Raw genomic sequence first — 61,366 nt, forward strand, 5'->3', positions numbered from 1 at the left:
CAGACGTGGTTGATCTGGTAAGCCCCAAGCGCAAGCACCTCCGACAGCAGTCCTGTTGGGCCTAGAGCGTCCCGAAAATCCTCAGCTCTGTAGGGTCTAGCTCGCACGTCACCGTGCAAAAACAAGGTATTCAGCACCACGCGTGCTTTTGGCAAGGGAGGCAAAATAATGTGATAGCCTTTGTCGTCTTCGCAGTTCACCACGTTTCCGCGGCCAACTAAGGCCACTGTCGCCGCTCCATTGGAGCCCATGACTCTGCTGGCCACTCAGCTCGGCTGCCGGAAGCAGGCCTAGTAACGAGCCGCCCTTGCGCATGTGCTGCTCTCGATAGCTTATAACGGATTGCAACACGCGCGTGCAGATGATTCTAAAAATAACAATTATTTCGCTTTCTCATCAGTGGGCCCTAGTTACTGCATCCAGAACGAGCAACGTTGCTCAAGGAAAGGAAATTCTGACCCGTTAGCGCTCTTCTCAGATGGATTACCTACCTGCTAAGAGAAAAAGAAAAACGGGCTCATCCGGGATTTGAACCCGGGACCTCTCGCACCCGAAGCGAGAACCATACTCCTAGACCAATGAGCCGCTTTTTTTCTTTATTTCCGTTCCCAGGAATGATACAAAACAAAAAGAAAATCACTAATACATGCTACATTCTGTAAATAAAAACGCTTGCCTGCTTTCGGCAAACGTGGGTAATTAAAACCGCTTCAGGCTAACAAGAGCATCTAATACCGGCATCCATTCTGGTGGATCATACTGCGCTTTAAATATCTCACGAATAAAGGCGATACCTTCTTTGAAAAATTTGCTGGCAGGCTGGGGGTTTAGGTCGGCATGGTGCACTGTCATTCTTGTTTTCCATATGCTATGAAGACATAGCGCCATAAACATGTTATACGGCACTCCTTTATTGTTTGTGGTTGGGAGGAAGCGGATGCCATATGGGGTAAGCGGCAAATAGTTTTTCATGGTACGCTGCAGTATGTCCCATAAGAAGGTGGAATCTTCACAATCAAGGAAAATATGGTCGATAGTTTCCGGCTTTTTGCACTGTAAGCAATTTATCGTCCAAGGCACAAAAATACCCTTCTGCTCTAATCATGGTTTAACGGGAAGAGTTCCGGTGTGCAAGTGAAAGAAAAACGTTTTAACCGTAAATCGTACTGGCATCCGCTTCACCCTTTTCACTACGTCTTTGCCAGCCCCTGCTGGAAACATGGAGCAATACAATGGTTCTGGCATAGGTACATGAATAACATCTTCATACAGTTTCTTTCGAGTGACGCTGCTGAGGTATTCCAACGAGAACCGTGCCACGAGGAACTGGTAATACCAGACGACTTCTCTCAGGAAGCCTCGTACTTTCGGCCCCTTAACCCGTTCAGACGACACAATAAACGCCGGCATAACATCACATAATCTCATTTGAATAACAGTACGTAGGAAACCGTTGCTTTGGTCCCGCACAAAGATAAATCTGGATACTACCTGTTTTAAAAACAAATGGGCCAAGCCCAATCCGCCGCTTTTCACGGAGCGGAATAAATTTGTGCGACTTGTACGCTCCCATGTTGAACCCCATATATACACTGGAAACACCCGGTGCAGCCTTTGAATGATTGCTCTCGTGACAAACAATGCTTGAAGAACATACCAGATCATGGCTACCAGAAATAGGTTACACACTGTTGACCTTGCAAATATAGATAGGTCTCTCCCTCCAAACTTGGTAGATTTTTCCTTTATTTGCTCTGCTTCATTCTTACAATAGTCATCAGTGTCTCTGTAGTGGTTTAAAGTCACCTCGAGGTATTTAGTTGGTGAAACCGTCCAATGCATGTTTTCAAAGACTGCAGGGGTGTCTTCCCAGTCCCCATGCCAAAGGCCCAACGATTTCTCCCAATTGATAACGCGGCCTGTCATTTTACAAAAACTCGTCGCGACACTCACCGCGTTCCTGACACTTGCTTGGTGAGTACAGAAAATCGCAATGTCGCCAGCGTATGTGAGTAGCTTAACTTCGCTTGTGCTCAACTTAAAACCTTTTATTTCACTGGACGACATGATTTTCAAACAGAAAGGCTCCAGGTACAGCGCAAACAATAAAGGAGACAATGGGCATCCTTGCCTAACAGAGAACTTTATCTGGAAACTGACAGTTAATGATTTATTAACTTTAATCCTGCTAGAAATGTCCGCATAACACATTGTTATACGTTCCTCAAGACCGTCCCGACATTGATATATTCTATAATGTTGAAAAGGACTTTATGCGCAACTCTGTCGAATGCCTTCTCTAAGTCGAGCTGTAACATCGCGACTTTCTCGCAGTAGGCATCGCAGCACTCCAGGACTGTTCTAGCCACGTGTATGTTGGTGATGATGATTTGTAGGGTTTATTGGCGCAAGGGCCAGATATGGCCAAAGAGCGACAAGTCGATGATCCGTGCTTCTCAATGATATACGAGTTAAATGCGAGGAGTATATAAAACCCGGCTGTATAGAGGCCTAAAAACATTCGCTGAAAAGTAAAAATTAGGTGTGGTGCAATGTGGCTGTAAAAGGGCCTCAAATTTACTCGCTCTAAATACGTAAAATACAAGTATATACATATTAAAATGACAGGGATTGATCGTGTCTGCGATGACAATAGATGTTTCATGACATAGGAGTGATCAGTAAAATATGTAGTGACTAGCACTAGTGCCTCAACAAAGGCCTTGAAGGCAAGAGTTGGGAGGCACGTGCTCTAGAAGATGGCTTCATTGCAGCTACGACTTCCAGGTGGAAGCCGTGCTGCAAGAAGCCTGGCCAAATTACAGTTAAGGTGTCAGTTTCAGTTAAAAAGTCTAGTACGGCTTGAAAAGTAAAAAGGGGTTCGTTGCTCAGAAAGAATGCTGGGTGTAACGGCATGTGTTGGAAATAAGCGGAGGGGGAGTACTTTTTCCTTTCTGTCTCTATTTCAGTGCATTGGATAAGAACATGAATAACTGTAAGCCTGTTGCCACATTTGGTACATGTCGGAGGTTCGCTTCCTGTCAAGAGGTAGGAGTGAGTGGCGTAAGTATGTCCTATTCTTAATCTACAAAGAAGCACTTCTTTATATCTTGCTGTTCTTTCAGATATCCAGTTCCCTAATTTTGGTTTGATAACGTGTAGCTTATTCACTACTGCATTATCCCATTGGTCCTGCCAGTACTTCCTCAGTTTATGGCGTAAGAAGGGCTTAAGGTCTGTTGCTGATCTGGGTTTATTTATATCCGTTTCATTAAAAGCGACTGACGTTGCATTTTCGTCAGCAGCTACATTACCTTTTATGCCCCTATGACCAGGTACCCAACATATGACGATATTTTGGTTGTACATTAAGGCTAAGCATAGTTCTGTGTATAGTTCATTAAAAACGAGGTTCTTATGTTTTCGAAAACTCATTAAGGCCCTTACTACGCTTAATGAATCTGTGTAGATGATGGCTTTATTTAGATTGCTTTGTTTGATGTCCTTTACAGCTGAGAGTATCGCGTACGCTTCAGCCGTGCAAATACTTGTGTTGGGATTTAGAGCACCGGAGGTGGAAAAAAAAAATGGCCCATGAGCTGCATACGCAACGCCAGCAGATGATATGGAAGCATCTGTATAAAACTCGGAACAGCAATACTTCGCTTGGAGTTCGAGGAAATGCGATTGTATGTGTGTCTCAGGTGCATGTTTCGTTATTTTGACAAAAGAGATATCGCACTCCATGGTCTGCCATTCCCAAGGCGGTGGTAGGCGAGTGGGAGGCATTAGAATATTTTCTGGGAGGTGAATATCTGTTTCTTCTTCCATTGCTTCCAAGCGCAGGCTCAAAGGAGTTGCCATTGCTTCCAAGCGCAGGCTCAAAGGAGTTCTAATAAGTGAGCGGTTATGATAAAGTCTGGCAGCGGACAGGTCGCTCGGGGTATGATTTTACCTTACCCCCGTATTCTTAAACACGCCTTCACTCAGTGCTTCTCCTCGACTCAGCCAAGTCGACGCGACGAGCGTTCCTTCACTCAAGGCGACGTTGCGTTTCATGAACACTACTTCCCTTTTCCTCCGCCAAGGAACGTCTTGAAAATACGCCCTTGACTCGAGTGAAGTGCACCGACCGAGAAAAGCGTCTGATATCGAAGCTATTCTTAAATGCGCTTAGCAAAAGCCCAATTATTTAAGACAGATACGTGTTTCCGTTAATTTGGCTTCGTTATCAAATGACAGCACGGCGCAATGCACAAATTTAGCTCGGCAGCGCTTCCACTGTTAGCTTTCGACTGATAGATCAAGCGGGAGCTGTGTTTGAGGTCTGGCAACGATCGCACCCCAGCAGCTGAGCATGGCGCATGGCTGAGAAATAGGAAAGTTAGCGCCCGCACTTGTCTGCTGCTCATTGTTTCCTTGTGCTTAATTTGCGGTTCACGTTGCAGTTGTTAATCGTGGTTATTATGGATGATTTTGTCCGTGTGTGTACTGTGATCGAGCCGGATTGACTTCGAAGGTTGCAACGCATGGAACGGCCGATGTGCAGCTTTGTTTAACTTCAAGACCATGTGCTGCTGAAAGCTTTCTGCGAGCAACAGGACAAAAAATAAGGGTGAGTGAGCAGTTTCTGCATGGAAGCATATTAGGCTGTTGCGGTTCTCGTGAAGTTGCCGCCGCGCTATCAATAAAACGTAGCCGATGTATCAAAGCATGACTGGCTCCAGTTGCTCATGCTGCGGGCATTAGTGCCCGAAGCAGACTATTCGAGGCAGCATAAGATTGCGCGAGACGTTCCTGTTTTTTTAGGAGCGAAGCTCCTTTTAGCGGCACCCGTTCCGTCCCCATCGTCGTAGTAGTAGTGTGTAACCAGTCTGAGAAAAACGAGAAAAAAAATTCCCCAAGTTGTGTCCGTAGCTCGGAATCGAACCAGGGACCCCTCGCTTCCGAGCGCGCGGCGTTAGCCCACTACGCCACGAAGCGCACATAGACACACGCACAACGATGGCAATAAATACCCAACATTAACGAAAGGCCGCGTTTCTAGCGCGTTTCTAACGCGTTTGTGCTAGCGCGTTACGGCCCGTGTAAGAAGCTGGTGTAAGACGCTGTGGCCTCTCCGCTTTACCTTCAACCCGTTTCGAACGCGCTGACCAAGGCGGTGGCAAGTCAAGTTCAAGTCGAGGAGCGTTTATGAATAAGGGGGGGTACACTCTCTCAGCAGTCATGTGATGGCGTCGGCAAACGCGGTGCACGTTCCGGCATGTGTAAATGGCTGCGTAAGACGCTGTGGCCGCTCCCCCTTACTAGAGAGTACTGCACGTTTCTAACGCGTTTGTGCTAGCGTCCCCTTAAGCGGGAGATCCGATGATTCCCTCCGGAGCTTCGCCCACTCATCATCATTCACCCCGTGGGTATGCTGGGATTTTTTTTTTTTTGCATTGGAGCTTCTGGGAGATTTGGCGCGACAATCTGTTATCGGTTCAGTTTAAACATAAATGCACAAGGCACCGCTCCACGACTGTGTCCGATGATCATTCCACTATCGCGTAGGAAATATTTCAGTAGAGAAGAAGCAGTTGTAGTATACATGTGGCAGAATGCATATCGTTGTGTGCGTAGCTCCAGCAGTTTTAAGGAAACAAACGTTTTTCAGTCCTGTACTTTATTTTAGAAGCCGTGGTGGTTAGTCGGTTTGTTCAATTTGTAGCACATATCGTCAGTGAACCAGCACTGGTGCCTGCATTTCCAGTGCTGCTTCACTTCCCGTATACGCTCCGCAATCTTTTATTTTTCCGAAAATTCACTTCTCAGTAGTTCATTACCAGCATTAGTGTTTTTTCGTCTTACCTTTTTCAATGTTCTATGTCGTAGCATCTCCTGCAGGTTCCATAAACTGTGCTTTCAAGTTCACGCAACGCCCACATTTTTTTTAGTTGTGCTATGTCTTTTCGTTTCAGTTGCTTAGCTGCACTGAATTTGGCGTGCGAACGCCCTATGTACATATCATTTTTGGTATTCTGCTGCAGGATGTGGGCCTTGGAAAGACCAGCTGATGGAAAAAAATCAACGTCTGTGTTGCACGGTAAGACATGCAACTAACGTGAAAGCATCGATAGATACGGTGTCTGCCTATGGAAATGCACCATCTCGCTTCCCTGAAAGAACTTAGGTACTGCGGAAGTACTTGACTGATCAGCCCGGTGGTTGGTCTGTGCTTATTTTTCATACTTATTTATCATTAATAATATTGATGTTATGTCTGGCCACATTGACAAAATGGTGAAATGCACGCCGTGTTATTTAAAACAGCAAACATGAAACAGCCATGCAGTAATGAAATCAAACTCATATTTCATTCCTCTTCAACAGTCATATATTATTGTTTTGAAGAGCATAGTCATGATTATGATGTGCGAAGTCATGAGTTGCCCATAAAGTGTTACGGCTGAGACGTGAGCTTTCTTACTGCCCACAATTTGTAATGCAGCACTTTAGTATTTAGTGGAATGTTGAAGCTACTTTTGCATGAGCAAGTGTGCATCCAGAAATATACCATAATTTTAATGGTTGTTCTCAGCTTTGCGGAACTCATGGTAGTAATGCGCTCTACATTGTATTTTTCAGCAACGCCATTGTGACAGTCTGCATCACAATTTGGCCTGTTGTGGGATCCCACAAGACACGCTCTGTTCCTCGGTCAATTACTGAACTTCTGCAAGCCCCATGGAAGCCAACTGTGATCCGCATCGAATGGAACAAATTTATTGTTCCGGCCTTCATAATTAATCTTAAGCTGAACTTAGAAACGGAGCTGAAACAGCGTATATTCTGTAAGAATTTACCACTGCATACGTCGGGTGGCCACACCCGACGGTATGCTACTGTCTAGAACACTGCTAGTCTACTGTCTAGAACACGGATGGCGTTTTATTCTAGAATAGCTTTGTCAGTAGTGCTACTGCTTGTGTTTGTAGGATCAGAGTCCACGCTCTTTTTGCAATCCTATCAGAACACAAAAAGACGAGGATAATTTTAATTTATTGTTTCAGAGATTGACACTTGGACTGACAAGAAATTATTCAGTGATACAGACTGCTTTTTTAAATATGGCTTAGGAAAAGAAACCTGGATGAAAAATACAGACTTAAGCTGCAAGGTGCCTATGAAGGCAGATTTATGAAAAATGCCTTTAGGGGTGATGTTTGAGCTGTTAGGATGTAAGAAAGGAGATAGTTGTTTTAGCCAAAATAGTGCGACAACGACTACAGTGCAGCAGTACACATTAACTGGAGCTCCACTCTTTTCCCCTTGCACACCAACGCAAGCGCAGCACCCTTGAAAAGGCAGTTGCTCTGCGTGGTTGCGTTGGCAGCATGGTTCCTGCATAAGAGAAGGGGTTGGTTATAAACATACAGTGATCTTAACGCACATAAAAACTAGCTTAGGTACAGTATTCGTTTTCATCAGTTTACTTTTCGAAGTAAATACATTCGTTAAAGATTTTCATTGTGTTCAGGAAGCCGATTTTTTTTTACATTGATAAGCTCGGACTGTTCTCATTCATATTTGCAAAGATACAGTTTTAAGCTGGTCTGGCGTTTGCACAGCCAGACCGACATGCAGCAATCTAACACTTACATAATGCACTCACTAATAGCTGGAATGTGTGCAACAAATATATGTGACATATATCTGCTACCACTTGCTAGCGTTTTCTGTATTAGGAGCTGAGTCAACTGCTACAGCTTTTTTTTATTACAATAAAGATAATGTGATGTACAAAAAATATCCACTGCTGTATTGCTATTCAATGTTTTGTATTGGAATAAAATATTACATTCCCTCTGTATACGTGCAGGTATAATTATGAAAACCATTTCATGGTTGCTCACTTCCTCGTTGGGCTTGGATGTTCATAAGCATAAGCTAATTAAACTAAATATTTTGAAGCAAGGATCGCGTAATTATTGCTAATGACTGTAAATAACAGCTACTGTCACACGTCCCACGCAAAAAACAGTATACTTTTTTTTGGTTTCCCTATAGCAACTAACTGCATGAAATTATAGAGAAACAGAAAAGTGAACGCACCTGGTCGTTTTTAGAGAAGCTCGCCTTGCTGTGGTACGCTACGCCGTCCTTGGAATAGCGTAGTAAGTGATGCACACGAGTACAAACCGCTCAGGCGGAGCGAATTCCGGCGCTCGCGCAGCCAGACCAGCATCCAGCAATCGAGCACACAGGCACCCACTAACGGCAGGAATCTTCTCAGTTGTTTAGTTTTCATAGGTTCGAAGTGCGCCGTAGTTATGTATCGTGCAGCGTTTCAAATGGTGCTGCTTTGTATGATCCCCCGCGAGAAACACGGCACTGGCGCTGATAGTAGTTTCGGAGCACTCGCACGAAGAATACACGTATGCAGGTCATCAACTGGCTCATGCACGGAATAAGACGACAGGTCACTGCCCTAGCTGGCAGTCTTCTTGACAGGACGGCCGGTCTGTCTCGGTGCCACAGTAGAATTACTCCGTTGCCGAAGCGCTCTAGAGGATTGCACCAGTCCGTAAAACGATGCCCTTGAAGATGCGCAGCATCGTTAACGAAAGAAAAGCTGCGGAGGCAACTGGCGTCCACCTGAAAAAGCCGACGAGGCGAGCGACAGATCACGACGCAGCCATGTTTGCGCACTAACTTCACTCGAGGAGCGATTCAAGGTAGCTGCGGGGCTACCTTGAGATTCTCGAGTAAAACGCTCGAGGTTTCCTTCACTCAAGGCGCGTTTCGTGTGGAGGGCGATTTGTGAAATGAAAAGCCGCCCTCAAGGAGCATTTCGAGTGGAGGGTCGAGTCGAGGTGCGTTTGTGAATACGGGGGTTAGTGTAGTATGAAAAACTTAAGAATGTTCTGCGTAGATGTAAGGACCATTCGTTGGACTCGACGTACAGACTTTCAACAGGGCTCGTTCTAAAGGCACCTGTTGCGAGTCTTATACCGAGGTTGTGGACTGGGTCGAGCATCTTTAGCGCACTCTGAGTTGCGGAATGGTACACCACGGCTCCGTAGTCGAGGCGTGATTGTACGAGACTCTTATACAGTCTAAGCAAACACTTCCTGTCACTGCCCCAGGTTGTTCGAGAGAGCAGCTTGAGGAGGTTAATGGTCTTCAGGCATTTTTCTTTAGGATATTTTAAGTGGGGAATAAAGTTAAGTTTTGTGTCCAGGATAACACCTAAAAATTTGTGTTCAAGGCTGACAGTAAGTATTTCTCCATTAAGGTTAATATGTGGTTCTGGTACTACACCTCTCTTGTTTGAGAACAGGACACGTGCTTTTTTGAGGGTTCAGTCTAACACCGTGCTCGTCCGCCCACTTTCAGAATCTATTCAAGCCAAGCTGTAGCTGCCTCTCGCAAATACTAAGATTACACGACCTGAACCCTATCTGTACATCGTCCACATAGACGGAGTAAAAGAATGTGCGAGGTAATGTGGTGGGTAGGGAGTTAATTTTAACAATAAATAGCGTAAAGCTCAGTACTCCACCCTGCGGTACACCGGTCTCCTGTATGAATGGTCGAGACTGCATGTTGCCAACTCTAACACGAAATGTCCTGTCAGAGAGATAACTTTCAATTATTCTCAGCACGTTACCGCGAATGCCCATTGCAGAAAGATCCCGAAGGACCCCGAAGCGCCACGTAGTATCATACGCCTTCTCCATGTCAAGAAAGACTGATAATACAAGCTGTTTGTGGACAAAGGCATCCCTGATGTACGTTTCTATGCGCACAAGCTGATCGGTCGTCGATCTGCCCTCTGAAACCACATTGATATGGGTCTAATTTCTTGTTTATTTCTAGATAGTGTACCAGGCGCCTCTTTACCATCTTCTCAAAAAGTTTACCTAACTAGCTCGTCAATGCTATAGGCCTATAACTATGAGCCAAAGAAGGGTCCTTACCCTGTTTCAAAATGGGAATTACGATGGCCTCTTTCCAAGCAGAGGGAATGTAGCCGGAAGACCATATAGAAATGTAGAGACAAATAAGGGTTTTTTGTGTTCCACACGGCAAGTGTTTTAGCATTTCATATGGGACGCGGTCAGAACCTGGGGCAGATCTGTTGCAGCTGTTAAGTGCTGCCTGAAGCTCTGCCATGCAAAAATGTCTATTGTATGTCTCGCATATTGTGCCTTTCCGTTCTAATGGTTGTCCTTCTATTTGCCTTTTGTACCTTTGGAATGTTTCAGAGTAGTGCGGCGAGCTGAATATCTGTTTGAAATGTGCGCCAAGAAAGTTCGCCTGATCTTCCATGCTGTCGCCCTGAGTATTCACCAAGGGCAGCGAGTAAGGCTGTCGACCCTTTATTCTCTTCACTCTATTCCAGACCCTTGCTTCATCAGTGTAAGAGCTAATGTCCGATACATACTTTCTCCAACTCTCTCTTCTAGCTTGTCGCCGCGTTCTCCGACCCTGGGATTTGACCTGCTTGAAATTAACTAGATTTTCTGCCGTCGGAGAATCCCGAAGTAAACCCCATGCCTTGTTCTGCTTCTTACGCGCTATTCGACAATCATTGTTTCACCACGGAACACGGCGTTTTGTGGACAATCCACCTGTTGCAGGGATACATTTGGAAGAGGTGTCAAGGAGAAAAACCGTAAAATATTTAACCGCAGCGTCTATGCTTAAAGCACACATGTCGTCCCAGGATAAACAAGCAAGGTTTTTGAACTTTTCCCAGTCAGCTGAGTCAGTTTTCCAGCGAGGGAATTCTGGAGGACATTCATTAGGCATTGGTGCGCATAGAACTACTGTGAAATGGTCACTCCCGTAAGGGTTTTTAATAACTTACCATTTAAAGTAAGGTTGAAGAGTAGGAGATGCAATATTAAGGTCTATTGAGGAGTATGTTTTGTTTGCCAGATTATAATACGTGGGCTCTTTCCCATTCAAGAGACATGCACCTGAAGAAAAAAGCAACTGTTCAATCAAGCGACCTCTCTCGATCACAGCGTGAGTCGCCCCATAGGTTGCTGTGTGCATTTAAATCTCCAAGCACAAGATACGGTTCAGGTAGCTGATCTATTAATGTTTGGAATTCTTGTTTATGGAGCTGATATCGCGGGGGTATGTACAAAGAGCAGATGGTAATAAGTTTTTTAGAAGCACAGCTCGAACGGCCACTGCCTCTAGGGGCGTTTGAAGTTGTAGATGTTGACGCGCTATACCTTTGTGGAGTATAATGGCTACACCACCAGATGATGCGATGGCATCATCACGATCTTTACGGAAAATAACGAAATGACGAAGAAAATTAGTCTGTTTGGGTTTAAGATGGGTTTCCTGTACACACAGCACTTTTGGATTGTGTTGGTAAAGAAGTTCTTGGATATCGTCGAGGTTCCTAAGAAGGCCTCTGACGTTCCATTGCATAATTTGTGTGTCCATAATGAAGTTAAATTGGTGCTGTGTGTATGAAAAAGAACGGGTTTTAGCCTACAGAGCCGTTTGCGGCCCTGTAATTTTGGTTTTGTCTTTTCTAGAGCGGTCCAAAGAATTTGGCCGCTCTTAAGGTGCTGGTTGCACCACCTTGCTTCGGGTAGTGTGCATAGCTTCTTGTGAAGCGCTGTACACTCGCTCTAACGAGCGATGTGTACGTCGTGTAGCCTTCGCCTCGAGGGACGAAGGCTTTGGCCTCACCATCCCGGAGGCCAATGAATCCTCCTTAGCCTCTGAGCTGCGATGGCTGCTGCCAGCGCTAGTAGAGACCTCTGGTGTGGCCGATTTCGAGGGGGGCAGAGCAGCCTCAGCTGCTCCCACCATGGGGGCGGCTGGCAGTCGCCTCAATACGCTGCGCGTGCCTTGGGCGACCGCCGGGGTCCGTCGTGGTGCTGCCCCCTGTTGCACCACTTCGGCAAAAGAAGTTTTCGTCGAAAAGGCAGGTGAAAGACGCTGTCGTGCTTCCCGGAAACTGATATTCTCTTTCACTTTGATAGTAATGATCTCCTTTTCTTTCTTCCAGGCTACGCAAGATCTGGAATATGCAGGGTGGCTACCATCGCAGTTCGCGCAATGGGCCTCAGCAGTACACTCATCAGCAGAGTGATCTTTTGTAACACATTTCGCACAAGTTAGTCGTCCTCGGCAGCTTTGAGAGGCATGGCCAAACCTCTGACACGTGTAGCAGCGCCGTGGATTTGGAATGTAAGGTCTTACACGCAGTTTAGGTAGCCTGTTTCTATTGCATCCGGGAGTGTGCTAGAGCCAAAAGCAAGTACTATGTGTTTGGTTGGTAGTTGTTTGTTATCGCGCCTGATTTTTATGCGTTGTACATTTATAACATTTTCTTCTTTCCATCCATTCAGGAGTTCTTCATCAGTCAAATCCATGAGGTCGTCGTCTGAAACCACACTCTTGACGGTGTTCATTGTTCGGTGTGCACTAACAGATATGGTTTTATCGCCAAATGCCACCAGGTTTGTTAGTTTCTCGCACTGCATCTTGTCTTTCACTTCAATCAGAAGGTCCCCACTTGCCATCTTAGAGGCTTTGTAGCCACTGCCAATTACCTCCATGAGACATTTTGACACCAAGAAGGGTGAAATGTTTGTCGCTTTTTTATCAGTGTTTTCACAGTGAATCACAAGATACTTGGGGAATGTGTCTCGTTTCTTCAGAAAGAATTCAAAGGTTGCATCGGTGCGCCCCCTTTTCGGGGGACGATCAGGTGAGAAGGGTTTCGAGGGTCCCATGGGGTGAGTTGTTTGTTCGGTATCAATGCCAGTCACCCACCACCGAGCCCAACGAGGGGACACGGCAGAGATTGTTGTGAAGCATGCCCCGCCATGCCAACTGTACATTGTTACTATAACTACATATGTTATAATCAAGCTAGATCATAGCACACAAGGTTAACCCTTGCTGCCAGGAAGATCGGAAGTGAATAGAAATGAAGAGAAGGCAGGAAAGATTTAAAGTGAGAAAGACGAAGGTTGGAGGGAGAGAGATAGACAGGAAAAGGCAACTACCGATATCCCCCGGGCCGCTGAGTCCGGGGGTGCCGTCTACATGAAGGAGAGGCCAAAGAGGTGTGTTGCCTCCGCCGAGGGGTCATGAAGGTTCAAACACCCGGCTTCGGCTCAACCACCAGGATCCCCTTTTCCCGGACACGCCTAAGCCACCTACTAAACGCGGGACGGGCCAACCCTCATGTGCTCGGGTCCGTGGTGTCGCCACACACCAAACGCCTGCTTACGCAGACGCCTGCGGGAACGTGTATGTCGGTCTGAATGGACCTTCCTTTTATGCCGCAAGTCTGATGTGGCCCTACAAGTTTGGTTATAACGCTTTGAAATCTTCTGTTTAAAACTTTAGCGAAAATCTTGTAGTCTGTGTTCGTTAGACTTAATGTTCGATACGCTCGTACTGAGAGCAATGCAGCTGGATCGTATGTTTTTGGAAAAAGTACAACATGGCTCTCCCTGAAAGAAGGGGGTAACTTCTTTCTTCTGTATGCCTCAATTATAACGTTAAGAAGGACAACTGCTATTTCCGTTTTAAACGCCTTGTAGAATTGTGAACCCAAACCATCAGGGCCTGGTGATTTCCCTCCACTCAAATCACCGATCGCCCACTCAATTTCTGCAACGTTGATTGGAGCTTCGAGGTTCGTTTTAAATTCTTCTTGTAGTTTTGGCATGAGCCTCAAGAAATCGCGTGGAAATCCTTCCTCAATCTGTGGTTCGTGGCCAAGCAATTCTTGATAATAATCGACAAAAGCGCGTCGTATCAGTTCCTCGTCTCGCACAACTTCATCTCTATACATTATCTCTTATTTCGTTGCGCGACGCATAGCTTTTTTCGTCTGATAGAGCACGTTTGGTCGGGTTTTCACCCATGTATATCTTTTCCGCACGGGCGTGTACTACTGCTCCTCTGTATCTTTCGGTATTAATTACTTCTAGTTTGCTTTTAACTTCTTTTATTTCTCTGGCAAAGGTGCCCGGAGCTTCAATTTCCGCATTCAAATAAAAGTCGAGCCGACTTTGCAGCTCAGTTTCTTCTTTCCTTTGCTGTCTACGCAATGCGCCGGCTCTTTCGAGGGCTAAAATTTTCGCGTTTTGTTTGAAATCTTCCCATGCTTCAGCGGAACTGCCCGGTTCACATTCCAGTAGATCTCCAATTTTTCCTTTTATTTCCTGCACATATACCTCGTCATCGAGGATCTTAACATTGCATTTCCACAGCTCCCAGTTAAACTTCGCTGGTTTCCTCGGGCCTAGCGTACATATAACTTAGCTATGGTCGCTAAAAGAAACGTTTTTAACATCGTATTTATTGCAAAAGAGTGCCAAATCTGCCGAAACATAGATTCGGTTCACTCTAGCTTGGCTGTCCCGCTGGTAGTGGGTGAACCGAGGCAATGTACCGTTTGATAGGAAGTACGCTACATCTTCTAATTGGTGTTCTACAGTCAGTGAGTTTAATACTGATACACTCGCATCCCGTATCGGGGAAACTCTTGCCCTATCCTCTACTCTGCAGACACAGTTAAAGTCCCCCATCATTATAACAGTCCTGTCACAGGTCAGATAATGTTCAACACTTTCTAAAAACAATCTGAGCTCATTTGATACGTTTGGGGCATATAAACCAACTATTCGGAAATTCAGACCCGTATAAACCAACTATTAGAAAATTCTGGACCTGCAACGTTATGTCACATACAATAAGCCGCCCAGTGTCACACGTGTACACACTGTCAACAGAAATTCCTGTGGAGTGCTTCACAAACAGCGCACAACCACCGGCGGTACCAATTGCATGTAGCCCTTCGAATAGGTGTCGTCTTCACAGGCGGCTCATCCGTTGCAATCTGCTCGGTAGCGTGCCCGTCTTTGCCATCTTCAAGGAGTCGTTTTCACGCAAGGCTGCTGGCACTACTCATAGTGATGTCTGTATTTACAGGGTCTTCCTCGACCCTCACGCCAGGTGCATTGCCTTGGCTCGTTGGGGCGCCCGTCACCAGTGTGTCTGCAGCCTCGGTCGAAGCGTTGGCTGTTACTTCCTTAGTAAAGGTTGCATCTTTTTGGTTCACATGGGCTGTGCTAGCCGCACCAGGAATACGCGAGCTGTCTGCCTCGTAGGTAGTTTCAGCCGCGTCTGCCTCGTCCATTAGATGTTCCGTCGATATTTCTTCGTTCGCTTTGACGCCCGCCACGTTTGCGTTGGTTCGCACGCAGCTGCTTTCATCATGGCCATATCGCCGACACTTACCACACCGCGGTACCCGGCAGTCAAGCCTGATATGACCCGTGGAATAGCGGGGGCGTCCCGGTGCGACGAGTAGAGCCATGATTCCTGCAACCCGCAACTGATGGGGTAAATCTTCTAGTGTCACACCAGGCTTGAACTTCAGACTAACTGTGCGCGTTGACGAGCCCTTGTCAGCTATTCCATGCACTCGCCAGCACTCCTTGTAGATATAACTTACTTTCCCGTACGGTGCCAGAGCAGAACGCACTTCGTCTGCTACATTATGTAGCACCCAGTAGAGCTTTAAACGCACTTCTTGATTTTCGGGGTCAACCACAAGCCACCGTTTCTCCTTGACCCGTACTTCACCGATTCCTACCATCTTCTTAGTAGCTTCGGCACTTTTGAACGTGACGGCCCAAACGTGGTTCATCTGGAACGCCCCCAAAGCTATTACTTCAGGGAACACTCCAAGATGAACCAACATGTCCCGAAAATCTTCTACACGATAAGGCCTGGCTTTCAAGTCCCCGTGAAGGAAAACAGTATTCGCAACAGACGTACCTGTTGGCAGCGACGGCAGAACAACTTGATAGTCCTGGGTGTCATCAGCCAAAAACCTGTTTCCGCAGCCCACGTGGGCCGCTGATACCGCTCCGGCGGAGCCCATTCCACAAGCGTCCGTTTGCTATCACGGCCGGAAGTAGAATTCCTAGACCAACGAGCCGCCGTTGCGCATGTACTGCTCTCGATAGCTTATAACGGATTGCTACACGCGCGAGCAGATGATTCTAAAAATAACAATTATTTCGTTTTCTCATCAGTGGGCCCTAGTTACAGCATCCAGAACGAGCAACGTTGCTCAAGGAAAGAAAATTCTGACCCGTTAGCGCTCTTCTCAGACGGATTACCTACCTGCCAAGAGAGAAAAAAAGGGCTCGTCCGGGAATTGAACCCGGGACCTCTCGCACCCGAAGCGAGAATCATACCCCTAGACCAACGAGCCATTTTTTTTTCTTTATTGCCGGTTTGCAACACATTTACAGATATCAAGAAACACAATGTAAAGAAATTTAAAAGCGCCTGCCACACTTAGGCTGACGCTAGGTATTTAAAAGCACTTGATATATTCCAGTTCATCTAATACTGAAATCCATTCATTGTCCTCGTTTCTTGCCTTGTACACCTCTCGCATTAGGAGCATGCTCTCTATAAAGTTTTCCCTTGCAGATTGGATTCTAATATGTTCATGGCGTACCGCCATTCGAGTCTTCCATAGACTATGAAGACACAATAACATTAACATATCATGAGGCACTCCATTATCATTAGCTGTAGGGAGAAAGCGGATTCCATACGGCGTCACCGGTAGTTCCTTCTTTAATGTACGTTTAAGAACGTTCCACAAGAACACTGCATCGGAGCAGTCCAGAAAAATGTGTTCTATTGTTTCTGGTTTTCTGCATCTTAAACAGTTTACTGACCATGCTACAAAGAGGCCTTTCTCTTCGAGCCATAGCTTAACCGGTAACGTTTCACTGTGAAGTTGAAAGAAAAAGGACTTGGCTGACGAGCGCACGGGCATCCGCTTTGCCCTTTTTAACACATTTGCTCCACTTTCTATACAAAATTTGGTCCTATAAATTGGTAAAGGCATACATATCTCAAGAACATCTTTGTATAGCTTTTTGCGCTTAACACTACTCAAATACTCTAAAGAAAAACGCGCGCACAAAAATTGGTAAGCCCATACAACTTCACGCAGAAAGCCCTTGATAATATTTGTTCTCGCTAGTTTAGTTGACACAATATAATTTGGTAAAACGTCGCTCAGACGTTCTTGAAACACAGTTAACAGAAAAACATTTTTTTTTGATCGCGCACAAACAGAAATCACGAAACCGCTTGCCTCAAGAACAAGGGAGCTAGGCCAAAGCCACCTCGCTTAACTGAGGTGAAGAAATTGGTACGGCTTGTACGCTCCCACACAGATCCCCAGATAAAGACGGCAAATTCCCGGTGCATTTTTTGTATGCTCGTTCTAGATGCGCAGAGGGCCTGTAGCACGAACCAAATCTTAGCGACAAGAAAGAGGTTGCATACTGTTGCTCTCGTGAACATGGAAAGGTCCCTTCCACCAAACTTTTTTTGTTTTTTCCTTCACTTCTGCGCATTGCTCTTTCCAGTAGTCTTTCGTGTCGCTGAAATGCTGTAGCGGTACACCGAGGTGCCTGATAGGCGAAGACGTCCAATTTACACTTTCTATTTTAGTGGGAATGTCTTCCCAAGCCCCGTGCAATAGTCCTACTGATTTTCCCCAATTAATAACACTCCCTGACATTTTACAGAAATTTCTTGCCACGTCGACCGCTTTAGTGACGCTGTCTTTATCGCTACAAAACACTGCTACATCATCTGCGTATGCTAGTAACTTTATTTCACTAGAACCTACCCTATAACCTGCGATTTCACTACACGAAAGCACCTTTAAACAGAAAGGCTCCAAGTATAATGCAAAAAAACAACGGCGACAAACAACATCCCTGTCTCACAGATGATTTGAGCTGTATACTTTCTGTTAATGTCTTATTAATTATAATCTTAGAAACTATTCGATCATAGCACATTTTAACACCTTGTGTCAACACAGATCCAACATTCACATGTTCAAGTACAAGAAAAAGGATTTCATGCGCCACCCTATCGAAGCTCTTTTCCAAATCTAACTGTAGTATTCCGACCTTCTCTGAAAAGGCATCGCAACACTCAAGGACTGTTCGTGCCACGTAAATGTTAGTCATAATAGACCGTCCTTTTATTCCACACGTCTGATGTGGTCCTACTAACTTCTGTATGACCGACTGCAGTCGCCTCCCGAGAACTTTTGTGTACATTTTGTAGTCCGTATTTGTAAGGCTAATAGGGCGATATGCCCGCACCGAAAGTAAAGTTTGAGGGTCGTCGCTCTTCGGTATTAATACTACATGACTCTCATGAAAGGACGGTGGTAATACTTGCTTCTCATATGCCTCATTAATTAACTCATGTAAAATTATTCCCATATCCTTTTTAAAAGCTTTATAAAAAGCTGCGCCTAATCCGTCAGGGCCTGGTGATTTATCTACCGCTAACTCATTTATGGCGTGTTATATTTCAGCGACAGTAATTGGCTGCTCGAGATTCAGCCTTACATCGTCATCCAACTTTGGAAGAAGCTTTAAAAAGTGATTTTCGAATCCTTCCGCAAGCTCTCGTTCAGTCCCTAACAACTCGCTGTAATGCTCATGAAAAGCCCGCTGAATGTATTCGTTCTCTCGAAAAATTTCGTTTCGATATGTGATGGCTCTTATCTCGTTTCGTGAAGCGTAGCTCTTTTCGTCCGAAAGCGCTCCTTTTGTCGGATTTTCACCGCACCATCATCTTTCTGCGCGCGCACGTATAACCGCACCTCGATACTTTTCTTGATCAACGCTTTCTAACTGAACTTTTACTTCTTTTATTCCCTTCGCAAAGATACCTGGGCAAGAACTTTCCATAGTTAGGTAGAAATCAAGTTGGCATTGTAACTCTTTTTCTTTTCTTTCTTCCTCCCGGCGTAATGTGCATGATCTTTCCATTGCCATTAACTTCGTTTCCTGCTTGAAACATTCCCATGCTTCCGCAATACTTTTACAGTCCTTCTCTAAAAGGTTCTGAATGTTATGGTTAACTTTCTTGACGAAAAGTTTGTCATCTAGCAGTTTGGAATTTAATTTCCACAACGCCCAGTTAAATTTGGTTTTCTAGGTCCCAATGCCAACATAACTAAACAGTAGTCACTGAAACATACAGATTTGACCTCATAGCTGCTACACATTGTAACCAAGTCAGCTGTCATGTATATCCTATCCAATCGTGCATGGCTGGCTCCTTGAAAATGCGTGAACTTAGGAGTCGAGCCATATCCCATGACATAACCCACATCTACCAAATTGCCTTCGCTTATACTCGTGGATAAAAATTGCGCGCTTGCGTCGTGAACCGTAGGGCTTAGCACTCGGTCCTCAGCATAGCAAACACAGTTGAAGTCTCCCATCAATAAAAGGTTGCTTTGACAATTCAATTGACTTTTAAGGCCTTCAAAGAACACCTTGCACTCACATACTTTGTTAGGTGCGTAAACACATATCGCTCGCCACTTCACCGCTCCATTTACAAAGACGCACACTATTTGACGGCCAATAACATCACACACAACATTTTCAATAACTATGTTCAGTGCACTCCGAATAAAAAGGGCGCAACCACCAGCTTTACCAACAGAATGTGATACACACACATAATACCGTGGCCGAAACGCATCTACCATACGGTCCGTTCCTTCTTCACTTTCGACTTTAGTTTCCTGCACGGCGATAATATCTAGATCAGTTTCCATGAACAAACAGTCTGCTTAGCTGGTACTGTTTTCGTTTAGACCCAAGGCCCCTTACATTAATACTACCTTCTCGTATCGTGATATCTGTGGGATTCATTATGCTATGAAGAAAGAACGGACCGATAACACTCTTTGCACACAACTAGCTGCAAACTCACGTTTGCTGGTACTGCGCAGCGAAAACCATCCTCTGGACTGCCGTCGTTGGATGCCATATCTATGGATTTCCATCGTGCAAATTGTGCCTTGTTGCAGTGGCCCGTTGCCACACCGCCCCAAGCAAGCCCCACCACCCCACCCCTCCCCCCCACCCACTCCGGCAAAAAAGAAAAGTAACACAGGTACAAACATTATCACACTATGTCGGCGCCGGCGCCGACGGTTTCCTGTCGGGTGGCAAGTTCGGTGCCGGCTTCAGCGTCGATCGACGGACATTGGTGGTCTTCAAGGGTGGCTCGCTTTGAGCCACCTGGCTTTGAGCCCCTGGTTCGCCGTCATTGCTTTCCTCAAGCGTCCTTTTCGCTGCCGCACCGCTGGTGTCCATAGGGGTTTCCTTGTCTGTTGGCGTCCTCACTTTCTCTTTATTGCAGTCCTTTGTGGCGACCTTAGTCGCTGCGTCCCTGGCCGGCGTTTCCGCGGCTGGCTCCGCTCCTTGCACTTTACCTTCCTTTCCGGCTTTGACGCTTTCGGTAGACTCGTCAGGCGTACCCACGCCTTTCACCTTTGTGTTTTGCGTACCGCCAGCCGCTTCCTCAGCGTCAGCGGCATCCATGACGTGCTCTTCAATGACCTCGTCGATCTTAGCAGGGCCTGCGATGTTCGCATACGTCCGCACACACTGGCTCTCATCGTGCCCAAAGCGCCAGCAAAGGGCACAACGGGGTACGCCGCACTCCCGCCTTATATGTCCTGTGCAGTTGCACCTCAGGCACAACGGAGCCCTTCCAGGGGCCACGAGAAGTGCCATCATACCGACCACTCGAAACTGATGTGGCAGATCGTCGATGGTCACGCCCGCCTTGAGCTTCAAGGTTACGGTGCGCGTTGTCGACCCTTTGTCCGTTATGTCTTGCACCCGCCAGCGTTGTCTCGCCACGTCAGTGGCTTTTCCATAAGGGGCGAGAGCCGCACGGACGTCTTCGTCCGGGACATGGTGAAGGAGCCAGAACACCTTCACGCGTACCTCCTGACTTGCAGGGTCCAGCACTAGGCATCTTCTTTCTTTCACCATAATTTCGCCGAACGCCAACATTTTCTTCGTCGCCTCCGAGCTCCTGAAGGTAACCGCCCAAACGTGGTTCATCTGGAACGCCCCCAAGCTAACAACCTCGGGCAGCAGTCCCAGACGAGCCAGCGTGTCCCTGAAATCTTCGGCGCGTAAAGGCCTAGCGGTCACATCCCCGTGAAGGAAAATAGTATTCAAAACGCAGGGTCCTGTTGGCAATTGCGGCAAAACAACTTGGTATTCCTTGTCTTCATCGGCAATAATCCTGTTTCCGCGGCTCGGTTGAGCCACAAACACCGCTCCACCGGAGCAAGACATTCCGCGTCCGTACCGAACGGTAGCCGGAAGTAGAATCCCCCCTAGACCAACGAGCTGCCTTTGCGCGTGTGCTGCTCTCGATAGCTTATAATGGATTGCTACACGCGCGAGCAGATGATTCTAAAAATAACAATTATTTCGTTTTCTCATCAGTGGGGCCTACTTACAGCATCCAGAACGAGCAACGTTGCTCAAGGAAAGGCAATTCCGACCGGTTAGCGCTCTTCTCAGATGGATTACCTACCTGCCAAGAGAGAAAAAAAAAGGGCTCGTCCGGGATTTGAACCCGGGACCTCTCGCACCCTAAGCGAGAATCATACCTCTAGACCAACGAGCCGCCCTTGGGCATGTGCTGCTCTCGATAGCTTATAACGGATTGCTACACGCGCGAGCAGATGATTCTAAAAATAACAATTATTTCGTTTTCTCATCAGTGGGCCCTAGTTACAGCATCCAGAACGAGCAACGTTGCTCAAGGAAAGGCAATTCCGACCCGATAGCGCTCTTCTCAGATGGATTACCTACCTGCCAAGAGAGAAAAAAAAGGGCTCGTCCGGGATTTGCACCCGGGACCTCTCGCACCCTAAGCGAGAATCATGCCCCTAGACCAACAAGCCGCCCTTGGGCATGTGCTGCTCTCGATAGCTTATAATGGATTGCTACACGCGCGAGCAGATGATTCTAAAAATAACAATTATTTCGTTTTCTCATCAGTGGGCCCTAGTTACAGCATCCAGAACGAGCAACGTTGCTCAAGGAAAGGCAATTCCGACCCGATAGCGCTCTTCTCAGATGGATTACCTACCTGCCAAGAGAGAAAAAAAAGGGCTCGTCCGGGATTTGCACCCGGGACCTCTCGCACCCTAAGCGAGAATCATGCCCCTAGACCAACAAGCCGCCCTTGGGCATGTGCTGCTCTCGATAGCTTATAACGGATTGCTACACGCGCGAGCAGATGATTCTAAAAATAACAATTATTTCGTTTTCTCATCAGTGGGCCCTAGTTGCAGCATCCAGAACGAGCAACGTTGCTCAAGGAAAGGCAATTCCGACCCGTTAGTGCTCTTCTCAGACGGATTACCTACCTACCAAGAGAGAAAAAAAAAAGCGCTCGTCCGGGATTTGAACCCGGGACCTCTCGCACCCGAAGCGAGAATCATACCCCAAGACCAACGAGCCTTTTTTTTTTCTTTATTGCCGTCTTCGACACACAAAATCAAGGTTTACAATATGATAAAACGTGCCAACCACACTTTGGCTAGCACAGTACTAAAATCTTTTCATTGACACCAGTTCATCGAGTACAGACATCCATTGTGGTGGATCAGGCAGTACTTTGTACGCGTCTCTCACGTAAACAACACTCTCAATGAAGTGTTCTCGCACCGGTATCACAACGATGTCTGCATGTTCAAATTGCATACGAGTTTTCCACATCGCGTGGAGGCCCAGGACCATAATGAGGTCATACGGTATTTCCTCTGAGGAATCTACTGGCAAGAAGCGTATTCCATACGGGTCCAGAGGTAACTGTTTCTTCAGCGTTCTCTGCAGGACGTCCCAGTGAAAGATCGGGTCCCAGCAATCAAGGAAAACATGTTCTATTGTTTCAGGTTTTTTACATAAAAAGCAGTCAGTTGTCCAGGGGATGAAAATACCCTTGCTCTGAAGCCAGGTCTTAACGGGAAGTGTGTTTGTATGTAATTTGAAAAAGAAAGACTTAGTCGATGGCCGTACTGGCATTTTCTTGACTCTCTTTAAAACGTCCTGTCCGGGGCCTCCACGGTGTGGCGAACGGTACAAAGGTACAGGTAGCATCGTGTCCACAAGATCTCTGTACAATTTGTTTTTTTGTAACAGTGGACAGATACTGCTGCGAAAAACGCACATTCAACATCCTATACGCCAGCACCACTTCACGCAGGTACCCAGTCACGGTTCCCGGCATGTTCTGAGCCGACGAAACAACAAATCCCGGGAGAAGTCTACTCAGCCGTACTTGAATTAGCGTTCGAAGAAAGAGATCATTTTGATCCCGCAGAAACACAAAGCGCGACACAATTTGTCGTAAAAACAAGTGAACCAGACCAAGCCCACCTTTCTTGACCGGGAAAAACAAATTTGTTCGACTCGTCCTCTCCCAGGTAGAGGCCCAAATGAAAGTGGCGAAAATGCGGTGAATTTTTTGTACGCTTACCCGCGCAGCACACAACACATTCATAACATACCATATCTTGGAAACTAAAAAAAGGTTGCAAACGGTGGCTCTAGAAAACATTGACAATTGCTTGCCTCTCCAACCGTCAGCCTTTTCCTTTGCTCTCTAAACTTGGTCGAGCCAGTACGGTTCGGGCTCACGGTAGTTTCCGAGAGGTACCCCCAGGTACTGTGTAGGTAACCTTGACCAATTCAATCGAGAAAAGGTCTCCGGCGTGTCTTCCCAACTCCCATGCCAGAAGCCATAACTTTTATCCCAGTTTATCTGGGCTCCAGTTGAATCGCAAAACTTTTCGACTATAGCAGTTGCCTCTTTAATGCTCGCTTTATCTTTGCAGAAAATAGCGATGTCGTCTGCATGCGCCAATATTTTAACATGTGCCGCCTGTAGTCGATAGCCTGCTATGCGTTCGTTGTTTTTAATGGCCAAACAGAGTGGCTCGAGATAAGCAGCAAAAAGAAGGGGCGAAAGCGGGCATCCTTGACGCACCGACGAGAGCACACGAAAGCTATCGGTGAGCTCCCCATTAACAATAATTCGCGTTGAGCAGTCTTTGTAAGCCATCGTGACACCTTCCGTTATCACACTGCCAACATTTGTATGTTCAAGTATGCCTAGCAGAGCCTTGTGCGAGACGAGGTCGAAGGCTTTTGCCAAATCGATCTGCATCATCGCGACGTAATCGCCAATCGCATCGCAACACTCTAGCACACTTCGAGCCACGTGTACATTTGTGGTAATACTGCGGCCTTTAATGCCACAAGTCTGGTGCGGCCCTACCAATGTTTTGATGACACTTTGCAGTCGTTTTGCTAATACTTTCGTGAATATTTTATAGTCAACGTTGGCTAGAGTTATCGGGCGATATGAGCCAGGCAACAAGCGTTTCTTTTCATCATCACTCTTCGTGATTAGTACGATATGCGATGTTGTGAAAGACAAGGGCAATCTTTTTCGGTCGTACGCTTCGCTAATCACTAGTTGGAGGACATGAACCAGCGCAGGCTTAAAAGTTTTATAGAAAGTGGCCCCTAAGCCATCAGGCCCAGGTGCTTTACCGGGGGCCAACTCGTCTATTGCGCACTCTATCTCACTCAGGGTGATGGGATGTTCAAGCCGTGTCTTAACTTCTTCATCTAGCCTAGGCATCAATGAAAGGAATTCCATCTCGTAGCCTTCTTTAGGTTCACGTGGTTGACTCAAGAAGGCTTTGAAGTGATCGGCGATCCCTTGCTTGATGTCGTTTTGGTCGGACGTGATATCATTGCCTTTAGCTATCTGGCGGATTTCCTTCCGACACGCGTACCTTTTCTCGTCTGAGAGGGCTCGTTTTGTTGGCGCTTCTCCCGCCCACAGCTTCTCAGACCTTGATCGCACAACGGCCGCTTTGTACTTCTCAGAGTCTATCCTTTCGAGTTCGGTTTTTTCTTCCTTTATTTCCTTAGTATACGCACCAGGCTGGACACTTTCCATGCTGATGAAAAATTGCAGTTGGTGGCGAAGGTTCGTTTCTGCCTGTTTCAGGTTATGCCGAAGGACACTGCTTCTTTCAATAGCCATTGTTTTTACTTTCTGTTTAAATTCTTCCCATTTAATGGCGAAGCTTTCTATTTGGACTGAACTCAGGCTTTCTAGTTCCTTCGCAACAGCATCAACGAAACCATCGTCACCCAACAACTGCACGTTCAATTTCCAGAGGTCCCAATTAAAGGTGTGTTTGATCTGTCTTTTCCCAAAGGTGGCAGTTACTAAGCAGTGATCGCTATAAGCAATGGGTTGCACATCATATTCACTACACAAAGGCACCAATTCGGCTGACACATATAATCTATCTAGCCGAGCGTGGCTATCACGCTGGAAGTGGGTAAACTGCGGGTGAGTACCGCTGGCGAAGACACTGCCGACATCTTCCAAGTCATAATCGTGCACCACCTCATTTAGCAATTCAGCACTCTTGTCGCGAACGTGTGAACATTTTGCGCGATCGTCGGCAGTGCACACACAGTTAAAATCGCCCAGCAGTATTACCACCTTCTGACAGTTTACGTACGTTTCAAGACGCTCAAAGAAGGATCGCCGGTCTGTTTCGATATTCGGTGCGTAGACACAAATGACACGGAAATCCTTATCGCAAAAACAAAAATCAGCCACTGAAAGGCGCCCAGTTTCACACGAAAACACTGATTGCACACAAATGCCAAAGTTTCTTCGAATGAATATAGCGCAACCACCTGATCCACCAACAGCGTGAGAAACACACACATCAAAGTGAGTACGAAAATTGGACACCATTCTGTCGGTTAGCTCTTGGCTCTCTATTTTGGTCTCTTGGATTCCCACAAGATGCAAGTCATTATCTAAGAGTAGACGACTTAGCTGACATTGTCGCCTTCTTGCGCTGAGCCCTCGTACATTTAAAGTGGCTACACGTAGCGTTCCTTCAATATTGGCCGCCATGACTAAACGGCAGAAGAGTGCCCATCAGTTACCCAAGGACGCGTGTTCATAATGATGCGCCGATAACCGCGTCGAGAGCCACAAAAGCAAACACAACTCGACCTCTCTAAGAAACACTCAAATGCAACTTGAGCCCCCGTTCCTGACACGTATCTAAAAAGGATAGTGCTCAGGATGACGGCCATTGCACTCACCAACCCCCCTACCCGCCTAAGCTGTAGACAGTGCAAAATTACGGAGGTGGTTTACCCGCCTGCCGTGGATCGTCCGTAATGTTCGGCCGCAGCTTCAGGGTTGGTCGCCTCATACCTGGCGTTTTCGGCGGTGGCTCGTCTCCGCCATTGCTGTCTTGTAGCGTAGCCAGGCTATTGGCCTGGTCGTGTGGTCGTTTCCCCGCCTGCAAGTTAGCGAGCCCGGTATGGGTGTCCATGCCCTCAGGATCAGGGGGGGTGGAGGTCGCTCCCGGTTCAGGTAGGCTCTTTACCTCAGCGTTCGTCACAGCTACACTGTCCTCTGCCTTCTCTTGATGAGTGGCGACGGCCTCATCGACGTGTTGCCCCTGTTTCTCGAGTCGTGCCTCCGTCTTTGCCGCCTCGCCAGCTGCTTCCTTAGCCGTGGACGATGTGTCTTCCATGTCCGCCTCATCCATGAGTAGGGCGCAGTTGTCGTCGTTGCTCACGGGTCCGGTCACGCTAGCGTACGTCCGCTCGCACTGACTCTCTTCGTGACCGAAGCGTCGGCACGCACCACACCGCGGTATGCGGCAGTCGCGACGAATATGGCCCGTTCCGCGGCAGCGCAGGCAGAGTGGGGCCCGGCCCGGCACAACCACGAGAGCCAGCTCGCCGAAGACGCTCACCTGATGGGGCAGGTCGACCAGCGTTACGCCCGGCTTCAACTTCAGCGTAACCAGTCTTGTAGTCGAGTTCTTGTCAGCCACGCCATGCACCCGCCACCGGTCGCGGGCGACGTCCGTGACCTTTCCAAATGGCGCGAAGGCAAGACGCACGTCCTCGTCAGGAACGGTGTGCAGCAGCCAATGCACTTTCAAGCGTACATCCTGGTTGGCGGGGTCAATGACGAGGCATCGGCCCTTTTTGACCTGCAGCTCACCAACAATGACGATCTTCTTCACCGCTTCGTCGTCCTTGAAGGTCACGGCCCAAACATGGCTCATACGGTAGGCCCCGAGAGCCACCACTTCCGGCAGGAGCGATAACGGGGCGAGCGCATCGCGGAAATCTTCCACCCGGTATGGGCGGGCCCTGATGTCACAATGTAAAAAAACTGTGTTCACAACAAAACGCCCTGTTGGCAAACTCGGCAAAACAACTTGGTACTCGTTGTCCGCAACGACACTCCTGTTACCGCGGCCGCTCTGGGCCGCTGAAGCCGCTCCTACGGAGCCCGTCATCATGCGTCCGTCACGCTCGGTGGCCGGAAGCAGAATAGACCAACGAGCCGCCCTTGGGCATGTACTGCTCTCGATAGCTTATAACGGATTGCTACACGCGCGAGCAGATGATTCTAAAAATAACAATTATTTCGTTTTCTCATCAGTGGGCCCTAGTTACAGCATCCACAACGAGCAACGTTGCTCAAGGAAAGAAAATTCCGACCCGTTAGCGCTCTTCTCAGACGGATTACCTACCTGCTAAGAGAAAAAAAAAGGGCTCGTCCGGGATTTGAACCCGGGACCTCTCGCACCCTAAGCGAGAATCATACCCCTAGACCAACGAGCCGCCCGTTGGCATGTACTGCTCTCGATTGCTTATAACGGATTGCTACACGCGCGAGCAGATGATTCTAAAAATAACAATTATTTCGTTTTCTCAACAGTGGGCCCTAGTTGCAGCATCCAGAACGAGCAACGTTGCTCAAGGAAAGGCAATTCCGACCCGTTAGTGCTCTTCTCAGACGGATTACCTACCTACCAAGAGAGAAAAAAAAAGGGCTCGTCCGGGATTTGAACCCGGGACCTCTCGCACCCGAAGCGAGAATCATACCCCTAGACCAACGAGCCGCCCTTGGGCATGTAGTGCTCTCGATCGCTTATAACGGATTGCTACACGCGCGAGCAGATGATTATAAAAATAACAATTATTTCGTTTTCTCAACAGTGGGCCCTAGTTGCAGCATCCAGAACGAGCAACGTTGCTCAAGGAAAGAAAATTCCGACCCGTTAGTGCTCTTCTCAGACAGATTACCTACCTGCTAAGAGAAAAAAAAAAGGGCACGTCCGGGATTTGAACCCGGGACCTCTCGCACCCTAAGCGAGAATCATACCCCTAGACCAACGAGCCTTTTTTTTTCTTTTTTTTTTCTTTATTGCCAGTTCTCGACAGGTTCACCGACACACTGTCAGCAAAACAAACAAAATGCATAACTAGGACACGAAAATACAGAAGAACAAAACAAGCTCTTACATAGCAGCCAGCATGACTTGGCTGACTTTGTCTTTTAAAATTCCTTTAGGGATGCCAAGGCCTCTACCCTTGGTAGCCAATCAGGCACATCAACTTGTGCTTTTTGCACCTCCAGAAAGCGTGACATGTGCTCACGGAAATGTACTCGCGCAGGCCGCGCCTCTGGATCACAATAGAAGCCTTGCATTCGGGATCGCCATAGACAGTAGAGGCCAGTCAGCATGATGAGGTCAAATGGGACCCCGTCCTCATTATCCAGTGGTAGAAATCTTATGCCCTGCGGATGTAAGGGCAATTCTTTCTTCATTGTTCTTTGCAGAACGTCCCAAAAGTACACCCCCTCCCAACAATGTATGAAAACATGGTCTACTGTTTCAGGCTTTTTACAAATCAGACAGTTTGACCCCCACGGCATGTAAAACCCGCGTTCTTCTAAGAAGGTTCTCACTGTCAGGGTGCCAGTGTGAAGCTTGAAGAAGAAAGATTTCACTCCTGGCTGCACGTGCATTCTTTTTACTCGTTTCAAAACGTTCTTTCCCTGACCTCCACTGTATATGGCTCTGTACATCGGTACTGGAAAAATAACATCACACAGGTCACTGTACATTTTCTTTCTTTTCACGCTGAACATATAATCATTCGAGAACCGTACCGACAAAAAACGAACACTGGCTACTATCTCCTTGAAGTACCCAAACAAAGTACCAGGCATAATTTCGCTGCTGATAACAAGCTCTGGTAACGCACTACAAAGTCTCACTTGACACACCGATCTTAAGAACGGGTCTTTGACGTCCCGAAAGAAGAAAAAACGGCTTACAAGCTGCCGCACGAATAGGTGTGCCAGACCCAGGCCTCCCTCCTTCAGTCGCCTGAAAAGATTCGTGCGGCTGCAGCGTTCCCAGCTGGAAGCCCAAATAAAAACAGCGAACACTCGGTGGAACTTCTGCACATGCACTCGCGAACAATACAACACTTGCATCATGTACCATAATTTACTAACAAAAAACAAATTGCACACTGTCGCTCTGGCGAAAATTGATAGGTGTGAACCTTTCCATCTCTCCGCCTTTTCTCGTGTTTCTTTGGCTTGGTCTAGCCAGAAATCATCATTTTTCTTATAACTTTCAAGGGGAAGGCCGAGGTACTTAGCTGGGGTTTTAACCCATTTCACGTTGGCAAATGTCTCTGGTGTTGACTGCCACTCGCCGTGCCAAAAGCCCAGACACTTTCCCCAGTTCACAAAGCTTCCCGTTACTTCTCCGAACCGTCTTACTACAGCGACTGTCTCTAGCAGGCTCTCCTTTTTCGTACAGCACACCGCTATATCATCAGCATACGCTAAGAGCTTTAGCTCGGACGCCTGCGATCTGAACCCATGAACACGATCATTTTCAATTATTGCTTGACACAAAGTTTCAATATAAATACTAAACAAAAGAGGACTCAGTGGGCACCCTTGACGCACGCTCCGCTGGACGTCAACGGGGGCCCCCAATCTGTTGTTGACTATCAGGCGCGTTTTGCAGTTTCTATAAGCTAGGGATATTCCGTCGATGATGATTGAGCCTAAATTAACATGTTCGAGTATGGAACGCAATAATACATGAGATACACAGTCAAATGCCTTTTCTAGGTCAAGCTGGAGTATTGCGACAGCCGACCGAGAGGCGTCACAACACTCGAGCACACACCTCAATGAATGAATATTAGTAAAAATAGAGCGGCCCTTCATACCACAGGTTTGGTGGGCTCCCACAATCTGCGTCATAACGGTCTGAAATCTGCTAGCCAAAACTTTCATAAATATTTTATAATCACAGTTAGTGAGATTGGTCTGTATGATGTCACGAGTCTTAGCCTATCTTTTTGTTCTCTTTTTGGAATGAGCACAGTGTGTGCTTGGGAGAATGACAGGGGTAACGTTCCCACCTCAAATGCCTCATCAAAGACATCTTTCAACTGACAGGACAGGTCTTGCTTGAATGCTTTGTACCAAGCCGCGCTCAGACCGTCCGGACCGGGCGACTTTCCAGGGTTAAGATCATCTATTGCCTTTTCTATTTCTGCTATTGTTATAGGTGCTTCAAGAGCTGCTTTTCTTTCTTCTGACAGCCGAGGCATGCGCTCTAAGAAGGCTGTTTTAAACCCTTCTACATCTACTGATCTATGGGCAAACAGCCCTTCGTAGAATCGAAAGAAAGCTCGCCCTATAGCCTCCGTATCTGTTGTTTCAATACCATTTTCTTCTATCACATCGATGTGATTACGGCGGGCGTGCGCCCTTTCGATTCCCAGCGCTCGCTTTGTGGGCGTCTCCCCGGCCGCCCATGCCTCGGCTCTGGCTCGCACTATCGCTCCCCGATAACGTTCTTCATCTGCTGCTTCGAGTTTCTGTTTTATGCTACGAATGTCATCTTTAAACTTGCCCGGCTCACGGCATTCAAGCTTAACCAGTTTTTCAAGCAATGTTCTTAAATTTCTTTCTTTGACTTTATCCTCATACTTAATGCAGCTAGCTCGCTCTATGGCTTTCATTTTGACATGTTGCTTAAGTAAATCCCATTGCGTGCCGACACTTGGCACCTGTTCTGATTTCATTGCATCTATCGCCTCCTTCACATCTTGAATAAAGCATTCGTCGCTTAGAAGCTTTACGTTCATTTTCCACAGATCCCACGAAAACTTGTTTTGTTTTTCCGCACTTCCCATCAGACATTTAACCAGACAATGGTCCGAAAACGACACGGACACTACATGGTATTGGGTGCACAAAGGTAATAGCTCCACTGATGCATAAATACGGTCGAGGCGAGCGTGACTCTGTCCTTGGAAATGCGTAAACTGCACTTCTCTCGCTCCCTCGAGACATTCTGCTACATCATCTATATCATGTTCTCCAATAAACCGTGATAAAAGCTGACTACTTCTGTCTCTATACCCGTGTGCATTGCTTCGGTCCCGAGTGTTCAAAACGCAGTTGAAATCTCCTAACACAACAACATGTTTTTCTGCAGTCAGATATGGCTCAATGCTCAGAAAAAAATTATACCTCTCATCTGTACCGTTCGGTGCATAAATACATATTACTCTCCAGGTAACATCACTGTAATAAAAATCAACAACAATAAATCTACCACTTGGACATGAATAAACACTATGTACATCTAGCCCCGGTAACTTTTTCAAAAATAGCAGGCATCCCGCTGACTTGCCCACCGCATGACTCACTGCAACGTAGTAGCGAGCCATGAAGCGAAGCATCATGCTCCGGGTCTGCTCCTCCCCTTCAACTTTTGTTTCTTGCACTGCCAACATGTCGAGGTCATGATCTACCAACAACCGGTATACTTGGCTCTGCTTTTTCTTTGCGGCTAGACCTCGCACGTTTAACGTAGCCAAACTAAACGACGCGTTGCGTGCCATGTTTTAACAGGAGGTAGCAGGACCCGAAGCATTACGCTTACCTTGCACGTCTAGCGCACGGCTAGAGGTCTTCGGATCCGCCCGGTTGCCCGGTGTCCAGGTGCTGCCTCGGCGGCTCGTCGGTGGCCTTCCTCTCCGATTCGAGATTTGGCCGTGGCTTAAGGCTGGGGCGTCTCCCGGAGGACGCCTTCTGATCCGCGGTCCCTTCAAGCGGACGCTTGACAGCCGGGTTGACTCTGCTGCTATGGGCTTGGCTCCCCTGCAAGCGCGGCTTCCTTGGTTCAGCTTGGGTGCCTTCTGTATCGCTGCTCTCCAACGTGTCGTCGTCAGCGGGAACGGGCGTTGCTGCCAGCTCGATCACTGTTGCTGGCGGCTTGGTCGTAGCCTCCGTTGTCACATGGCTTTGCTTGCCTTCTGGTGTCTTTTCGCTGCGCGGTTCCTTTTGGGTTTCCAAGCTTCCGCTTCCCTTTGCTGCCTCCTCGGCTTCGGTCACGTCTATTAAGAGCTTCTCGGTGTAGTCGCTCACTCCTCGCCCAGTAGCTGCGGCGTAGGACCGCGTGCACTGAGCGTCTTCGTGTCCAAATCGTCTGCATATCGAGCACCGGGGCACTTTGCAGTCACGCGGGACATGTCCAGAGCCCTGACAGCGCAGGCACTGCATTGGTCGCCCCGGAACTACCACTAATGCTAGTTCTCCGGCAACCCGTACCTGGTGCGGTAGGTCTTCCAACTTCAAGCCAGTTTTCAACTTCATCAGCACCGTCCGGGCAGTCGAGTTCTTTTCTTGAACACCCGGCACCCGCCAACGCTCACGCTGTACGTCAACCACCTTGCCATAAGCGGCTAGCGCTGTACGGACGTCCTCGTCAGCTACGCCGTAAATAAGCCAGTGAAGGCGTAACTTGACTTGCCTGTCCTGTGGGTCCACGACAACGCAGCGCCGTCCCTTCACTTCCATTTCCTTCAAGGCTAGCAGCCGCTTGGTAGCGTCTGCATTGCACATGGTAACCGCCCAGACATGGTTAATCTGGTAGGCTCCGAGTGCGACAACTTCCGGCAGCATCCCGGCAAGAGCGAGGGCGTCCCTGAAATATTCAACTCTGTAAGGCCGTGCTCGCACGTCACCATGCAGAAAAACTGTATTGGTAACGATGCGTCCTGTAGGAAGTTGTGGCAAAACAAAATGGTACTCATCTTCTTCTTGTTTCCTGTTACCGCGGCTGGTAAGGGCCGCCATCGCCGCTCCAACGGAGCTCATGATCCTACGAACCGCACAGCACGGCTGCCGGAAGCAGAATGAGACCAACGAGCCGCCCTTGGGCATGTGCTGCTCTCGATAGCTTATAACGGATTGCTACACGCGCGAGCACATGATTCTAAAAATAACAATTATTTCGTTTTCTCAACACTGGGCCCTAGTTGCAGCATCCAGAACGAGCAACGTTGCTCAAGGAAAGAAAATTGCGACCCGTTAGCGCTCTTCTCAGACGGATTACCTACCTACCAAGAGAGAAAAAAAAGGGCTCGTCCGGGATTTGAACCCGGGACCTCTCGCACCCTAAGCGAGAATCATACCCCTAGACCAACGAGCCGCCCTTGGGCATGTGCTGCTCTCGATAGCTTATAACGGATTGCTACACGCGCGAGCACATGATTCTAAAAATAACAATTATTTCGTTTTCTCAACACTGGGCCCTAGTTGCAGCATCCAGAACGAGCAACGTTGCTCAAGGAAAGAAAATTCCGACCCGTTAGCGCTCTTCTCAGAGGGATTACCTACCTGCTAAGAGAAAAAAAAAGGGCTCGTCCGGGATTTGAACCCGGGACCTCTCGCACCCTAAGCGAGAATCATACCCCTAGACCAACGAGCCGCCCTTGGGCATGTACTGCTCTCGATAGCTTATAACGGATTGCTACACGCGCGAGCAGATGATTCTAAAAATAACAATTATTTCGTTTTCTCAACAGTGGGCCCTAGTTGCAGCATCCAGAACGAGCAACGTTGCTCAAGGAAAGGCAATTCCGACCCGTTAGTGCTCTTCTCAGACGGATTACCTACCTACCAAGAGAGAAAAAAAAGGGCTCGTCCGGGATTTGAACCCGGGACCTCTCGCACCCTAAGCGAGAATCATACCCCTAGACCAACGAGCCGCCCTTGGGCATGTGCTGCTCTCGATAGCTTATAACGGATTGCTACACGCGCGAGCACATGATTCTAAAAATAACAATTATTTCGTTTTCTCAACAGTGGGCCCTAGTTGCAGCATCCAGAACGAGCAACGTTGCTCAAGGAAAGAAAATTCCGACCCGTTAGCGCTCTTCTCAGAGGGATTACCTACCTGCTAAGAGAAAAAAAAAGGGCTCGTCCGGGATTTGAACCCGGGACCTCTCGCACCCTAAGCGAGAATCATACCCCTAGACCAACGAGCCGCCCTTGGGCATGTGCTGCTCTCGATAGCTTATAACGGATTGCTACACGCGCGAGCAGATGATTCTAAAAATAACAATTATTTCGTTTTCTCAACAGTGGGCCCTAGTTGCAGCATCCAGAACGAGCAACGTTGCTCAAGGAAAGAAAATTCCGACCCGTTAGCGCTCTTCTCAGAGGGATTACCTACCTGCTAAGAGAGAAAAAAAAGGGCTCGTCCGGGATTTGAACCCGGGACCTCTCGCACCCTAAGCGAGAATCATACCCCTAGACCAACGAGCCGCCCTTGGGCATGTACTGCTCTCGATAGCTTATAACGGATTGCTACACGCGCGAGCAGATGATTCTAAAAATAACAATTATTTCGTTTTCTCAACAGTGGGCCCTAGTTACAGCATCCAGAACGAGCAACGTTGCTCAAGGAAAGACAATTCCGACCCGTTAGCGCTCTTCTCAGATGGATTACCTACCTGCTAAGAGAAAAAAAAAAGGGCTCGTCCGGGATTTGAACCCGGGACCTCTCGCACCCGAAGCGAGAATCATACCCCTAGACCAACGAGCCGCCCTTTGGCATGTACTGCTCTCGATAGCTTATAACGGATTGCTACACGCGCGAGCAGATGATTCTAAAAATAACAATTATTTCGTTTTCTCAACAGTGGGCCCTAGTTGCAGCATCCAGAACGAGCAACGTTGCTCAAGGAAAGACAATTCCGACCCGTTAGCGCTCTTCTCAGACGGATTACCTACCTGCTAAGAGAGAAAAAAAAGGGCTCGTCCGGGATTTGAACCCGGGACATCTCGCACCCGAAGCGAGAATCATGCCCCTAAACCAACGAGCCGCCTTTGCGCATGTGCTGCTCTCGAAAGCTTATAACGGATTGCTACACGCGCGAGCAGATGATTCTAAAAAGAATAATCATTTCGTTTTCTCATCAGTGGGCCCTAGTTACAGCATCCAGAACGAACGTTTTTTTTTTTTTCAATCAATCAATCAGAATGAGCTTTATTTATACAATACAAATAATTTATACAAAAATAGTTAGACCAATAGCCTATGTGGCTAGTACCTGGTCCAATACAGAAATAGCATATAGGTCAACCACGTACATATTTTCTTAGTTAATAATAACATTGCATACATGAACAAGTATTAATTTGTAAAGGAGGTGTAATTCCAATTGTCTAGACAAGAAGAAGCGTTTACATGCAAGATCAAAGTTTCTGGTTACTTTTACTTCCACAAGCACAGTGTTCCATGTTATAGCGCCAAAAAACTCCAATAATCGTTCACCGTAGACATTGCTGCAATAAGGAAGGTTCAGGTTAAAGTTAGTTGCTTGTCTGGTGTTTGCACGTGGGAAGTTAAATATGGTGTTGGGTAAGGGGAAGTTCGTGTTGAGTATTTTATGAACTAAACCGGTGATCTTATAATTTCTTAAAGCCGTAAAAGAAAGGAGACGAAGGTCAATAAACAGACTGCTACTAGGGTGATGAACAGAAGAAAATGTTATTATTCTTAGGGCGCGCTTTTGCAACTGCAGTATAGGTGTTAAGTAAGTTTTATATGTTAGGCCCCATATTTCACAACAATAGCCCAGGTGGGTATGAAATAAAGAAAAATATATGCAACGAAGCAAAGCACGAGGAAAATATTGCCTGGCACGGGCCAGGGTGTAACAGCTGAAAGCGAGTTTCCTACAGACAAGGTTAATTTGTTCTCTCCAATGCAAGTGACAGTCTAAAGCAACTCCTAAATATTTAACTCGGTCAAGGAAAGGCAATTCCGACCCGTTAGCGCTCTTCTCAGATGGATTACCTACCTGCTAAGAGAAAGAAAAAGGGCTCGTCCGGGATTTGAACCCGGGACCTCTCGCACCCTAAGCGAGAATCATACCCCTAGACCAACGAGCCGCCCTTGGGCATGTACTGCTCTCGATAGCTTATAACGGATTGCTACACGCGCGAGCAGATGATTCTAAAAATAACAATTATTTCGTTTTCTCATCAGTGGGCCCTAGTTACAGCATCCAGAACGAGCAACGTTGCTCAAGGAAAGGCAATTCCGACCCGTTAGCGCTCTTCTCAGATGGATTACCTACTTGCTAAGAGAAAAAAAAAAGGGCTCGTCCGGGATTTGAACCCGGGACCTCTCGCACCCGAAGCGAGAATCATGCCCCTAGACCAACGAGCCGCTTTTTTTTTCTTTATTGCCTGCTTTGACACTAGCGAAACAATACAAATGCATATATGCAGTGCACCGACATCACGTCAGGCGGGATGGTCATATTAAAATTTCTTGGGGCACACCAGCTCATCAAGAATGCTAGCCCAGTCTGCGGGTTCACTCTGTGCACGATACACTTCTCGTATAAAAGAAACACTTTCAATGAAGTTCTCTCGCGTAGAGCGTGCATTGGCGTCAGCATGACGAACAGCCATTCTCGTCTTCCACAAACTGTGGAGGCCCAGGAGCATGAACATATCAAAAGGTATTCCTTGATCACTTTCAACTGGCAGGAATCGAATTCCATACGGGGTTATGGGGAGTTCTTTTTTGAGAGTGCGCTGCAAGACATCCCAATGAAATACTGCGTCCCGACAATCAATGAAGGCATGTTCAATTGTTTCGGGCTTTGTACACAGCAAGCAGTTGGTTGTACATGGTACGAATATTCCTTTCTGTTCAAGCCATACTTTAACGGGGAGGGTGTTTGTGTGTAGCTGGAAAAAAAAATGTTTTCGCAGCAGGTCTTACAGGCATCCTTTTGACTCGTTTCAGCACATCTTTTCCTGGGCCTCCACAGTGAACAATCCTATACAGTGGGGTAGGTAGCATGCTGTCAACCAAGTCGACGTACAGTTTTTTCTTTCTCACTGAGCACAAATACTCCAGCGAAAACCGTGCACAGAGTATTCGAAAAGACGCGACTACTTCACGACAATAACCAGTCGCTCTTCTACTGATAACACTGGATGTATTTAAAACAAATTCCGGCAGTTCTGTTGCCATTCTCGCCTGAATGACAGTGCGGAGAAAAGCATTTCGTTCATCGCGCAGGAAAAAGAACCGCGATACAATCTGTCTGATGAACAAGTGTGAGAGCCCAAGGCCTCCACTGCGAACACTGCGAATAAGGTTTGTACGGCTGGTTCGCTCCCAAGTGGAATTCCATATAAAGGTAGCAAACACCCGGTGCACTTTTTGAACACTGACGCGAGACATGAACATTACTTGCAGTATATACCAGACTTTGGCAACCAAAAAAACATTGCAAGCTGAGGCACGCGCAAACACTGATAATCCCCGGCCTTGCCATCCCTTTATCTTTTCTTTCATCAATTCTGTTTGTCCGCTCCATAACTGCGTGGAGTCTTGATAGTGCTCAAGGGACACACCTAGATAGGGTGCAGGCACTGTAGTCCATTGCATTCCGGCGAAATCAGTGGGCATCGCGTCCCAATTTCCATGTCATATGCCAACACTTTTTTCGAAGTTTATCTGGGCACCCGTGTACTTGCAGAAAGATCTTGCCAGGCGGACAGCCTCGATCACGCTTTCCTTGTCTTCACAAAAGACGGCGACGTCATCTGCATAGGCTAGCATTTTAACTTCAGCGGCGTGCAGCCTAAAACCACGTATGTTTACATCATGGATGACTGCCAAACAAAAAGGTTAGAGGTATACGGCAAAAAGCAATGGAGACAAAGGACAGCCTTGTAGTACAGACGAGCGGACTGGCACCTTCGAACTAAGGCATTTATTAATTACAATCTGCGTTGAACACTCTTCATAAGCCATTTCAACGCCCTCTAAAATGATGTTCCCAACATTACAGTACTGCAATATAGAGAAAAGCACCTCATGTGACACCCGGTCGAAGGCCTTCGCAAGGTCGAGCTGCAACATCGCCACCCGACCCCCAATGTCATCACAACATTCTAACACATTCCTTGCAATATGGGTGTTGGTGAAAATTGTACGACCTTTAATGCCACACGTCTGTTGTGGCCCTACAAGCTCCTTAATCACGCTTTGGAACCGTCCAGCCAGTACTTTCATAAATATTTTGTAGTCTGTGTTGGTTAGACTTATCGGTCTGTATGAGCCTACTAAAAGAAGCTTTTCCCGGTCATCGGTTTTTGGAATCAAAACTACGTGTGACATGCGGAATGAGGGTGGCACTTTTTTAACTACGTACGCTTCTGAGAGTAGTCTGTGCAAAATACAGGAAAACTCGTGGCTGAATGATTTGTAAAACTTGGCGCCTAGGCCGTCTGGCCCTGGCGACTTTCCTGACGGCAACTCATCTATCGCCCTTTCCATCTCGGGTACACTTATTGGCATTTCAAGGCTTTCTCTAACGCCGTCTTCCAACCTTGGCATTTCGCTCATGAATTCGCTGTCGAAGCCTAGTCCAGAGCGTGTCCCATTGCCGAACAATTCCCGATAATGATCAACGAAGGCTCTCTCGATTAAAACAGCTTCTGACGTCACCTCGTTTTGAAAACGTATCTGTTTAATCTCATTTCTTGACGCATGCCGCTTTTCGTCGCTCATTGCCCGTTTGTTTGGCATCTCACCCATCCATAACCGTTCGCTCCGAGCACGTATAACTGCAGCTTTATATCGCTCTGCGTCAGTAACTTCCAGTTCATGTCTTAGTTTCTTTACATTTTCCGCAACCTGATCATGAACCGTATTTTGTACGCTCAAAAGAAATTCTAGCTGTCTTTGCAGCTGTCTTTGTTTCTGCAGTTCTTCATGCTGGCGGCTGCTTCCTCTTTCGATCGCAATGAACTTAACTTGGACCTTAAATTCTTCCCATGCAGCCATAAAATTGTCATGCTTGTTTGTCATCAAGTCTAATATCTTTTCCTTTACTCTGCGCACAAATGGCTCATCATCAAGCAGCTTTTCGTTGAATTTCCACGTGTTCCAGTTGAATCGTGTTCTTTTAACTTTTGCCCCCATCACGAAGCTCACTAAGCTATGATCCGTGAACGATAGTGGTGTGACATTATAACTGTTACAAAGGGGGATCAAATCTAGTGAAACATACACTCTGTCCAGCCTTGCTCGGCTGTTTCCTTGAATGTGTGTGTACTGCGGAATCGTACCGTGAGTGAAAATTTGACCCACATCTTCTAAGTTGTGGTCGTCAATTAGGGAGCTCAAATAGAGAGCGCTTTTGTCCCGAACACGTTCCCCTCGGTTTCGATCTTCCGCAGTACACACACAATTAAAATCACCAAGAAATATGATGTAGCGGTCACACTTTAGGTACTGCTCTATATACTCAAAATACAACGCTCGGTCATTCACAATGTTCGGCGCATAAACGCATATGAGCCGCCACGACGCTCCAGAAAAGGAAAAATCGACAATGAGCATGCGGCCAGTTTGACTTACAGTTACACGTTCTTCAATAATGCCAGCACTCTTCCGTATAAGCAGCGCGCACCCGCCTGATGTACCATTAGCATGACATACGCACACATTGTAATGTGCCGTGAAAGGCGTCACCATGCGATCGGTCTGCTCTTGAGTTTTGACCTTAGTTTCTTGTAAGGCGACAACATCGAGTTCCTTCTCCATAAACAAGCGACTAAGTTGATACTGTCTCCTTCGCGCTCCGAGGCCACGAACATTTAAAGTGGCCACTCTCAATGCTGTCTCTAATTTCACCGCCATTAGTCTGTATAAGCAAGCCGATCGCAAGGTGCCCCTGGAGAACAAACCATTCCAACACTTTGTAAAAAAACTTTCCAAAAACAAATGCTCAACGAAAAGCCGCTCTAACCACACGCGTACCTTTACGGCGTACGCGTAGGCTAATTCTGAAGTGGCACCCATCTCTTGACGTCGCTAGTCCGGGCGCCCCAGTAGGCGCCAGGTCCTAGGTAGGCGGTTCTGCCGCCGTCCGTCTGTCCGGCGGGATGTTCGGTTTCGGGCGAATGGACGCCCGACGACTCGCCTGGGTTTTCTGCGGCGGTTCGTCTTTGGTCTCGTTGTCAAATTCCTCCTCTTGGCCGCTCGTTACGTCCCTTGCTCTCTTCGTAGCCGCACTGCTTGCACTCGTGTCTGCGACGTCCATCATTGCAGTTGCTGGCCCGTGCTCTGCTGTACTCGCCCCGGCAGAGGCGAGTTCTATGGCCGTTTCTTCTTTGCCTTTTCCGTCACTTGTCTGCACTGCAGCTTTCTGTTCAGTAGTTACTACAGTTGCCACCTTCGAGGCTATGTAAGCCTCCTCAGTGGGCGTCGCAAATGTGTCGGCCGGCAGAACTTGCGCACGGAAAGACTCATCCACGTCTGCTTCATCCATTAACAGGTCAGCCACGTCCTCCCGAGGCGCCGGTCCCGTTACGGACGCGTAGGTCTTAACACACTCCGTCTCATCATGGCCGTAGCGCCGGCAAACGGCACATCTCGGGACGCGACAGTCACGTCGAACATGACCGGTGTTTCGGCATTTCAGGCAAAGTGGTGCTCTGCCTGGTACAACAACTAAGGCCTGCTCACCAGCGACACGAAGTTGATGAGGCAGGTCTTCCACGGTCATACCCGTCTTCAAAACCAACGACACCGCACGCGTTGAGGATGCTTTATCTTGCACTCCGTGGACACGCCATTTTTCCCGGAAGACGTCCATGACCTTCCCGTACGGTGAAAGGGCGGTGCGTATGTCCTCGTCCGTCACGTTGTGTAACATCCAATGCAGCTTCAGCCGCACGGCCTGGTTTGCTGGATCAACAACGATGCACCGATGTTCATTCACTTTTACTTCCTTGGCGCTTGCAAGCCTTTTGACACCTTCATCGCTCTTGAAAGTCACTGCCCAAACGTGGCTCATTTGATACGCCCCTAGGGCGATAACATCCGGCAGTACGCCTAAGCTAGCCAGTGCGTCGCGGAAGTGCTCCACCCGATACGGCCTGGCACGCACATCAGCATGTAAAAACAATGTATTTAAAACAATCTGACCTGTAGGCAGTTGAGGCAGCAAAACTTGATAGTCCGGGTCTTCTGAGCCAAAATTCCTGGTACCGCGGCCCTGCTGGGCCGCTGAAGTCGCTCCTATGGAGCTCATGTTCGACACGTCCGCTCGCTAGCGCGGCAGAAAGCCGAATCCTCAGCTAGCCGGACTCTCAGACCAACGAGCCGCCTTTGCGCATCTGCTGCTCTGGATAGCTTATAACGGATTGCTACACGCGCGAGCAGATGATTCTAAAAATAACAATTATTTCGTTTTCTCATCAGTAGGCCCTAGTTACAGCATCCAGAACGAACAACGTTGGTCAAGGAAAGGAAATTCCGACCCGTTAGCGCTCTTCTCAGATGGATTACCTACCTGCTAAGAGAAAAAAAGGGCTCGTCCGGGATTTGAACCCCGGATCTCTCGCACCCGAAGCGAGAATCATACACCTTGACCAACAAGTCGATCTTTTCTTTATTGCCTTTTTGGCCGTAGAAATACAAAGCACGAAATGATAAGGCACCTGAGCTACACTTGAGCTGACGTTAGCGGAGCTAAAATCTTTTGAACTGCACTAAATCATCGAGCAGCGGTATCCACTCTGGTGGATCAGGCTGTGCACTGAAACATTCGCGTAAGTAAACAAGACTTTCGGTAGAGGTTTCACGAGTGGAACGAATATTTATGTCGGCTTGTCGCACCTCTATTCGCGTTTTCCACAAACTGTGGAGGCCGAGAAGCATGATTAAATCGTAGGGCACATCGTCGTTTTCCACTGGTAAGTATCGCATGCCGCAAGGGTTCAAGGGGGATTCTTTTTGAATCGTTCTCTGAAGGACGTTCCAATAAACATTTGGATCCCAGCATTCTAGAAAACATGGTGACCTGTCTTGGGCTTCCTTCATAACAAACAGTTTGTTGTCCATGGTACGAATATTCCTTTATCATGCAGCCAGGTTTTGACAGGCAGCGTACCGGAATGCAGTTTAAAAAAGAATGTTTTCACTGCAGGTCTAACGGGCATCTTCTTAACTCTTTTAAAAAATATCCTGCTTTGGGCCTCCACAGTGTGGTGACCGGTAAAAGGGTACCGGTAACATCTCGTCAACAAGCGTTTTGTACAGATTTTTCTTATTAACATTGCATAGGTACTCGGGGGTAAATCGTACTTCCAGCGTCTTGCACGAAAGAACAACCTCACGCAAGTAGCCTGTCACAGCACCATACATGTTTTCACATGAGGCTATTCTTTCAGGGAGCAGCCTCTGTAGGCGCACTTTTATTACAGTTCTAACAAACGAACCACTTTGAACACGCAAGAACATAAAGCTCGAGACAACTTGACGCAAAAATAAATGCGCTAGGCCAAGCCCTCCGCTTTTAACCGAAACAAAACAGGTTAGGTCGGCTGGTCCTTTCCCAGGTGGATGCCCAAATAAAAACAGCAATAACACGATGCATTTTTGAATAGCCGTCCGCGGCGCACACAGCACATTCATGACATACCAGAGCTTCGAAATGAAAAAGTATTCCAGATAGAGGCACGGGAGAACATTCATAGCTGCCTTCCTTGCCGCGCGTCCGGTTTTTCTTTCTCTTTTGAAGTTTGTTCTTTCCAGTACGACCTGGGATCCCGATAATATTCCAGGGGCACTCCTAGATACCACATTGGCAAGGTAGACCATCGTAGCCGAGAAAAACAATCCGGTGCTACGTCCCATTGGCCATGCGAATACCCGGAGATTTTCCCCCAATTAATCTGACTTCCATTGTGAACACAAACTTTTTCAACCACACTCGTGACTTCACAGACGCTCTCTGTGTCTGCACAAAACACCGCTATATCGTCTGCATACGCGAGTATTTTCACATGGGACGACTGTAGCCTGAAACCAGAAACGTGATCAGAGTTGATAATTGCTCGGCAGAGTGGCTCTAAAAAAACTGCGAATAGCAAATGGAGAAAGCGTGCATCCCTGCCTTACTGAACAACGCACAGCGAGTCTGTCAGTGAGCTCGCCATTAACTATACTGCGGGTCTTACAGTTCTTGTAGGCCATTTGTACGCCTTCTACTATAACGCAACCAAGGCTGAATGTTCCAGAATGAAAAAGAGAATTTCGTGAGTCACACGGTCAAAGGCTTTCGCCAAGTCGAGCTATATCATTGCTATCTCACCACCAAATGCATCTACACACTCTAATACGCTGCGGGGAACATTTGTGGCAATGCTACGGCCTTTAGCGCCGCACGTCTGGTGAGACCCAACCAATTTCGCGATCACAGACTGTATTCTTTTATTGCGATAGCAATTATATGGACACTCAAAAGCAGTATTCTGCCGTCGGCGTCGCCGTCGCCGTGAGGTTCCGTATGACGTCTTTGGAGAAGAAATCGTCGCCGCGCGCCGAACGCTGTATGTGCGAGTGAAAGGGCGCGAGGGGCGCGTCTTTCACGGGGAGTGAACGCACGGCGGAGAACAAACGCGCGTTCTGCGCCGTGCTCGCTTAAGGGCTGCAGAAGTAGGCGTCTCTGTTCTCCTTCACAATCACCATGTATGTAGAGCAAACGCGCCTTCTTCCGACGAGCGAGAGGCCGTGGGGGAGGGGGAGGGAAGGGAGGCGACGTTTGCGCGGCACGCAGTGCCTATTTATATCAGAGCTCCGGCAATAGGGTGCCTCGATGCCAGCGCCGCCGTTCAGGTGGTGCCAACTTTGACCGCCCCCGCGCGCCGCTTTATCGCTGCGACGCCAGATTGTGCACAGCGAGCCGTTGCGATTGCTTGTTCGGTGGGTCGAGCACAGTGCGCGCGGATGATCGCGGGACGCTTCTACTTGCTAGACAGTGTTCAGCGCATGACTGACAAGCTATCAAGTGCAATCGTGTCGAAATGACGGGTGTTGTGTTCCAAGTGGAGCCGGATCGACGCGTAAAGGACTGCGTTGTTTTCGCTTCCCCGGGACCCAGAGCGACGGAAGAGATGGAAGCCCAAGTAAGCGCGATCACTGGAAGGCAACGGATAACTCGCATTTGCGAGGTAAGTGTCAAGAATTTTTAGACTACCGCACCGTTTTGTTTTTCATTTAAATAAGAAAGTATTCTCTGATCCTCGCTCACGTACATACCTACGTTCGCTCACGAACTAAGTAAGCACTGCACCGATGCTGTCTGAGTAGCGTATGGTTTGCGAGCGCGCGTCGCATAGGCTTTTTTCGTTTTGATGGGCGCAGTCTGTACCCTTATTTTAAGGACTGACGAAGATGCTTAGCCGCGAAATAGTCTTACATTAGCTACGAATCGTCACGTAAGCCACCTATTTTCCTTTTTCACGGGAAGCACACATCGTGTGGGTCTCTTGTTTCTTTTTTTTTTTTTTTTCGGTACTGGTTATTTGGGACTAAAGCACGCAGTGCTTCGTCTGGGGAGAGCGGCTGTTTTGTACGTGGTAAGCGAAACATTGTGATTTTCTCTGATTTCTCAGGAGATATCTTGCGGACCTCAGGGTGTTACGTTACATAGCTGATTTTTTAGACTTGTACATATTTGTAGCGTGGTGATCGTAAGCCGATGGCCATTCGTGCTCATTCCCGATCGTAGTGGGTACTGTGACGGTCTTTAAATGCCTGTGCACGGTATGCCCAGGTGTAGTAGAGTTAAGGGGCATCATGGGACCAAAATGTTTCGGCGCTTTCTGGCATGGTGTCTGTTGTAGCCTGTGCATTTCTTCGAAACGTGTGAAGCGAGGTAATACAGCATTGCTTCTGCTAAAATTTATTTTTAAGCACTGTAATGGGTTCTCTGTATTTACAAGGCAACTTTTCATATCAATAATCACTCTTGTTGTTTTACCTGTACTTAGAAACACATTGAAGAGGACCAGTACGAGGGAAATCGACAGGATGGGCGCCGTCTGTTAAAGTCAACAGCCCTACATCATCATGGACTATATTTTCTAAGTGAAAAACATTGCTAATCTGTATTTGACTGTCTTAGTTTCATTTACGGTTTTTGTACGTGATATGTATGCAGTGTTGTTTATTTTTTCAATGTAGTTATCAGTGTTCTAATGGTTATTTATGAAATGTTCTGTACTCGCCATCGATGTGTTTGGCTGATGCGACGTATTCGATGGTAGCTGATGTATGTATTCTGGCTGGATATCTGGCTGGATATCTTGATTAATATTACCCGCGGTTGCGTTTTCTTGTTTGCATTCTTGTTTTCGATTTATATTGTGTGTAATAAGGTTGATGCACTCACTTGAACCCCCCCCCCCCCCATGTAATGAATAAATAAATAAAAAAAACTCTCCCTACCCCGAATTGTGTGTGTCGAGCCTACCTTGCGAATTAATTTTTTTATCTCGTCTTTCAACATAACCTTCAGGCGCCACACAGTACATATAATTTTTAATGTACATATCTCTTTCATGATTGATTGTACTAGACATTATAAGTAAATGTATTTTGTGCATCGTTTGATTTCTTGTGTGTACTACGCAAGATTGACACAGACAAGTTACGTTACATTTTTCTCTACAGCACTAACTAAACCTTATTTTCACATCGCAGTTATTTTTACACCAGCTTAATCCTGTCAGCACACAGTTTTGTGGGCAAAAAAAGCAAAAATTGCGCGTAGATATCGTCAAATAATTGCAACGAACGCGAAGAGCACGCGCAACGCAAGGGAAACTAACCGCCGTGCGCGAGTGGCTGGCTACGGTAAAGGAGGCGTGACGTGTAAACCAAAATACAACAGCGAAAAAGAAAAACTTCCACACACAGGGGGTCGCAAACCTTATATACCAAGCATCGAAGCGCAAAAAAAAAAAAAAAAAAAAAAAGATTAGTGCGTATTTTAAACATACACACGGCATATTAAATGTGATTGAATTAGGCAACTTGGGGCATGTTCCCGGCGCCATACATTCACGTCTTCGACCTTCGACGAGTTAACGGCTATTGGTTATAAAGATATGCAGATGGGACACCGATAAAAAAATCCTCATCAAGGCAAAGCACTTGGAAGCGCGCCGCGAGTAACACTTTATGAACGCAAGCGTAGCTGAGTCTCAGCTCGTGTGACACAATATGGCGGCGCCAGCGGGGTTGTCTCCACCCTGGACGGCGGCGCTGGGCATCGAGGCACCCTATCCGGCAACAGTCACCAACGCCGCACGCATTTTGAGCGAACGCGGGCAAAACGCGGATGGCGTCGACAACAGTTCTGCGTGTTGCCGATGCTGCTGCATGTCCAAGTTTATACAGCTGATAAAGCTAATATCATTACTCCGTATAGCTCTCTACAAGTTTGCTATCGCAATTGATGCTTCACCTTTCAGGTGAAGCTGCGACAACTTTTTTTTGTTAAAACCTTCATAAATACTTCGTAGTCGACCTTGGTGAGGCTAATCGGTCGATATGACCCCACCAACAGTTGTTCTTCCGGATCGTCAGTCTTGGGAATTAGAACAATGTGCGAAGTAGAGAAAGACAATGGAACCTGTTTGCGTTCATAAGCTTTAGTTATCACATGGAGCATGTACTGTGCAATGGAATGCTCAAAGGTTTTAAAGAAAGCACCACTTTGGCCGTCTGGCCCAGGGGCTTTCCCTGATGGTAAGTCGTCTATCGCTTTATCTATCACGCGCAGAGTTATAGGCCGTTCAAGGCGTTCTTTAATTTCGTCATGTAGTGTTGGCATCACTCTTAAAAACTCTACATGAAAGCCGTCTATGGTCTCGAGTTTATTGCTAAGAAGTTCCGCGAAGTGTTTGGCTATAGCGCTTTGAATATGTAAAGCATCTTCTGTAGTCCGGCCGTCATATCGGATGCTCCTAATTTCTTCCTTGCAAGCGTTTCTTTTCTCGTCTGAAAGCGCTCGCTTTGTTGCTATTTTGCCAGCCCACAATTTCTCAGACCTTGCGCGTATAACGGCGGCTCTGTACCTATCAGCGTCGCTTCTCTCGAGCTGACATTTCACGTCTCGTTTTTTTAGTGAGATTTCCCGGCGCGCTACTTTCTATGCTTAGCAGCCATTCAAGTTGCCAATTGAGTTATTTTTCTTTCTCTTTTAATGAGCCCCGCTGCTCTTTTCTATTACCTTCATTTTACCCACTCTTTGAATCCTTCCCATTCAACTGCAAAGCTAACAGGCTGCGCACCTAGCAGTTTTTCCAGCTCGGTCGGAACTTACAAAATAAATCCTTCATCCTGCAGAAGTTTTGCATTGTTTCAATAAGTGCCAGTTAAAACGCGATTTCCTGCCCTTCATTCCTAAAGCTGTACTAACGAGGCAATAATCACTGAAAGGTACAGGTTTAATGTCATAACTAGAGCATAGGGGCACAAGATCAACAGACATATACATCCTGTAGAATCTAGCATGGCTCCCACGGTGAAAGTGCGTGAATTTTGGGTAGGTCCCAGTGGAGAACACACTGCCAACATCCTTGATACCATCACCATGAACAAGTGTAATCAGCACTTCCGAGCTCTTGTCTCTGAGTGGTCTACACTTCACTTTTTCAACTGTGGCACACACATAGTTGAAGTCCCCCAGTACAAGCAAAATCTTGTCACCGTTCCACCATGGCTCAAGGGACTCAAAGAAAAGTTGATGCTGCCTTTCTACATTGGGAGCATATACACACAGAATACGCCAACATAGATTTGAAAACATGAAATCAGTAACCAGAAGGCGACCACTTGGGCAGGACAAGACAGACTCTACGCTTATTCCTCACGCGTTACGGATGAATCGAAGGCATCCACCCGACGCCCCAAAAGAATGACAGACACACACAAAAGTTTGCTTGAAAGGAACAGACCATGCGGTCGGTGTGCTCTTGACTCTCTATTTTCGACTCCTGTACAGCGACTATATCAATGTCGTTATAGAAGGAGGCGATTAAGCTGATATTGTCACTTTCTTGCTCCCACTCCTCTGATGTTCCAGGTCGCTACACGACGTGGAGTACTGAGATTAATAGCCATCTCTTACAGAAAAAAAAACGACTCAGTCCGCATGGTGCCTACCTTCACGGTCGACGCAGCTCTCCTCACGACTGCCGGAATCTCTTGACGCCGGTCGACCAACAACCGGCGCTCACGTCGACCAGGACTCACCGCTGCTACGGAGGCGGTTTCCCCGCCTGCCGTGCTTCGACCGGAAGGTTCGGCCGTGGCTTTAGCGACGAACGTCTGACACCCGGTGCCTTCGGCGGAGTTTCGTAGCATTCGACTTCAGGCTGCTCTTTCACGCCGACAACTTCTTCATGAGGACGCTTCCCAGGCGTCAAGCTCGCCGCTCCTTGGTTCGTCTCCATGGCATCCATGTCGAGGGTCTCCACGCTGCCTTGTGTTTCGACCGTGGCGTTTGCCGTGTCCATCGCCTTGTCGTCACCATCCTGTTGAGGCTCACGCTGCGCCGGTACACTAGCAGTCACTGCACTGGAAGCCCCCGCCTTCTGCTTCACCAGAGGCGTCAACGAAGGCGCCGTATGACGCGGTGGTTTCCCAGCTGCGTGGGCTGCTTCCTACTCATCCACCTCGCCCATCAGCATCTCGGTCGAGTCCTGGCTGGTTCCTAGGCCAGCAATGCTCGCGTAAGTTCGAGCACACTGGTCTTCTTCGTGCCCGTAGCGTCGGCAGGTTCCGCAACGCGGGACTCGACACTCCCTGCGGATGTTGCCTGTACCTCGACCTTGAAGGCCCAGCGGGGGCCTGCCAGGTACCACGACTAGTGCCAACTCACTGCCAACTTTAAGCTGGTGCGGCAAGGCGTCCAGCTTCACGCCAGCTTTCAACTTGAGGGTGACCAGCCGGGTAGTGGATTCCTTCTCAATCATACCCTACACACACCAGCGCTCCCGGGCAATTTCTGCAACTTTTCCATACGGCACAAAGGTGGCACGCACGTCCTCATCAGGCACATTGCCTATAAGCCAGTGGAGTTTCAGTCGAACGTCCTGGTTCACCTGGTAAATCACCAGGCAGCGGCTGCCTTTCACACGTAGCTCCCCGACGCTCGAGATTTTCTTCACCACATCAGTATCCTTGAAAGTGATAGCCCAGACGTGGCTCATGCGATACGCCTCCAGGGCGATCCCTTACAAAAAAATGTTGTTGGAATTCCATCCATTTTCCATTGATATTTTATGCCACCAACAACAAAAAAATTGTGGAATTTTTATTGGTATTTCATTGTAGACTTGTTGAGCAGTCATGGAAAAGTGGCCACCGTGAATCCATTGGAAATCTATTGTAGTATTATTGTGTTGTTTTTCCATTGGTTTGTTATTGTATATTCATTAGATTTATGTCGTGATGAATGTCCATTGTATTTTCATTGTACTGGGATATATCCCACTAAGGTCTAAAGTAGCAAGATTTGGCTCACTGAGGCTGAATATTAACTGCAGTCAACAGGAAAACAAAAAAGGCACATGAAAAGGCATTTTTATATATTGATTTTATTTCCCTTGTGAGGGGAGAGAATAGGCTTTCTTTTATATAAGAAACACTTGCGCCTGGAAACTTCGTACTGGCATATTCTGAAAAACAAGATATGTTATCAGTAAGATAACCAACATGTACCGTCATCAATAGCAGTGAAAGATTATGCTGAAAGCCATAAACGTAAGCAGGTTATATTAGTGCTTAAAGCTTTTGTGGTTTAATGCAAGTGAAATTGTTGTGCCTAAGGTATAAGAACAGTATAACGAGCCATGGTAAATGTGGCAAGAGTGATGTCTCTGCTGCGACACAGGATCGTCAATGAACTTCTATGCAGTGAACTATGAAATAAGTGCATATATGCAATAAGTGAACTTCTATGCAGAATTAACTAGCTTGATGTTCTTATCATCCAGGAGAACAGACCTCCAATATTTTAACACGAAAGTGTTTTATGCCGGGGTCCACCAAGACTTCACTGACGTATTTCCGTCACGGAAATACGTCATAGAACATAATACAAAGAAAGAAACCAGAAGAAAAATTTCCACAAACATGCAAAATTTGGGAATCGAACCCACGACCTCTCGGTCCGCGACGATAGATCGCCGAGCGTTTAACCCATTGCGCCACAAACGCCTTTGCAGAGAGCTACACAGACGCGCCTTATATATCTAACACTCCTCCGTGTACCCGCGCTCTTGTTCGGGGCGGTGCCGCCGCCTACGAGCAGAAAAGAGAAGTACTGCATTATGACACTAACGCGCACCGACAGTGAACGCTTCGGTGGTCTCACCACTACGACGCCTCGATGCCAGCATTCGAAGGGACGCTGGCATCAAGAAGCACTACCAACGCCACCTAGGTGGCGTTGGTAGTGGCGTTCACCGTACTCAGCACAGCGCAGCGTGGCCTCCGCAATTAGCTCTGAAAATGTTTCTGAAGTTGATCGCGGAGGCTGCAATTACGACGCGCTGTACGCGCTGATTTGACTCGGTGACGATTCAGTTACGTGCTTTGTCTTGCGCGTTGTATTAGTGTGTCAGTTACGTGCTTCGTCTTTCGCGTTGTGCTAGCGTGTGCAGCGTAGTGCAGCTTCCATATGCACGACGGTTGCTCATGGTCATCGACGTTGGTAGTCGTGATGGAGGAGACGTGCCACCAGGCGTCAGCGTGGGTGCATCAACGCCTAAGGGCGCTTTAGCCACAAAACACCAATAGACATTATATATCAATGTGCAATAAACATTACACTACTTCTGTGAAGACACGTTTCACTTTCGTGTTCTATACCGATTCCTATATAAGAGGGATCAACCACATTTTTTTGTGTGTTCTTGCCTAAATGCTTATCACAAATTACAACTTTAAAATTAACATATGGTCACTATGTCAACACAAGGCTTGGAAAGCATATTTGAGAATATTGCCTCTGTTTACAATGCACTACTTCCTGTATAGCTCTTTTTATGACTAAGTGAAAGACCTCAAATCTTCTAAGGTCCATGAAGCCTGCTCAACTAAATGTGCCTGTAACGCAAACGTGAAGAGGCTCTTCATGTTAGTATGGCTGCTAAGGTCCTGCTAATGGCGAGGTTAGCATTTAACATGAGTCGGGTTAATGCCACCTTGTGATAGCAATAAGCTATATGTGAGAGCTGAGTGAAGCCGAGAATCTTCTATTAAAAAAGATTTGCAGGTCTTTTTTTAAAAAAAGAGCAACAAAAAAGGTAGCATGTTGCAAACAGCTAACAATGTTTTGAAATGTGCCATCATAGTCATCTAGAGCACAAATACACCTAGGACTGTGTGTGCTAGCGGGTGGGCTATGATGAATTCATAACTCAATTGATCAATTATTTTATCTCTACTTTAATGCCCTCTGGTTTCGACAAGATGTGCATTCGTGCCTTTCGCTTTCATTTCATGCTTCTTGGCTTGATCAAAAACATCTGGATACAACTGAGATTCTAGTTCTTTCATTTTATTGCTCTTTCTTTTGCAATATCCAAACCATATATCTTCGTTCTCGTTTAACTAGGCCCAACACAGGAAACACTTGCATACACACAAATTGTCTTCTAGGTTTGTCACCCCTACTTGGATGAAGCAACACTAGTAGCACTACATGTTCTGTAATACAAGAAACCTACACCGTCTTGTTTTCTTTCTATCCTCTTTTTTGAACACTTACAATTCCCTCACCTTACTCTATGCGCTGCCTGCATCATTCTCATCTTCACCCAATGAAGTGGCGGAGCAGAAATCAGGTCCTGGCTTGACTTAAGACAATTCCCTTGCCAAAATGTTGGTCCTAGTGATATTCTTGTTTAAACATTCTTCCAGCCTTCTTCTTCTGCAAGTTCTGTCTTGTTTGAATTTCTGCAAACATTGTGTGCTAGTAACCGCGGTACGAGATTAGCATTCTTGAAATTTATGTATGATTTGACCAATGTTACAAGGCTCTCACCAACAACATTGGCATGCTGCTCTTGCATCTTCTTCCAACTTCTCCTTTCGGGGCCTGGGACGCCTCGTGAACTGTTGCACTTGAGTGGCACACATGCTGCATAGATAGTTTTGAATGCAAAAAAAATTACCATAGCTATTTTTTTCTAGCAGCAAAAGGAACGTAAAAATCAGCAGTATGAGCACATCATAACTTCTTTTTAAGATCCCACAGTATTCAATATTCTTTATAAGAGCTGGCACGGATTGAAGGCTAACAGGAACAACCTTGTTGCAGTGTTTTTCTTGTCCGGAGTCATGGAGTTCCTACATAATGCTGCTAGAGGGCCTCAACACCTGCACACACATAAGTATTATGGAGGACGTGCACAGGAACTTTTTACGAGGAAGGGCATGTTCAACTGTGGCTTGTTGTCTTACCACTGTTTATTCTGTAAGAATATTCACAAATGCAGGTAACACTCCTAAACATTCTTTTTACATTCACACAAAGCATTAACCACTTGGTATAAGAGTGTTTTCTGCTGCTGATGTGTCACGCAAGTTTGCACCAGCAACTGCCATGCCCTTTTCTCCAGATGCTGCGGATGCCACTATTTAAAGAATTGTATAAATGCAGTATTGTGCAAGCTACACAACGAAATGCCATAAAGTATAAAAGATGTAAATAAGCACTTGATGCTTATTAAGTAAGTGTTTGTTGGTACCAGCTACTGTGTTAACGCTGTTTTTATGTGACTGAATGAATCAGTTGAACTTTTTATTGTTCACGGCATATGTTTTAGATATAGTGAAATACCAAGAACCAATTTCTTTTACCGACAGTTTTTCGCAGAACATTTAAAGAACTTAAAAGAAATGTCTGACAATATGACATCGGCTAAAGGCACTTTTCTGCGCCAAGTACATAAAAGTCGCAATTCTTGTCAGTCCTCCGACTTGCATATTTTCTCTCTCTGGCTTGCATACTTTCACAGATCTTATTTTCCATTTTCTTTTGCGCGAAGGAATATACTTATAGTAACACCTTACTAGCGTGTTTTTTCTATCATACGCCACGAGTAAAATCTTGGTTTTCAAATTATTAACTGTACAAAAATAATTTCGCAGAAATAGTTTTGCAACGTGAAAAAGATATCTAGGGATGGGAGGGAAAATGGTGGCGTAGATCCCATGCGCTGTGAGCATTTACTTTCTTTTTTTACAATACGATAGCATTCCATTCGCGAACGATCAAACTGGCTGTTTTTTAGACATGACACGATATCGTTCACGACATTCCTGTATGATTATTTTATAACGTACAAGAAAAAGCGGACAGCGAGTTCGATGTTTACATAAACGGATGTGGCATGGGCCCCGCTGTAACAGTACCACTTCAAAAACAGGGTCAAGCATATGTTCATCAATCACATTCTGGGATTTTACTAGCCAATACCATTATATCATTATAAGCCACACCGCAGTGTATGGCTCTGGATTAAATTTAGCCACCTGGAAATCTTTAAAGAGCACCTATATCTAAGCACGAGCGTCTCTGCATTTCGCCCAATCGAAATCCGGCTGCAGCGGCCGGAGCTGAACCCGCGACCTTGCAGCGCAACGGGTAGGGACGAGCATGAGAACACATAAACAAGCACCCCTGTTTAAGTGGTTTGTTGCAGTTCAGTATTTAGGTGGTCTGATTGCGGCAAACTTGCTTAAACTGCAGTACAGATAAATCGGCCTGGCTGCTAAATGCTCAGCTTAAACGGACGACATGCCCACACCTTGGCGCTCCATCGGCGGAAGGCGAATGCAACACGCCACACGCACACCGGACCGGCCCCGCACAAAATTCTTTGACACTGGCGCCGTGAACCAGGCGTGAAACATACATTCAACTGGGAAATCAGTTATACACACAACACCAGACAAGTGCTTACCGCAGTCAAAGTATCGTTGGGTTAGTCGGCGCTCCTTTCTTCGTGCCCGCGTCCACGCAGCCGAGTCGGTAGCATACCTCCGCGTCAGCCAATGCACGGACGGTATATAGATACATCCTGCTTTTCGTCTTGTACGCTCTTGACAAAATATTCCTTATCGCGCAGCAGCAGATGACAACACACTCTCACGTGCTTAGAGCTCACGACACAGACGTGGCGCACACGCCGACCAAGAAAAAAAATGAAAAATGGCGACAAAAACAAACGCAAAAAAAAAATGATATACCAATGTTGCTTGTTAACTTTTTTAGATTTCGCTAGGTTTGGTAAAAAACATCGAACATCATTTTTTTCGAAAAACTTCAGTATTTTTTATATGTCGTCAGCTATACACAGAGTGTAATACAATAAAATATATCCTTGTGCAAATGACTATTAGCTGCGTTAAAACAATCATTTAGTGTTGAGGACAACACTTAGGCACAGCCTTCGAGATCACCTCAGTGCACCAGATCTCGAAGGCCACACTTCGATCAATTTGGTCACAAAGGAACCGGTCGCAAATGATCGAGAATCACCAGTGTTCTGGCTCATTCGCTAAGTGCTTGATTTCTCAGTCGCGCGAACGCAGTGGCAAAGCTGGTTAACTAATGCGCTGAAGATTATTTTACGCGGCGATGACGGCGCGAGCAGACGTGAACGGCATCAATCGCGAAATGTTTTGTTGAAGCGATTGGGCAGGTCGCGCTTGCTGCTGTGAACATGAGTCTCCATGAGTCGAGTCGCCATTTACAGATGTTGTAAATCTCGAATAAACCAAGCAGGCTAGGTGACATTTGTCTCCGCCCTGTTTCAAACGTTTTTGATGCCGATAAATATAATCATCATCATTGTGGCTGGTCGCACGACCTCTGCCAATCGTCGGTGGGAATCGACTGCATTTTGTTGCATATCTTGCCGCAAAGTAATAGTGAAAATTTACTCGAGGTTGCCCAACCACTGGTTCGGTATCCGCGTGATAGCTTGCGCTGCCACGTAATAGACATTTTAGTAGACACCAGTGGGATCCATACATCGACGTATGATAGGTTCGAAACATAAGTTCAAAAACCAGTCATCTGTTAGTATTCTGTCTGCTTCTGCATGCATTGAGCAAGGCATGAAGCTAGGCATGCTGTCGCCAGCCATAGTAATTAAATGATGAGGGGTATTAAAGCAACAAAAGAGGCGCTCAGTGGTTAGTTCGTGGACAGCAGGAAACGTAAGTTTGAGCAAGTTGGTGCGTCATCCTGAAGTATGTGCTGACAGCGCGAGGCTACACGTGGGCGGAGAGAAGTAAGCACGGACAACGTTATCACTGATTTTTCGCAGGGTCTCTTTTCTGGATCCGCCAATGGGTAAGACGGGGGGAGGGGGGATTGGGGGAGGTGGGAGAGTGACCTCAAAAATTCAAGAATGGTAATCTTCGGCCTACGATGGCAGCGCATATCCGAACGTAAAGCAAACAGTTAGCCAGGATGCCTGGCTTCCCTCATTGGATCGCGCGCCCTAAGTGAGAAAATGCAACGAGAAATCCATGAAAATTCGTCAACAGAAATCTTATTGAGCAATGCACAACGAAATTTTAATGAAATCTCATTGTGCTGGCTCATTGAGTGTTGGAATTTCATAGAATTTCCATGGAACCAATGATAATTCAACAAATCGACAACGGAAATTCAATACTCATTTCTCACCCGCCGGGGTGGCTCAGTCAGCTAAGGCATTGCGCTGCTGAGCACGAGATCGCGGGATCGAATCCCGGCCGCGGCGGCCGCATTTCGATTGGTCGAAATGCAAAAACGCCCGTGTGCTTGCGTTGTAGTGCACGTTAAAGAACCCCAGGTGGTCAAAATTACTCCGGAGCCCTCCACTACGGCGTGCCTCATAATCAGAACTGGTTTTGGCACGTAAAACCCCAGAAAGAAGAAAGAAGAATCAATACTCATTTCTGTAAGGGATAACATCCCGGAGAAGCGAATGCCGTGCGAGAGCGTCACGGAAATCTTCCACCCGGTATGGTCGGGCAGTGATATCTGCGTTCAAAAAAAAAAAAAAAAAAAACAGTATTTAAAACAAAACGCCCTGTTGCCTGACCTGGCAGAACAACTTGGTAGGTGCTTTCCTGTTCTATAGCCCTGTTACCGCGTCCAGACATGGCCGGTGAAGCCGCTCCTACGGAGCCCGTCAACGTACGTCCGTCACGCTCGCGGGCCGGAAGCAGAATCTAGACCAACGAGGCACCCTTGCGCATGTACTGCTTTCGATTGCTTATAAGGGAGTTCAACACGAGTGAGCAGATTATTCTGAAAGAACAATTATTTCGTTTTCTCATCAGTGGCTCCTAGTTACAGCATCCAAAGAACCAACTTTGCTCAGATAAAGGATGTTACGACCCGTTAGCGCTGTACCCAGCAAGAATTGCTACGTGGGAGGAGAAAACAAAAAAAAAAGGGCTCGTCCGGAATTTGAACCCGGGACCTCTCGCACTCGAAGCGCGAATCATAACCCTAGACCAACGAGCCGAGCTTGAGACCGTACTCCCTTCGATCGCTAATAAGGGAGTGCAACATGAGCGAGTAGGTGATTCTAAAAACGAGAATAATTATTTCGTTTTCTCCTCAGTGGGTATTCGTTACAGCACCCAGAAAGACCTAGGTTGCTCAAGTTAAGGAAGTTACGACAACTTAGCGCTGTTCTCAGCAGAAAAAAAAAAACGCTTAACCTTTCACTCGGCCGCGCAACGCTTGAAACAGTGAAGCTGGGCGTTCATAGTCCAGCAATTTCCGGAAGTGCGCGCGAACTTTTCGTCTTATTACTCATGATGATGATAAATTCTTTTCGCGCGTCTCGGACTTACGGCCGTTATTGCGCGTAGTTGCACATGCCGCCGCTGCTGGGCGCCACGGGGCGGGGACGGGTAAACGCGGGAAAAAGCCGTACCGGCGGCGCTCTCACGGACGCTGCCGCAGCAAATCAGTCATTTGGAGGACCACGATTTCGCAGCGGAGCTTTTATTTGCCTGCCACCAGCTTGCTGTACGCTCTTGGGTATACTTCCTGGGAAGTACTGCCCATGCGGCACTATGCCGCGTAACTGTTGTGTGCCACGGTGCACAAGCAACGCGAAGAAGAATCCAGGCGTCCGCTCCCACGAGTTTCCGTCAGATGCAGGACGACGATGACAGTGGCTGCACAACATCTCGCGGCAAGGTTCCAGTGGCAAAGCAAGCAAGTGGGAGCCTAACGACTCATCACTGGTATGTTCCCTGCATTTTAAAGAAGATGATTACCGCAAGACAACAAAGTATAGGGTCTTGCTTCCGACTGTAGTTCCTTCAGTTTTTCCTACTTATCCGGCATACACGAGAAAGGACAATTTACAAAGAAGTAGGAAAAATCCCCGAAAATGTGCGTCGCTAAGTTTGCCAGATGAACAAATTGATGTTGTGACCAGTGACAGTGGAGATTGCTGCGTGATAAATCAATCGGAAGGCGAAATTCCCGGTTCCGTTATTGAACTCGCGACGGAAACTGCAAGCGATAATAGTGACCAGAACGCTTTGTTGTTGGATGGTGCATCGCAAACCGATCTCGACATTGACGGCATGATGGAGAAGTCAAAGAAAACCATTCATCGGCTCGAGATGAAACTTTTTCGCCTCAAAAAGGCGCTGCAGACGCTTCAAGACGGCTACGATGCAGCGCGCGGGCGCCTGAGAGCGTACGGTGAGAGTAAAGAAATTCAGCAGTTTTTGACCGTCTTAACAGCTGCCGAACAAGGCGAGAAAGCGGCTTTGTTCATTCAAAATGAAGAAGTTAACTTTCATGCGAAAAATCCGGCATATAGCGAGGCTATCCTAAGGGAATGTGTTCTCTGGAAGGCTTGCTCTAACAAAGGCTACAGTCACGTCCGGTCGAGGGCTCTCTTCAAGCTTCCCTGTCGCACCACGTTGCAAAAGCACGTGGGTAAATCAACAGGCGAGGTTGATCAAAGAGCGCCTGCGTTTGGAAAGAGAAGGCTTGGTTGTGGAGCAGGAGCGAATGTGCTCCCTTATTATTGACGAAATGTCAATACAACAAAAAGTTATATATGATCGCCAAGTGGACAAAATTTTTGGCCTTGTCGACATGGGACCTGGCTCAGAGCAAGATGCAATGGCAGCACCTCGGGTTGCAAAGCGCCTTCTGTGCTTTATCCTTAGAGGACTTTCAACCCCATATGTCATACCTGTTGGCTTTTTTTTTTACTCGGTGTTTGAAGGGCGAGCAACTGAGTAACATCACAGCAGAGGTGATGAAACTTACTGAGGAAAATGGATTCCGGATTGTGCGGGTTGTGACCGACAACCACCAAACAAATGTCTCGCTGTTCAAAAGCCTTTCCGATGTCGGCACGCTTTCCCATGTGGTGACGCACCCAGTGAGTGTAGGTGATCCGCTCTTCCTTTCTTTTGATCAAAACCATCTGATCAAGAATCTCTTGAACAATTTTCTGGAAAGAGAGCTATTAGCTAGGGGGGATCAGCTAATCAAAGGCGGTGTCTACATGAAAAAGCTGTTCGAAATACAGTCTCAGCTGCTGGTGAAGCCTGTAGGATTCCTCACCTGTGCTCATGTTGAACCAAATAACTTGGAAAAACAGAAAGTGCTAAGAGCGAAGCAAATCTTTCCGGACGTTATAGCTACGTTAAAATTCCTCCAAGAAAACCCGAAGTGCCATCCTGACGCAGAAGAATTCCAGGACTGCCTTGCCACAATTTTTTTTATGGAAATGGTAGCTAAATGGTACGCCATGCACGACATTGGAGGTATAAAGCTGCGTGGCCAGCAGGAGGAGCCCTTCTTCGCGACAGACTACGAAAGGCTTTTATGGCTGGAAGTGGATTTTATCAACTGTATTGAGGATTTACAGCTTTCTGGCAGCCGATCAAAGCAGAAGATCACAAAGGAGACTTACGAGGCGACGTTGCTGACAACTAGGTCTACAGTGGCAGTAATAGAATACCTTCTAGATCATGTCAAGTAAGTTTTTCTCTTGTAAGCATTAAATTTCTCCCTGCTTCAATTGTAATTTCACTGACTCTTTCTGCTGTATCGACTGTCCCCAGGTTCCGGTACGTTCTGACTCAGGGATTTAACCGTGACCCCGTGGAATCATTCTTCAGCTGTCTGAGGCAGTTCAACGGGGGCAACTACAGAGTCGATGCTCGGGCAGCTGTCTTCTCCGTGGAGAAACTTCTAAAGGTTAGAACTGTTATAATTAAATACTAGGGAACCATAACATTGCTCACTTTTTTTTCTGTAGGTTGGGATCCTGCATGCGGCAAAGACAGGCAACGCACCGTCCAGTTCTGAGTCCAACGCTGTCGTCAGCCTGCCGAGCCAAGACAATGATGTTCCTAGTTGCCCAGTTGAAATCAAACATGCTGCCAGCGAGCTTTCAGGCGAGCTCGAGTGCGTGAACTACTCGTCACAGGCGCAAGATGAGCTCGAAATTGCTCCAATTGCCTTTTTGGCCGGCTACCTCACCCGTGCCTGTGATGAACAGGTATGAACTCAAATGTTAAAAGATTCGCGGCTACGCAATCTGAAAGAACTGGTTCGTTGAACCATGTGAGCTGCAATTGACATCCTTGTTTTTTTTTAGGATTGTCAGACCACGGCCGCTGGATAAAAAAAAAAGGTGCGGCCTGCGCCGTTCGGCCCAGCCAAGCGGCCGACAATGCAACTACGGCCGTCACTTTCGCTCCCATTCCAGCGCGCCCGACGCGGCAGGCCGCACCTTTTTTTTTTTTATCCAGCGGCCGTGGTCAGACACATTTGTTAAGCAAAACAGAAACAATTCTTGTTCTAGCGAAAAAGAAACCTTCATGGCTCATTCCTCAATTTTACGAAAGTAGTGACGCTAATTGCTTTATTGATTGTTCTTAATTTATTGAATTTCACAGCTCTTATGCCATCAATGCAAGGAACTCCTGCAAGTGTCAAACCCGACGGAGGCAGTTTATGGGTTGATAAAAAACCTGGACAGCGGGCATCTAAAATACCCGACACCAGAACTCATCGGCATCTGCCAGCTGACGTGCAACTTTATCAACAAAGTAATGAAATCTGTGGGGGTGAGAAGGAGCGGAAAGCTATGCACGTTGCTCCTCTCAGCACCAGGCGCGTAGCCAGGGGGGGGGGGGGGGGGCTGATGGGGCTTCAGCCCCCCCCCCCCCCCCCCGAAACTTTTTCGTGCTGGGATGCACCACCGACCAAAACTACCACCGACGCCGGCAATCATTCTGGATTTTGTCTACAATGTCTTTTTCACGCTCGAAAAGATATTTCGGCGCAAACATTGCGATCTCGGGCTGGATTTCGTGACAACGCCTTTACACCTGGAGTCACGTAACGCAAGGAGCCCCATCCAAGCACAAACTTTCAACGGCTTTTCGATAGCGAGCGGGCGCGTTGCGGCATCTCGCAGCGGCCGCGGAATATACGGAGCGCATGCATTTCAATTACGAAACTTTATGGGTATAAAGTTCTCATAAACTTTTGACGCGAAAGGTGCGCTGACATTTCCAAAGGCATGCTTTAAAAGATTTTCAATTCTAGAACTTTATGGGGTTAATGTTATTATAAACTTGGGCCAACATGCGCGCACTGGAGCCCTCCTGTCCAAGCCTTTCCAGAAATGAAAGCACGCGCTCGCCATCTTCCACACACACGAAAATACTAAATATCACCGGGACTGTCAGCTAGCAGCTGATACTTTGCTCCAAACATTTTCAGGAAGCGTGCCCAATGTGATTGATCAGCTGGACCAGGGCAGGCAAAGTAAAATATGAGAAAACAGAAGAAAGTAAACGGCCTATTATTGAGAATTTTTTTTTTGCGGGCGACAAGGTCTGGCTCTCCGTGGCCACAGGGACAGGGGCCCTATGGATTTAAGCAATGCCCCTGCTGGAAATACAGACATTTTCAGAGTGCGTCTTCGCATGCGAGCTGATTGTGGAGATACGTATCTGAAGAACCATTTGGAAAGTTGCCCCAGTAATGCCTCGTATTTAAGCCCAGATGCACAAAACCAAATTATAGAAATTTGTCTTGACATTATCAAAAAAAGCTTAGATTCAAAAGCAGGCTGCTTCTCTATACTTCCTGACGAAAAGACGGACATCGCTGGAATCGAACAGCCTACTGTTTCGGCAAGGTACCTAAACAAGTATGCCAACGACATCAAGGGAGTGTTTTAGGTCTTAGCACCGGAATAGATGCCCATCTCTCATTGCGACAGCAGGTTCTATGTAAATGTGTAAATACTGTTGCAGCTT

The 61,366-nt window shown here is 47.1% G+C and overlaps 1 protein-coding gene and 15 non-coding genes across 16 annotated transcripts; all 16 read right to left on the minus strand.

Annotated features, from left to right (window-relative positions):
* Positions 1–513: 513 nt before the first annotated feature.
* Positions 514–585, minus strand: Trnap-cgg (transfer RNA proline (anticodon CGG)). The gene has a single exon. It is a non-coding gene; the product is annotated as a tRNA-Pro (tRNA).
* Positions 586–16,192: 15,607 nt separating this feature from the next.
* Positions 16,193–16,264, minus strand: Trnap-cgg (transfer RNA proline (anticodon CGG)). The gene has a single exon. It is a non-coding gene; the product is annotated as a tRNA-Pro (tRNA).
* Positions 16,265–21,483: 5,219 nt separating this feature from the next.
* Trnap-agg (transfer RNA proline (anticodon AGG)) lies at positions 21,484–21,555 on the minus strand. The gene has a single exon. It is a non-coding gene; the product is annotated as a tRNA-Pro (tRNA).
* A 6,008-nt stretch (positions 21,556–27,563) lies between these two features.
* Trnap-agg (transfer RNA proline (anticodon AGG)) lies at positions 27,564–27,635 on the minus strand. Its single transcript has one exon. It is a non-coding gene; the product is annotated as a tRNA-Pro (tRNA).
* Positions 27,636–27,844: 209 nt separating this feature from the next.
* Positions 27,845–27,916, minus strand: Trnap-cgg (transfer RNA proline (anticodon CGG)). The gene has a single exon. It is a non-coding gene; the product is annotated as a tRNA-Pro (tRNA).
* Positions 27,917–28,124: 208 nt separating this feature from the next.
* Trnap-agg (transfer RNA proline (anticodon AGG)) lies at positions 28,125–28,196 on the minus strand. Its single transcript has one exon. It is a non-coding gene; the product is annotated as a tRNA-Pro (tRNA).
* Positions 28,197–33,265: 5,069 nt separating this feature from the next.
* Trnap-agg (transfer RNA proline (anticodon AGG)) lies at positions 33,266–33,337 on the minus strand. The gene has a single exon. It is a non-coding gene; the product is annotated as a tRNA-Pro (tRNA).
* A 207-nt stretch (positions 33,338–33,544) lies between these two features.
* Trnap-agg (transfer RNA proline (anticodon AGG)) lies at positions 33,545–33,616 on the minus strand. Its single transcript has one exon. It is a non-coding gene; the product is annotated as a tRNA-Pro (tRNA).
* A 208-nt stretch (positions 33,617–33,824) lies between these two features.
* Trnap-agg (transfer RNA proline (anticodon AGG)) lies at positions 33,825–33,896 on the minus strand. Its single transcript has one exon. It is a non-coding gene; the product is annotated as a tRNA-Pro (tRNA).
* A 207-nt stretch (positions 33,897–34,103) lies between these two features.
* Positions 34,104–34,175, minus strand: Trnap-agg (transfer RNA proline (anticodon AGG)). The gene has a single exon. It is a non-coding gene; the product is annotated as a tRNA-Pro (tRNA).
* A 208-nt stretch (positions 34,176–34,383) lies between these two features.
* Trnap-agg (transfer RNA proline (anticodon AGG)) lies at positions 34,384–34,455 on the minus strand. The gene has a single exon. It is a non-coding gene; the product is annotated as a tRNA-Pro (tRNA).
* A 208-nt stretch (positions 34,456–34,663) lies between these two features.
* Trnap-cgg (transfer RNA proline (anticodon CGG)) lies at positions 34,664–34,735 on the minus strand. Its single transcript has one exon. It is a non-coding gene; the product is annotated as a tRNA-Pro (tRNA).
* A 208-nt stretch (positions 34,736–34,943) lies between these two features.
* On the minus strand, positions 34,944–35,015 carry Trnap-cgg (transfer RNA proline (anticodon CGG)). Its single transcript has one exon. It is a non-coding gene; the product is annotated as a tRNA-Pro (tRNA).
* A 1,000-nt stretch (positions 35,016–36,015) lies between these two features.
* On the minus strand, positions 36,016–36,087 carry Trnap-agg (transfer RNA proline (anticodon AGG)). The gene has a single exon. It is a non-coding gene; the product is annotated as a tRNA-Pro (tRNA).
* A 208-nt stretch (positions 36,088–36,295) lies between these two features.
* On the minus strand, positions 36,296–36,367 carry Trnap-cgg (transfer RNA proline (anticodon CGG)). The gene has a single exon. It is a non-coding gene; the product is annotated as a tRNA-Pro (tRNA).
* A 3,706-nt stretch (positions 36,368–40,073) lies between these two features.
* Positions 40,074–41,264, minus strand: LOC125947218 (uncharacterized). Its single transcript, XM_049671623.1, has one exon. It carries the CDS (start codon positions 41,262–41,264, stop codon positions 40,074–40,076), a length of 1,191 nt encoding a protein of 396 aa, XP_049527580.1.
* Between the last annotated feature and the right edge of the window lie 20,102 nt (positions 41,265–61,366).

The sequence above is a fragment of the Dermacentor silvarum genome, chromosome 7 (assembly GCF_013339745.2).
Source record: "Dermacentor silvarum isolate Dsil-2018 chromosome 7, BIME_Dsil_1.4, whole genome shotgun sequence".
NCBI lineage: Eukaryota > Metazoa > Arthropoda > Arachnida > Ixodida > Ixodidae > Dermacentor > Dermacentor silvarum.

Excerpts from the sequence above, each read along its gene's own strand:
- LOC125947218 (XM_049671623.1), bottom strand. The coding sequence starts at position 41,264 with ATGAGCTCCATAGGAGCGACTTCAGCGGCCCAGCAGGGCCGCGGTACC.